Source organism: Lithobates pipiens, unplaced genomic scaffold (assembly GCF_037356315.1).
Source record: "Lithobates pipiens isolate NorthernLeopardFrog02 unplaced genomic scaffold, aLitPip1_a1.2 Scaffold_56, whole genome shotgun sequence".
NCBI classification, from domain to species: domain Eukaryota; kingdom Metazoa; phylum Chordata; class Amphibia; order Anura; family Ranidae; genus Lithobates; species Lithobates pipiens.
This window is the reverse complement of record NW_027507878.1, coordinates 1103321-1161301: the sequence shown is the minus strand read 5'-3', so window position 1 is coordinate 1161301 and position 57981 is coordinate 1103321. Positions and strand designations below refer to the sequence as shown.

Genomic DNA, 57981 nt, shown 5'->3' with positions numbered 1-57981 from the left:
AATTGGTTATATATTGTGTTTTTATGATTTTAAATTAATTAAAGTGTATTTTTCCCCCAAAAAATTGTGTTTGATGAATCGTGGGTCTAATAAATGGATATTAGTAATCTTTGCTATATTTTACCTAAAAAAAAAAAAAAAAAAAAAAAAATGTGGTTATATATTGTGTATTTTTTCCAACAAAAAAATGTGTTTGGTGAATCGTGGGTCTAATAAATGGATATTTGAAATCTTTGCTATATTTTACCCAAAAAATTGTTTATATATTGTGTTTTTATGCTTTAAGTATATATTTTTTTGCATTCAAATTCATTAAAAAGTGTTTGTTTTTTTTCCAAAAAAGATTATGTTTGAAAAATTGCTGCGCAAATATCATATGACATAAAAAACAATAGAGCCACTGCCATTTTATTCTTTAGGGTCTCTTCTTTAAAAAAAAAAAATACATTTTATATATATATATATATATATATATATATATATATATACACATTTTTTTTTATATATTATTCAATAGAACCACTGCCATTTTATTCTATATATATATATATATATATATATTTATTTATTTATATATATATTTATATTTATATTATGTTTGGGGGTTCTGAGTAATTTTCTAGCAAAAAAAAAAGATTTTTTTTAATTTGTAGAAGAGAAATGTCAGAGTGAGAAGTAAGGATAGACCTGGATTGTAATAAAAACCCAACAAGACTTCTAACCCTTCCCCGATCCATCCATAAAAAAAAGTTTTTGGCTTGAAATAAACTTTAAAAACACATTTAGTAATAATATTATCTACAGTACATCAGATCTCAGAACACAAATCTTCAGATACAGCTTTTACATCTGAGAAAATATAAAACAGCAAATGCAAAATTCCTATTTCTTAATCGAGAGGTTGCACAACAAAACATGCGGAGGTAGAAGAGACAATACTTTCATTTATAGAGCAAATTTATACATTGTATCTATACAGACAAAGTGAAAACTATTCAACTTCTATCAAGAAGCAGGAACACCATCTTCTATGACCTACACGGCACGCAATGCACAGATTACATCTTTATAAAAAGTTCTAGAAGTGTGCAGTGAAGACTTTATCGTGGTCTACACCAACTGAGGTCACCAAACGTGGAGGGGCAGAGCCCTAGGGGCCGAAGAAAAGCTTTTGCACCTGGTTACTGAAGCAGTCGATTTGCTAAGATTTTAGAAAAAAAAAAAAAAAAAAAACTAGAATCTCGTTATCAACAAGGAAATGAATGGCGTTAAAAAGTTTTTTTATTTTTGTTTGTTTCTAAAAGTTGAAAAAAAAAAATCTTCAGTTTCTCTAACGGTCTCTTAGATGATGCCAAACTGTGCCAGCTCATGTAGCTCTAAGTGGCTGAATGCCTCCCAAGGACAGATGACAGTAATGTCTGCAAAAGAGAAAACATTCTTTTTATAGAATTATATAACATTTTTGTGCTTTTTTCTTATGCATATCTTATTCGAATTCTTAAAATATATGTTAGTCATGCAACCATATTAATGTTACACCCTAAATATGTGTGGGGGCTTTAGTATGACTAAGGAGATTTTAAATAATGAGACTGAGTGGATCTATGATTTGGGGACGTTACAACCAAATGGTTTAAACACTGATATTTATTTAAATTGCTTTATCTCCAAATTCTGAATCTGCTCTGTGCCTCATTCTTGGGGTGGGAGTTTGTAAAGCTTGTTTTGGGTATTTGTAATCTTTACTCTAGTTTGTTATTATTATTATTATTATTATTCTCAATTCTCAACATTTAAAAAATAATAAATGAAAAAAGAAATATAAAATAAATGACAAGAAAGAAAATTGCTGGGATTTTTAAAGGTGCCAGTCAAAAATATTCCAACAGAATAAAATTCATAAATTTTATTCATTCATAATAAATTGTAAAACGTTCTTCAAGAAAAACATTATTCATTCACAATTCTTGATCAGAATATCCACACTTGAAATTACTATAGACGATTTAAGTGTGGAGATTCCGATCAAGAATTATCAATGAATAATGTTTGTATTGATTTCCTCTTGGAATTTTTTTATGAATAAATAAAAGTTCTGAATTTTATTCCGTTATAATATTTATGACCGACACCTTGAAAATCCACACTCTTTGAGTGAATGAAATAAAATAAAATAAATAAATAGGTATTTTTAATCTTTATGCTAGTGTTTTTTTTTTTTAGATTATTATATGTATTTATATTATTATTATTATTATTAATAATAATAATTATTATTTGTTGCATTTGATCATTTTTTTGTGTGTGTTTTCTTTTTGTGGCCACTTACAGTGTGTCAGAGAACAGAATGCCAATAATATTTATGTATTTATTATTTAAATATTCAATAGGAAGAATAGCAGTGAGTAAACAAAAGTAAATGAAAAAGAACAAGGTATAAAGGAAGTCCTAAAAACAAAGTAAACAAATTGTTCTTTTCCAGAAACATCCCATGGATCATTAGATAAAAAAACAATATCCATAAGACAATCATAATAATAAATAAATTATAATAAAGCTCTATAGCAAATTAATTAAGATGCAGAAGTGGGCAATAGGTTACCATTGCCAAATTACTGGATTGCAGTGGAGCTCCAGTGTTTTGAAAACTTGTTATTTATATGTGAGTGATGTGTATATAATTTTTTTAATAATATAATATATATTATATATTCCTGTCTTTTTTTTTTTTTTTTTTAAGGCACCTTAATTTTGATCATTTTTGAAGAGCTCCAAGGTCATTTGAATTCTGATTTACTGATGTACTTATCTGTGATGGAAACCCACCTCCTCCAAATTCATTCATTTTAAGGTTTTTGATCAAATGCACTTATTAGATTTAAAAAGAGATATGATCACCTGTTCCAAGTCCCTCCATTCCAGGTATGTCATCACCAAATCTAAAAAAAAAAAAAAAAAAAAATATACAGATGTAGAAATGTTTATTTTTGTATTACTCATTTAATAATGATGATGGTTATATTATTTGTTATTATTATTAAAGTTCATTTTGTTACGAATTATAATAGTAAAAAATGTAAATGCAACCAAAATAAAGAAATGTAATTCGGCTGAAATTCAAATCAAATTGGATAAAATTTGAAAAATAATAAAATAGAATAGAAAATAAAGGAATAAAAAAGAATAGAAAATAATGGAATAGAGTAAAATAGAACAGAATAGAATAGAAAATAAAAGAATAGAATATAATAGAAAATAAAGGAATATTAAAGAATATAATAGTTTAGAATATAAAATAATAGAATAAAATAGAGTAAAACAAACCAAAATATTATAGAATAGAAAAGAATGAAATAAAAAGACAGAAATTAAAGAAATATAAAAGAATAGAATAGAGTAAATCAGAACATAAATGAATAGAATAAAATATAATACAGTAGAAAATAGAGCAATATACTATTAAAGAATAGAACAGAAAATAAAAGAATAGAAGAGAAAAGAATAGAAAAAAAACAATATAACTGAATAGATTAGATTAAAATAGAAAAGAATAAAAAAATATATAGAATAAAAGAAAATAGAAAGAAAATAAGCATCTTCTGAAATCCGAATTTAGATTAGAATAAATTCAAATTAGAATTGAATAGATTAGAATAGAATAAAATATAATATCAAATAAAGGGATAGAATATAGAAGAATAGAATAAACAATAGAAAGAGAAGAATAAAATAAAATATAATAAAAAGAATAAAACTGTCTTCTGAAATTCAAAATTCAGAATAAAATAAAATAAAATTTGAATAGAGTAAAAAAACAGAAAATAAAAGAATAGAATACAATACAATAGAAAAGAATAGAAAATAAAAGGATAGAAAAAAAAACAATAGAACAGAATAGATTAGAAAAAAATAAAAAAAAATAGAATAAAAAGAATAGAATAAAATAGAAAGAAAATAACCGTCTTCCACAATCTGAATTTTGAATTGAATATTAAGAGTAGAATAGAAAATAAAAGAATAGAAGAGAAAAGAATAGAAAACAAACAATGGAACAGAATAGAAAAAAAATACAATAAAAAGAATAGAATAAAATAGAAAGAAAATAACCGTCTTCCACAATCTTAATTTCAAATAGAATAAATTCTAGAATTGAATAGATTAGAATAGAATAAAATATAATATCAAATAAAGGGATAGAATATAGAAGAATAGCATAAAAAATGGAAAATTAAAGAATAGAATGAAATAAAATGAAATATAATAAAACTGTCTTAATTAAATTTTGAATAAAATCTAATTTGAAAAGAATAGATTAGAATAGTAAATAGTAGAATAGAATAAAATTAAATATAATCTAACCATCTTCCTAAATTCAAATAACGAATAGAATAAATTTGAATGCGAATTCGAATTTGATTCGAATTTTCTGAGGTCAGTGGAATTAAATTAAATTCGGCTGAACTCGAAAAGTTTGAATAGAATTTGAAAGTTAATAAATGAAATACCAAAAACTAATCAAATTCAACTGAGAAATTATTTTTAAAAAGAATCGAAATGAAACAAAACAATTTATTATTTTTTATTCTAAGGAAAATCTTGAAGCTGTCCATTTACCCTCTGACGCCCTTCTTCGGCGGTTTGCTCTTGAACTGACGCGTCTGCCTCTGCTTGAATTTTGGAGGTCCCTTGCGAGGTGTGGTGGGTCCGCCTTGGACATTACCGGGAGCCAGGGCGCTGGCGGCGGGTGAGCTGGAGTTCATTGTCACCAATAGCGGGTTCCGCTCTCAGACGGCTGGATCTACAGAAGATACATTGTTGTGTTATCATTTGTACTAAAGATGTGATAAAGATAAATGTTGTAGAACGGGGCGGCATTGGATGAATAGAATAATAATCGCCATTAAATAATGAGTTTCCCGTCCCTCTCTGTTATCTGTTCGAAAATGTTTCTTTTATCCGTTTGCCAACTGTATACCTTAAATATACGGCGGCAAGGCGGCTCTGCTGCGCAGGATCACGTACCTAGTACAAGATCCTGCACTTCTGCGTCTGGGGTGCACATGTGCGCCACTGGGGACCCACTCTAGCTGTGGTCCTACACAGAGGAAGCCGATCTGCGGGTACAGCAAACTCGATGTCCAATGGCACCCGCTGATCGTTAGACTAGGGGCGGTCCATCCATTGTGGGCGCATCAGCACCGCACCCCCTATCCGTGCCACGCCACCCTCCCTGTCCCTGCGCCCAGCCCCTTTCAGGACGCCGGGCGTATTTTTTGAAGCACTGATTGGAGCCAGAGGCTCTAATAGGCTTCAAAATAGGATGGGCTTGAGGAGCAGAGCACTGCATCCGGAGCCCACCCAGGTGTGTTGCAACAGCAAATGAATATTTGCTGTTGCAACACTGATCCTCCTCCCGGCCAATCAGCCAATTGGCTGAAAGGACAGATGCTCCTATTGGATGCCTAGATGGAAAAGAAGAGACGAACGGCGGAAGCGAGGAGGAGAAGAGCCGCTGGCCGATGCCTGAATGCCCACCGATGCCTGGATGCCCGCCGATGCTCGATCCCTGCCGCTCCTCGGATACCCGATACCCGTCAGTCCTCGGATGCCCGATCCCCACAGCTGCTTGGGGACCTGATCCCTTGCCGCTCCTCGATTACCCACCGCTGCTTGGTGCCCCGATCCCTGTCGCTCCTCGGATGCTCGATCCCCACAGCTGCTTGGTGCCCCAATCCCCACCGCTCCTTGGATGCCCGATCCCTGCTGCTGCTTGGTGCTCCGATCCCCACCGCTCCTTGGATGCCTGTCATTGCCTGCTGTCTAGATAAGTTAAGTGCCTGTGGACTGACCAGCAGACCGCAGGGGGGAGATGGAGTGTTTCAGGTGCCGCGAGGGGATGGTTGTTTGCCACCCCCCCAAACAAAAAAAACACCAGCCACCACTGCATTAGACAGAGAGCCAGAACACCGATCTGCTTATGTAAACAAGGCAGATCCCCATTGTGTCAGTAGGGAAGGCATGGATCCTGGGTACCTGCAAAGCAGAGACACAGATCTATGCCTTCCCCTCGTAAAAGCACCTCCCCCACAGTACACAAACACTTCCTAGGCATGCAGTTAACCCTTTGATCAACCCTGATGATAACCCCTCCCCAGCCATTGTCATTAGTACAGTGACAGTGTGTAGTATTATCACTATGACAAGGAGAGGGGCGCCTCTGAGTATGTGTCAAAAATATTTAAATATAAAAACAATATCCACTCACATGGAAGATAGTAGAGTTGAGCGCATCTCTGGGCTGAGCAGATGGGACTACAAGCCACAGAGAGCCCGCTTCTTGCTGGCAAGGTGGAGCACATTAGGCCTCAGGAAGGATAAGGGCGGTGAGTGGTCTGAGCCTGGAAAAACCAGGGGTGGCCCGTAGCATCTTGATGCTTGACAAAGGAGCCACTCATAGCACGCACGCTCAGAAACGCGTTGTATACTAGTGATGTCATCATCCTGTGCCACGCTGTTTTGCTGCTCAAGGCTCGTTTTAGTTCCCTACACCGCATGGCCGTTCTCCATCCTCGCAGTCACCGGACAGGATAATCTAGCTACAGCGCTGTTTTCCGAGCCTCACCGCCTTTATCCTTCCTGGGACCTAATGTGCGGCACTTTGCCAGCAAGAAGCAGGCTCTCTGGGACTTGTAGTCCCATCTGCTCCGCCCAGAGATGCGCTCAACTCTACTATCTTCCATGTGAATAGATATTGTTTTTATATTACAATATTTTTGATACATACTCAGCGGCGCCCCTCTCCTTGTCTTTCTCCTAGCTCTACTGACAGACTCGCCTATTTCTGCCGACATCTGTTCTATGGACTCTATATAGTCATATATGAGGTATCTGAGCATTGCGCCTTTTTACTTGTTAAATGTAGTATTATCACTGATCACTGTATTGGTGTCGCTGGTTCTTAAAAAGTGTCAAAAGTCTCACTTAGTGTCTGATTTTTTTTCCACCGCAATGTCGCAGTCGCTGGTCGCCACCATTACTAGTAAAATATAAATAAATAAAAAATTCCATAAAAATATCCTATAGTTTGTAGACGCGATAGCTTTTGTGCAAACTAATCAATATACGCTTATTGGGATTATTATTTTTTTTAACCAAAACATGTAGCAGACTACAAATTGGCCGAAATTGATGAAGAAATTAGATTTTTTTTTTTTTTTTACATTTTTTTATTGGATATGTTTTATAGCAGAAAGTAAAAAAAATATGTTTTTTTTTGTTTGTTTTATTTCATTGTTTATAGCACAAAAAATAAAAACGACCGAAGTGATCAAATACCACCAAAAGAAAGATAAATTTTTGGGAGAAAAAGGACAAAAATTGTATTTTGGTACAGCACCGCAGGACCGCGCAATTGTCAGTTAAAGAAACGTAAGTGCTGTATCACAAAAAATGATGCACATTGGAGGTAGGATATGTTTGTTATTTAAAAAAAATAATTACCTTTACAATCACTTTAAATAAGAATTTTCTAGAACTCTCCAGAACATTTGGGATTTGCTCCCAGGTATCTGAGCATTGCGCCTTTTTACTTAAAATTTGGTATTATCACTGATCACTGTATTGGTGTCGCTGATTCTCAAAAAGTGTCAAAAGTCTCATTTAGCGTTTGATTTTGTCCACCGCAATGTCGCAGTCGCTGTACAAGTTGCTGATAAAAAATAAATAAGTAAAAATTCCATACAAATATCCCATAGTTTGTAGACGTGATAGCTTTTGCACAACCCAATCAATATACACTTATTGCGATTTTTTTTTTTTTTTAAACATGTAGCAGAATACAAATTGGCCGAAATTGATGAAGAAATTCGATTTTTTTTTACATTTTTTTATAGGATATGTTTTATAGCAGAAAGTAAAAAAATATATTTTTTTTGTTTTTGTTTTTTGTTTTTAATTGTCTGTCTTTTTTTGTTTATAGCGCAAAAAATAAAAAATAAAACGACAAAAGTGATCAATTACCACCAAGAGAAAGATCTATTTATGTGAAAAAAAATACATACACTTTATTTGGGTACAGCACCGCAGGACCGCACAATTGTCAGTTAAAGTAACGCAAGTTCTGTATCACAAAAAATGATGCGCAGTGGAGGTAAGTATGATATGTTTGTTATTTAAGAAAAAAAAATTTCCTTTACAATCACTTATTTGGGTACAGCACCGCAGGACCGCACAATTGTCAGTTAAAGTAACACAAGTTCTGTATCACAAAAAATGATGCGCAGTGGAGGTAAGTATGATATGTTTGTTATTTAAGAAAAAAAAAAATTACCTTTACAATCACTTTAAATAAGAATTTTCTATTTTCTAGAACTTTCCAGAACATTTGGGATTTGCTCTCAGGTAATCCCGCTCTCTCTATAATTAAAAACGTTTTACCTGATCTCATTTATTCCCTGAGATCTGATCTTCAAAGGTCACAAGGGCTTTGGAAGATAAATGTAACTACATAATCTGTCCCAGCTGACATACGCTCTCTAATTGGATATAGAAACAACAGAATGTTCCTTGAAAGCCGGGATTAAAGCGATGCGCTAAGGGCTCATTTATATCTCTGCTGTGCGGAAATGTGCGCGGTCCTGCAATGTGGCACACGGAAGGTTACTTGTGGCGCCGTACAAGTAGCTCCTCAACACACCAAGACAACACACATGGATCCCATGTATTGGCATGTTGTGATGCCACCCATGTTGAATAACATCCAAATTCACAGTAATGTTTGGCCACTCACCATAGTGCATTTGGTATTTTAATTAAAAAATGTCATCGCAAGTCCAAATTTTGGGAAAATTTCATGTGGGGCAGCCCATTATTTTCAACAGGCTGCCTTAATGTATGTCTTTGCCTCCAGAATACCGGACAACGTGACATCCCTAGACCTAGAGCTGCATTCACATATTCGGATGACGGTTCCAATTGTAGGTGTGCAGTGGGCCTATTGCATTAGGGTGCGCACCCCAAAGTACCAACACATATGCGTTTGCTGGGCCGTCTTTAATATAGATTGGACCCGGGGCAAAATTTTTCTTGGGGCCCCCTCATGCAATTTCCCTCTCCACCTTCTCTGAGACATACAATAAATAGCAGCTAGACTTAAAATCAGTTTTCTGTATCCGATCAGGCAGCAATTGCGATTGGTTTCCAGCAGTTACAGCATATCATTACTGCTTACCGGCTAGTTGCTAGAGGTTACAGCACACATTACGGCTCACTGATTAGTTGCTAGAGGTTACAGTACATCATCTCCTCACAGCAGGGGAGCATGATATACATAGGAATGCCGCCTTTATTTACATATCAATGCCGCCAGCTGCAGCTATTTACTTAGTATTGTCGCCCCTTTTTACATACTAATGCCGATTATTTACATGTAAACACAGGGTCTGCAGGTGAGTCATCTGTACACAACAACAGGGCAGAGCTGGGCAGCATTAGTAGCAGCACTTCACACTGAGATATTGGGTCACATCACAGGAATAAAACTTCAAGGGACAAGGGAATTTAAACCTGGATAGTTGACAAGTATGAGGCAGCTGTTTTGGGCCCCACAACAATGACAGGGCCCAGGGCAGCTGCCCCTTTTGCCCTGCCTTAACCACTTGCTTACTGGGCACTTAAACCCCCCTCAGTCCCAGACCAATTTTCAGCTTTCAGCGCTGATGCACTTTGAATGACAATTGCGCGGGCATACAACACTGTACCCAAATGAAATTTTTATCATTTTTTTCCCACAAATAGAGCTTTCTTTTGGTGGTATTTAGTTACAGCTCGGAGTTTTATTTTTTGCTAAACAAACAAAAAAAGATGCAAAAAAAAAAAATCATGTTTTAATAGTTTGTTATAAAATTTTGCAAACGGGTCATTTTTCTCCTTCATTGAAGTGCGCTGATTAGGCGGCACTGATAGGCTGCATTGGTGGGCACTGATGGGCTGCATTGGTGGGCACTGATGGGCTGCATTGGTGGGCACTGATAGGCTGCACTGGTGGGCACTGATAGGCATAGTTAAGGCGGCACTAATAGGCACAGATAAGGCGGCACCGATGGGCACAGATAAGGCGGCACTGATGGGCAAAGATGGGCACAGATAAGATGGCACGGATGGGTGGCACGGATAAGTGGCACGGATGGGCGGCACGGATGGGCACTGATAGGTACCACAGATAGATGGGACTGATGGGCACTGATAGGTGGCACTGATAGGTGGCTCTGATAGGTGGCACTGCTGGGCACTGATGGGCGGCACTGCTGGGCACTGATGGGCGGCACTGGGGTGCAGCACCTTTGAGGCAGATTTTGGGTGGCACTGTGGGTGGCACTGCTGGGTGGCACTGTGGGTGGCACTGTGGGCACTGCTGGGTGGCACTGTGGGCACTGCTGGGTGGCACTGTGGGCACTATGGGCACTGCTGGGTGGCACTGACAGGGGGGCACTTACTTTATTTCAGGATGGCACTGCGGGTGGCAGGTGGGCACTGGCAGGGGGCAGGTGTCCGCTTAAATTGCTGGCCGTGATCGGGACTGATGTCCCGAACACGGCCGCCGGCGATCGGCTTTTTTTTTTTCTCCTCGCGCTGTCAGCGCGAGGAGGAATACTAGCCGATTACCGGCTCCGTTTTATCACATGATCAGCTGTCATTGGTTGACAGCTGATCACGTGATAAGGGGTCGGGATCGACCCCTTACACGGATCGGTGATCAGGCGAGTCTCACGGACTCGCCGATCACAGAGCGCGCGCAGGCCGCTCGTATCCGGGATGACGTCAATAGACGTAGTCCCGGAAATGTGGGTCCGCGCTATTGCCGTCATTTTGCAATAGCGCGGTACCCAAGTGGTTAAAGACGGCCCTGTGCGTTTGACATATTTACCGGCCTCTTCCCCGCTCTCCATCCTGAAACTATGGGGGAAGGGGGAGCTGGGGAGCACACAGGGGGTTCTGGGAAGCAGAAAGAAGAGGAACAGGGACAGGAGGGGTGGCGGAGGGGCGGGTGACATATATTGGTACAGATCCCCTGTATTTTCCTCCTGTGGCATGAATGTTGACAAGAGCGAGAGGGGGAGAAGCCTACTTTCAGCTGCTGCAGGAGGAAAATACAGATTGGTTCCACTAAATTTCCCCCTCCCCCTCTGCATTTCCTGTCCAGGTTCTGAAGGCTGGCGAGGTAGGACTGCCCATAGCTCCCAACTGTCCCGGATTTGAAGGGACTGTCCCGGATTTGGAAGCACTATCCCGGATTTGGAAGGACTGTCCCGGATTTGGAGCAACGTCCTCCTGTCCCTCTTTCCCCTCATTTTGGTCTGATCTATATAGTTGTATATAAAATGCACTTTTTATCTTTCAAAAAGTGTTTCCCAGAGCTAAACCTTTCATCCAAATTCTACATTGCTGCATTTATAAATGTAGAGAGCCAAAATAAAAGAATAGGAGTGGCACAAAAAAAAGTCCTTGTGGATTTAATTAATCTTTTTTTGGGTTAATTCTCCTTTAAAGGGGGGTGTGTCAGGGGGCGTGTCCTATGCCTACATAGGTTTGCAAGTAGGTGTCCCTCATTCTCATCTCAAAATGTTGGGAGGTATGGATTGCAGTTCAATGGCAAGCAGGTGACAGGTTGCCAACTCCAGGATTAGGGTGTGCCCAAGCACACCTGGCACACCCCTTGCTCACGACTATGGTTCTAACAATCATCTATCCCATATCTGTCCCCTTGATCTATAGTACATGATCTTTTTTTTTTTTTTTTTTTGCAACTCTTGTAAAACAAATTAGCAAATATGACACTGCTATTACACTGCTAGCCACTGGGGGGGGGGGGGGGGGGCTCATGTTTAATACTGAATGGTGAGACACCAAGGAAGAGTTCTAATAAAATAATCTATAATATCATCTATAATCATTTACAATGTATCATTTATAATACAAATACCAGGCAAACCCAAAAAATTACACAATGGGGGGGGGGGGGGGGGGGAGGTTTACTAAGACTAGAGGACTCAGAATCTGGGGCAGCTGTACATGGCAGCCAATCCACTTCTAACTTTAGTTTGTTCAATTTAGCTTTGACAATCGGACCCGGAATCCGATTGGTTTCTATGCTGAACTGCACCAGATTTTTTTTGCACTCTCTGGTTTTAATGAATAACCCCAATTGGCTCACATGGAGGGCAGTTTCCAGGCATGAAAAAAAAGAAAGAAAGAAAGCTCAAAAAAGCTCAAAAGCCAACAGAAGCCGCTTCTTTGAGATGTAGGGTGCATCAGCCCCACTCTCCAGTTTTGGTAATGCATGTGATTTACTAAAAATATATAAAAAAAAATTTCCATTTTTTTGGGACATGGCTCATGTTGTTCGGTGATTTTTCAACCATTGTTTAAAGTTTAGTTTACGAATAAAGCAAATTAATTAAAGAAATCATTTTTTCTTTCAGTCAAGAGCAAGAGACCTGTAATGCAGATTACTGTGTGGTGCAGGGCTGGGACAGGAGGGGGGGGGGGGGGGGCGGGCGTCAGGAGGGGCGTCAGGAGGGACGGCCGCCCTGGGAACTTGTGAGGTTCAGGGGCACCACAAGGAGATTGGGGGGGGGCAGGGGTTTATATTAGGAGCCGAGATTTGGTGGGGGGGGGGGGGGGGGTCAGCAGGAGGTAAGAATTGTTTTAGGAGGGGAAATATAGGGAGGTGTGCTCGGAGTGGTGATTGGGGGGGGGGGGGATTTGTGTTGGGAGAGGGGATTGGGGAAGAGGATTTGTGCTAGGATGGGCGGATATGGGGGTTTGTGCTAGAAAAGGTAATATGATGGGGGGGAGGAGGGAATTTGTGCTAGGAGGGGACATTTTCTCAGAAGGGGGATTTGTGCTAGTAAGGATGATTGGCGGGGCATGTATGCTAAAATAGGGGATTGGAAGGGTAAAGGATTTGTGCTAGGAAGGGGGATTTTTTTTGGGGGGGGGGGGGGGTTGTGCTGGGAGCATATGTGAAATAAGAGGATTTGAGCTTAGCATGCAGATTAGCACTTTTTTTGGGGGGGGGGGGAGGGATATTTGCTGACACATAATGCTCATACAATTTGAGAGGGGGGGGGTGCAATTTGGCATGTTCGCCATGTGCTCTAGATGACCTTGTCCAGGCACTGGTGTGGTGGAAGGTAGAAAGCAGAAAAAAATATTACCAATAAGGGTCCTTTCACATTGGGCGGATCCATTTGACGGACTCCGTTCGCTCAGCTGGGATTGATCTGCTGATCGGAATGACCACTCACTGTGCTGAGACAGACCAATCAGAGTCCACCTCTTCTCTATGGGGATATCAGATGAAAATAGACCCGCCTGCCTGTTTTCATCTGAACTTCCAGACAGATGGAAAATAGGACCACCACCCGTCTGGATTTGGCGGACAGGATCGGATCGAAAGCAGCGGGTATCAGCGGGCGCCGACGTTTGCTGCCCCATAGGGGTAAATGGAGCGTCCAATAAGGTCCTCCTGAAAATATGACAGGTGGACCTGATCAGAAAGTCCGTGTGAAAGGGCCCTAAGTGTTTATAAACAGGAAAATATCAATTCAAGCGCATTGTTTTTAGCCTAACCTGATAAATATATTATTAAAAACAAATAAGAGTTGCTACAGTTAATCCTCCAGTACAAATTGTTACAAATTATATCAAATGTTTCTACTAGAAAAGTGAAAATATTCTTCTTATAAGTAAAACAAAAACGTCTGATCTCCTCAGAGAACAATCTCAGCCTATTGTGAATTATACATCTGTAAGGATATCAGTGGCGTCACTAGGGTTGGTGTCACCTGGTGCCGTAAAACACGGTGTCACCCCCCCCTCCACCAACTATAGTCACCCCTCAGTACAGACACCCCTCCTTCAGTAGACCCCCTTCCATTAAGTATAGACCCCCCCTCCATCAGTACAGACCCCCTTCACCAATTATAGTCCTCCCTCAGTACAGACCCCCGCCGCCACTAAGTATAGACACCCCCAGGGCAAAGCACCCCCCTCCATTAGTACAGACCCCCCCAGGACAAACCACCCTTCTCCATTAGTAAAAAAGACCTTCCAGGACAAAACACTTCCCTCCATTAGTACAGACCCCCCCCCCCAGGACAAAGCACCCCCCTCCATTAGTAAAGACCCCCAAGGACAATCCAACCCCCCTCCATTAGTAAAGACCCCCAGGAGAAACCACCCCCTCCATTAGTACAGACACCCCCAGGACAAAGCACCCCCTCCATTAGTACAGACCCCCCCAGGACAAAGCACCCCCTCCATTAGTACAGACCCCCCAGTACAAAGCACCCCCTCCATTAGTACAGACCCCCCCCAGGACAAAGCACCCCCCTCCATTAGTACAGACCCCCCAGGACAAAGCACTCGGCTCCATTAGTACAGATACCCCCAGGACAAAGCACCCCCGCTCCATTAGTACAGACACCCCCAGGACAAAGCACCCCCGCTCCATTAGTACAGACACCCCCAGGACAAAGCACCCCCCTCCATTAGTACAGATCCCCCAGTAAAAGCACTCGGCTCCATTAGTACAGACACCCCCAGGACAAAGCACCCCCTCCATTAGTACAGACCCCCCAGGACAAAGCACTCGGCTCCATTAGTACAGACACCCCCAGGACAAAGCACCCCCACTCCATTAGTACAGACACCCCCAGGACAAAGCACCCCCTCCATTAGTACAGACACCCCCAGGACAAAGCACCCCCCTCCATTAGTACAGACCCCCCAGTAAAAGCACTCAGCTCCATTAGTACAGACACCCCCAGGACAAAGCACTTGGCTCCATTAGTACAGACCCCCCCAGGACAAACCACCCCCTCCATTAGTACAGACACCCACAGGAAAAAGCATTCCCCTCCATTAGTACAGACACCCCCAGGAAAAGCACCCCCCTCCCTTAGTACAGACCCCCCAGTAAAAGCACTCGGCTCCATTAGTACAGACCCCCCCAGGACAAACCACCCCCTCCATTAGTACAGACCCCCCAGTAAAAGCACTCGGCTCCATTAGTACAGACCCCCAGGACAAAGCACACCCTTCCATTTGTACAGAATCCCCCAGGACAAACCACCCCCTCCATTAGTACAGACCCCCCCAGGACAAACCACCCCCTCCATTAGTACAGACCCCCAGTAAAAGCACTCGGCTCCATTAGTACAGACCCCCCCAGGACAAACCACCCCCTCCATTAGTACAGACACCCCCCAGGAAAAGCATTCCCCTCCATTAGTACAGACCCACCAGGACAAAGCACTCGGCTCCATTAGTACAGACCCCCCAGGACAAAGCACACCCTTCCATTTGTACAGAATCCCCCAGGACAAACCACCCCCTCCATTAGTACAGACCCCCCAGGACAAACCACCCTCTCCATTAGTACAGACCCCCCAGGACAAAGCACCCCCTCCATTAGTAAAGACCCACCCAGGACAATCCACCCACCTCCATTAGTGCAGACCCCCCAAGACAGTCCACCCCCCTCCATTAGTGCAGACCCCCCAGGACAATTGTCCCCCCTCCATTAGTAAGACCCCCAGAACAATCCATCCCCCTCCATTAGTGCAGACCCCCCCAGGACAATCGCCCCCCCCCCCTACATTAGTAAGGCCAGTGCTGGAACAAGGTCATCTAGAGCCCAGGGCGAACATGAAAAACTGCACCACCCCCCCCCCCCCAAGATGTATGAGCATTATATATATACATATTTACACAGTTACATATTAGGTGAGGTTAAAAAAAGACACAAGTCCATTAAGTACAACCCATGTGTGTGATTATGTCAGGAAAAATCCCCCCACAAAAACACTGAGCATTAATCTATATGCTTACCCCAAAGCATATATTCCCCCTCCTCTCAGCACAATATTTGCTCCCCCATTACCAAAATCTCCCCAGTTCAAATGCCCCCCCCCCCCCCAAAAGAAATACACCTCTCCTAATACACATCTTTTCCCCTCCACTTCAAACCCCCCACCCCCCAAACCCCACTTCATGCACAAATCTTCTTCCCTCCAACCCCCTCCCAACACATATCCCCCTAAATCACCACTCTTAGCACCCCCCAAAACTTCCCCTACTAGAACAATACTTACCCAATGCTCCCCCCCAAATCCCCCCTTCCAAAACAAATCCCCTGCCCCCAATCTATTTGTGGCACCCCACTTCACATGATACCACAGTGCAGCTGCCCCTCCTGCCTACCGCTTGTCCCTTGTCTCCCAATTTGTCACCCTTGGAATGGTCTCACCCCTGTGGTGGGTGGCACTGGGGTGCGGACTGCACCCCCCCAGCAACGCCACTGAAGGATATTGTATTTAACCTAAAAAAATAAAAATGATTGACATACACACACACATTCATATATAGTAGTGGGGTGCCAGGTTAAAATGACAAGTGATTGAGGGGATATGTGTTCCTCCACAGATCTAAGGTAATACCAGCAAAGACTTCCATGGTAAAGAAGGATAGTTCTTTGCCCTGTATTGGTAAAGTGCGTTCCGGGGCTGGTTTTATTGGCAGTCCGATAGAGCTCTGGGTGGGACAGACTCCCAAGTCCATGGACCGCAGTTTAATGTTTTCTTTTAATGTCTTGATTAAGTCAGCTGGTCCTAGGTCTCGGGAAGAGTTTGTGTGTCTCCATGTGAGGGGGTGACGATGAACTATCTCTGATTTTGGATACAAGAATTTGCATTTGTAAGGACACTTCCTTTAAACCAAGGACTGGTCAGACTGCGGACACAGTAAGGTTCGGTAGAGCAGATGTTTGTTTTTGTTTGATGGTAAAATGCCTTTTTCTTCTGTTTGGGAATCTCCTGTGAATTAAACATGACGGGTTTTCCTAAAGAAAACTGAGTTGTCCCTGCCTCAAGTCTGAACCCCTACAATATATATATATATATAGCATATACTAGACATGTATGAATTTCCCAAATACGAATTTTTATGCATACGAATTCCATACAAAATTAAATTTATGAATTTCGGATCCAAATTCATAACGAAAATTTGTAATTGTGACGAAAAGTTAACGAACCTAAAAGTTAAAACCCCAGGAAGTCAGCACAGGGATGGTGGGAACCCTATGGGGAATTTCTATGCTTACGAATTTTATACAAAATTTCGTTAACGAATTTTGGATCCAAATTAACAGAATTGTGACTGTTGTTTTGTTCACCAATCAGGAAGTCGGCACAGCACAGGGATGGTGGGAACCCCTCATAATGGGCACAGCGGGTGTACAGACCCGGGAACTCAGCACAGGGATGGTGGGAACCCCTCATAATGGGCACAGCGGGTGTACAGACCCGGGAACTCGGCACAGGGATGGTGGGAACCCCTCATAATGGGCACAGCGGGTGTACAGACCCGGGAACTCAGCACAGGGATGGTGGGAACACCTCATAATGGGCACAGCGGGTGTACAGACCTGGGAACTCGGCGCAGGGATGGTGGGAACACCTCATAATGGGCACAGCGGGTGTGCAGACCTGGGAACTCGGCGCAGGGATGGTGGGAACACCTCATAATGGGCACAGCGGGTGTACAGACCTGGGAACTCGGCGCAGGGATGGTGGGAACCCCTCATAATGGGCACAGCGGGTTTACAGACCCCGGAACTTGGCACGGGGATGGTGGGAGCCCCTCATAATGGGCACAGCGGCTGTACAGACCCGGGAACTCGGCACAGGGATGGTGGGAACCCCTCATAATGATAAATTCATCATAATGAACTTTTGTTATTTTAACGAAAAGTTTATGAATCTAATGAAAATTTGTATTTCGTCTGAATTGAATTTCATGTATGAAATTCCAAAATATTTTTTTTTCAAACGAAACTAATTTTTTGATGGCGCCCATGTCTACTATATACATATAAATAGTGATATATGTCACTATAGGCTAAGAAGGTTGGAGAATACAACTAAGAAGTAATGGAGGAATATGAGGGTTTAAGTGGAGTCATGTTGTACATTTTTCATCATCTAGGTGTTGCTAAAGCCCCCCCCACTACCCCAATCCCCTTTTTTACTCACCTTGTTTTAATGCCGGAGGGAATTCCAAAACCGTCCGATTGCAGGCTGTTTGTCTCTCACATGCAGATAACCTGACGACTGTCAGTACTAAAAACGCTCCCAACAGCCACTGGTCCAGTTCAGATCCTCCTTGATTGCTGATTTGCTAAACAGAGAGAGAGAGAAAAGCGGTTGAACACGGAGCGCACAAGGCAGGTCCACCTATTCCATATGTGAGGGACTCTCAAGAATCAAGCTGCTGAGGATTACAGAGAACCTCAGATTAAGGCGAATTAAGAGGGATTTTTGAGTTTAGCACAGCTGCCATATTTGCTGCAGTTTTGCCTTTTATTGCCAGTGGCTACTCTGTACCATGGGGATTCTACAACTTGCAAGTCTGAGATCCTTAGTGAGAGTATTTATTACATATTTATTACAGACAATTTTATAGAGTGCCAACAATTTACACAGTGCTTTACATATACAGTATATTGCACATTCACATCAGTCTAGGGTTGCCACCTCTTCCCTTTAAATCTGAACACACATTGTTCTGAATAAGGCACCAAGTTTAATTACCGCCTTATCTGTATTATATTAGCCTCAGACCTGTCTATGTCATGTGTGTTGGGGTTTAAAGGGATGAGGTGGCAACCCTACATCAGTCCATGCCCTCAAGGAGCTTACCAGCTAAGGTGTATGCCAATACAGGAAGATATTGAGGTGAGTATCCAACTTTTAGAGGCAGCTTTCTGTTAACTGTGGTGTCCCGGGACCCAGATGGCCCCTGCAGTAGTCTAAAGCAGGGGTTCCCAATCTGTGGGACTGCAGCCTCCCCTCTCTTGGTTCTTCAGCCATCTGTAGATCCCTTAACCTCCAACAGTGCCTCCTAGCTCCTGTAGTGCCTTCCAACCTTCCATAGTGACCCACAGTGCTCCCTAGCCTCTATAGTGCTGCCCAGACTCCCACAGTGCCTCATAGCTCCCCATAGTGCCTCCCAACCTTCCATAAAGGCCTACAGTGCCATCCAGACTCCCACAGTGCGTCTTAGCTCTCATACTGCCTCCCAAACTTCCATAGTGGCCCACAGTGCTCTCCAGCTGTCTATAATGCCACCCAGATTCCCACAGTGCTTCCTGGTTCATGTAGAGCCTCCCACCTTACCACAGTGACCCACAGGGCTCCCCAGCCTCCTACAGTGCGGCTGAGACTCTCACAGTGCCTCTTAGCTTCTGTAGTGCCCAGGGCTGGATTAACGTAGGGGCAATTGGAGCTGCAGCTCCAGGCCCCTACCTTAATATAGGCCCAGCCACCCAAAAAGGACATGGAAAGCAATGGGTCAACGGGAAGAGATCTCCCCTGAAGGGCCCTGCATTCCACATGCACCGCCTGGGCAGAGTGGTGGGATTGTTAATGGGCACTGCATGAGCAGTCCTAACAGAAGCCTGGGGCACGCCAATGCAAGGCCCTTACAGAAACTTGGCAAGTCAAATGCCAGGCTTCCCTAGTGTCATGCCTGTGCGGCTGTGCACTTTTGAGTTTGGGCGCATGCCAGCACAGGCTTTTGGAAAGCAGAAGGGTGCCCAATAAAAGGCCCACCAAAATCCTCAGCACCAAGCACATGATGCTCTTAATCCGGCCCTGGTAGTGCCTCCCAATTTTCCATAGTGGCCCACAGTGCTCCCCAATCTCCTACAGTGTTGACCAGACTTCCACAGTGCCTCCTAGCCTTCTATAATGGCCCACGGTGCTCCCCAGCCTCCTACAGAGCCCCCACTTGCTGTAGAGTCCCACCCAGACTCCCATAGTCGCACACAGTTCTTCTGAACCTCCTACAGTGCCATTGCCTAGCTCCTATAGTGGCCCACGGTGCTCCCCAATCTCCTACAGACCCCCAGCTTGCTGTAGAGCCCCCAGCGCTCCATAGTTCCTTCAGCTTACAACAGTGTACCACAATGCCCCCTTCCTCAGTGCTTCTGAGCCCTCTCCAGGCACCTCATGCCCTACTGGGCCACCAAGTCTGATGCATCCTCTAACTCACTCCGCACGCTCTCCTCCACAGTAATGTAAAGCCTTCAAAAATGTTACGTTTCGTATGCCCATACTTTTTATTGTGCAAGGATAAATTGTATCCTTTATAGTTGTGGCATGTAAGGTTTTGGAAGAAATTACTAGACCCTGGTCTTGGAAAGGATGAGAACCTTTGGTCTAGAGTACATTAAAAAGATGTGTCGCAAACCCAAATTAGTTCAGTAAGATTTTATTTTTCAACATGAGGTAAAAAAAAAAAAAACCAACGCACTTCAAGCTCAAACCTCTCCCTTTATCAGGGCTTGAATGCTTATAGTAAATGTTCACGGATATGGGACAATAGTTGGAAAGTCAGCAGATTGAGATGGACAACCTGGTGACCCCAAGCACTAGCCTATTTGTTGACTGTGGAAATATTTTCAATTGCCATTGTACTGTTAGCATTCAAGCCCTGACAAAGGGGGAGGTTTGAGCCCCTGAGGTGTGTTGGTTTTCTAACACTCATCATGAAAAACAAACTCACTTGTGTTTTTATGGCACTTTCATCCCATAGCCCATCTGAGGATGAATAACTGTGTGTGGGTGCAATGAACTGAACACAGCTGTACCTGGCTACAGAGCATGGAAGGTCACCTACCCTCCCCCTCCACAGGTAGAATGAACACAAACAATATCTTTAAATATCAATAGTACCCAGGTTCAAATTGAATTCATTTGCAAAAGCAATGGGGGAAAAAAGTATATTGCGATCATTTTATTGATGGAGCGATTAAAAACAGGAAGTGGCAGACTCTACCATGAAAGTAGACGCCAATCCAATCACTGAAATCTTATCTAAGCTTTAGAATGTTCATCGAACTTATTTGGCAGTTACAATGTTGCAAGATTACATTTTATAATTCATGTTTTAGAATGTTTAGGGGGTACTCAGACCCCGATCTAGTGCTGGGGCCCCCCCCCAGATTTTAGTTGTAACCCCCCCCCCCCATGTCAGGTTACATCTTCTAATCCGTAAAACTTTATGGGGATAGTTGATGTAAAGTGGACTCTAATGGGGGCAATTGATGTAAGGGAGCAGTCTGAGGGGGTGATTTCTGTAAGGGGGCACTCTGATCAATACACCAATTGCCAATCGCAACCACACAAACCTGAATGAATCGGGTTCATTCAGTAAAATGCTTACTTGTAGTCCAGCTCCATGAAGACATGGTTTGACCAGTTTAGTGTGGAGGAACTCAAGTATCCTGCACAGGGGTGGAATGCTGTTGGTGAGCCAAGCCACCTGACACCACAAATTCCCACAGACACCCTTGTAAATCTTGTGGAAAGCCTTCCCAGAAGAGAGGAGGATGGTTTAGCTGCAAAGGAAGCAGCCCCAAAATAATGGCCATGGGGAAACTCCAATAATGGGCATGGTTTTGTAGAATGAGATGTCCAGCTCCACAAAGATATGGCTAGACCGTTTTCTGTCCCAAAATGACTGACTGTGCACCCCACCCCCCCCACCCCATGTGTACAAAGCCAGCTCCATAAACATGGTTTGACCAGTTTGGTGTGGAGGAACTTAAGTGCCCGCACAGAGTCCTGACCTCATCCCTACTGAACACCTTTTGGGATAATCTGTAAAATCAATAGTCAAGTCTTTTTGGTGTCCAAGGTAAAGCTCAACATCTGAGCCAGGTCTTCTCATATAATATCAGTACCTGACGACAGTGGCGCGGCACATGCATTGTGGGCGCACGGGCGCCGCCCTCCCTGTTCATGTGCCCGGCTCCTTTCTGGATGCCGGACACATAAAATACTATGGTGGGGGGGGGGGGTGTATTTTGAAGCACCAGATTAGAGACAGAGGCTCTAATGGGCTTCAAAATAGGGTGGGTTTGAGGCACAGAGCACTGTGTCCCGATCCCACCCTGTTGTGTGACATAACGCCTGAATTTTCACTAGTTTCACATTAACGTTCCTCCCTGCCAATCAGGAGGCAGGATAGTGAGACCTGCCTCCCAATTGGCCTAAGCATTAGGCGATCCTCATCACTTCCTGCCACTAAAGAAGAGGAGGAGCAGAGCCCCGCCACATGAGCGGTAAGTGACGCTGGACTGACTGTGGGTGGGTGGGGGGGTTGGTTAAAGTGACAGCCGGGGGACGTGCCTGGCTGCATATGATGGGCACAGTGAGGCTGCAATTGACTTTTATTTTTTAAATAATTTTTCAGTTTGTTTGTGTGCCCCCCCTCCCCCCAAACCATTCAATATACACTTAGGCCCCTTTCACACATGCGGACCGTATGTCCGTATTTCATCCGTCCGTTTGCGGATGAAATACATGCATCCCTATGGGATAGCGGGTGTCTGCGGATGAACATCCGCTTACCCCCGATATCATCCGTCTCCGCTATGGTCCAATTCTGCAGACGGAGGAAAATCCTATTTTTCTATCCATCCGTAGAGCGGATCGGATGAACACGGACAGACTGTCCATGTTCATCTGATTTCCCCCCCCATAGAGGAGAGCGGAGATCTGACAGGGCGGTCCTGGGTGCAGGGACCGCCCTGTCATCCGCTGGCTCAGCGGGGATCAACGGAGCAATCCCTGCTGAGCAAGCGGATGTTCACGGGGCGGATCATCATGGATCCGTCCTGTGTGAAATGGGCCTTTATTGAGTTTTTTATTTTTTGTTCTGTAGCTGAAAGTTAAACATTTTCTTTTTTGGTTTACTGTAAATCACAAAAAAAGGAGAAACCCATAGGTGATCAAATATCACCAAAAGAAAGCTCCATTTGTGTGAAAATGAAATTTGGGTACAGTGTTGCATGACTGCGCAGTCACTAAAGTACCTCAGTGTTGAAAAGCAAAAAAAGGCCTGGTCGTGTAGGGGGTAAAAAATTCCGGAGCTCAAGTGTGTGTGTGTGTGTGTGTGTGTGTGTGTGTGTGTCTACCCTGTTACCCCAAAAATATGACCTAGCGTGATTGTCGGTGATGGATGCAATATATGCCCTAGTTAAAGTCCTTGTAGGTCTTATTTTCAGGGTAGGGCTTATTTTGGGGGGGAGGTAGGGCTTGTATAGCAGCCATCACTGACAATCACACTGGGTCTTATTTTCGGGGGAAACCGGGTATGTAGACAGCCATTTTATAAAGGAGAGCAGGCGCATCTGGGGGGGTGGCGGCCGTTTGGGGCAGGCGCATCTGGGGGGGTGGCGGCCGTTTGGGGCAGGCGCATCTGCGGGGGTGGCGGCGGCCGTTTGGGGCAGGCGCATCTGCGGGGGTGGCGGCGGCCGTTTGGGGCAGGCGCATCTGCGGGGGTGGCGGCGGCCGTTTGGGGCAGGCGCATCTGCGGGGGTGGCGGCGGCCGTTTGGGGCAGGCGCATCTGCGGGGGTGGCGGCGGCCGTTTGGGGCAGGCGCATCTGCGGGGGTGGCGGCGGCCGTTTGGGGCAGGCGCATCTGCGGGGTGGCGGCGGCCGTTTGGGGCAGGCGCATTTGTGGGTTTGGCAGCGGCCGTTTGGGGCAGGCGCATCTGTGGGGTGGCGGTCGTTTGGGGCAGGCGCATCTGGGGGGTGGCGGTCATTTGGGGCAGGCGCATCTGGGGGGTGGCGGTCGTTTGGGGCAGGCGCACCTAGGGGGGGGCAGCAATACAACAGAAGCCCAACTTTACGTTTGCAAGGCAGATTCAACAATGGCAGCCGCTCTGATCTTTTTTGAAACTTGCAAAAGGGGGAAGGAACACACGGGAAAGGCAAATTGCACAATAATATGAAAGGTCACTGCCACTTTCAAACCGGGAAGCAAAAAAAAAAGTAACTGTCTTTTTAGCTCCTCGGGTTACAATGCTGACGAGTGCAAGTGTGCCACCGGTGTGCATTGGTCTGTATATTGCTCTGTCCATGAGCGCCTCTCCATTTTATCTGCTGGTTTGCTGTGGAATAAGGGGAATAAACAAAGTTATTCCCTTACCTGTGATAATGGGTGAATGTGTATAATAGATATAAATAGTAGGGGCTACTCCATTGTAAAGTTAAAAAAAACATAAATGTGAACAATGTAACAAACTGCGCACCCTATTCCTTTTTTTTTCTATATATATATATATATATTCTCTATCTCTCTCTAACGTGTAGTGATAACACACGACCACTAGGTGTCCCTAGCAGAATAACAAAGTGAATGTGCAAATTAGCAATCATGTGTTACGTTTTAAAAAAAAAAATAAGAGAATTCATGGCAGGGCTCTGCCTCCCTTGACTGCATGTCCCTGTGCTGGAGTATGCACTGGAGCACAGCCTTCCTGTTGTGAGCAGCCTAACCTGAGCCAGCGGGCTCTTTAAGTATTTCTTGCCCTCTCAGTACCTTGTTTACTCTCATATCATATCAAAGTCCCAGTGCCTCTTGGATGCTCTTTATTAGTGGATTGCACCAATATATTGCTGCTGTGTTTTGAGTTAAAAGAAAGATGGACATTTAAACCAAATCCAAGAGGCCAGAGAGCCAGGCATGAGGCAATTCCTTGGTAGCAATCGTTTACTAGGAGTACCGCTGGGTTGCTACACATGGAAGAAATGGCTCCCTATGTAGTAGCATGGTAGTATCACTTGGTTGCATTTATTTGGAGCAATTAGGGGGAGATTTACTAAAACTGGTGCACACTGGATCTGGTGCAGCTGTGCAGAGTAACCGATCGGCTTCCAGGTTTTATTGTCAAAGTTTTAATTGAGTGAGCTGAAGTTAGAAGCTGATTGCCATTCACAGCGGCACCAAATTCCAAGTGCGCCAGTTTTAGAAAATCTGCCCCCTAGGTGTGGATATTGGGACTTAATCGCTCCTACATGCTACTTGTGTACCTCACTCTGTAGGGAGCCACTTGCTCCATGTATCAATTATTTGATCACTACATCTTGCAAAGAATCTCTAGCAATTTTAGTAGTGAACAGACAAAAAACAAGAGGCACTGGTGGTATAGAATGCTTACTTGTAATGACCAATCATGTGCCAAGGGAATTAATAAATTAGATTTGTGCTTGTACAGGATTGAAGTGAATGCAGCCCCAACTTATTAACTAAGCTCAGTGAATGTCATTTTGCAAAGTTAATGTGTCTACCTTCAAAATAAATCAACCTCAACACCAACTGCCACCATAGACTGTCAGTGCCATAGTGGTAAAGCAATGGTCTCTAAATGGCGGCCCTTTCCTTGACTTTATCCATCTCTTGGGCCACTATTCCCCCCCCCCCCCCCCCAACCCCCACTGACGGCAACCGTGTAGCATAGTTCCTCCCACTGACGCCAATGATGGGGCACGATTCCTCCCACTGACGCCAATGATGGGGCACGATTCCTCCCACTGACGCCAATGATGGGGCACGATTCCTCCCACTGACGCCAATGATGGGGCACGATTCCTCCCACTGACGCCAATGATGGGGCACGATTCCTCCCACTGACGCCAATGATGGGGCACGATTCCTCCCACTGACGCCAATGATGGGGCACGATTCCTCCCACTGACGCCAATGATGGGGGCACGATTCCTCCCACTGACGCCAATGATAAGGCATTGTTTACTGTTTGTTTATAAAGTTTGGAGACCCCTGGTATAGCGGACTGAGAGGTTATGGACCATGTGATGGACCCCTTCCTCTTCCATGAAGGCTGGAATCTGTGCCTCTGCTATCCAGACTTTGGATCCAGGTGGTGGTTTGGATGTGTTCACAGAAAGAAAGCACCATCTCACCGCTACCAACCAATTGTGATGGACCCCCGTACTCCAAGATGAGTTTTCCCGTCATAAATTCTCCCTCTGTCTGGGACCACACGATCCCTCAGAGCACCCAGTCATTAGCTGTAACTAAATGTAGGGGGCAAAAACTGACTCTTCAAACACATGTAACAGATATACAACTCGGGGACAACCCCCCCCCCCCCTCCCCTCCCCTTCCCCTTTGCCCTGTTTACCCCATCCTGAATCAATCAGAGACACACAGACATTGAAGCATTTGAACAATTGAGCAGCTTATCAGCAGAGAGGGCTGTTGGAGAGATTCTGCCCCCCCCTCCCCCCCCGGTTTACATGCCAGGAACACAAATAAGAAAATCCATCCCATAATACACTCCTTCTAAGGCAGACAGACACAACAGAACAATGGGACACACCCCAAACGATCCCAGAAAAGTGTGCATGAACAGCACATGACAACACACAATATATACAACATTCCAGTGTGGCTGTACAGCGAGTCCGATTAGCGCAGATCAGACTGGGGTACTCGGCCACTCTGTGCCCCTAATGGACACAGGGTGAGTTACACATAGGAGGGGTCGGGGGAGCTGGACATGGAGTTTCCAGAGCTCTCCAAGCTGAGTTCTACAAGCCCCCCCCCCCCACCCAAAGTGACTCTCGTCACAGGTCATGAAGGACAAAAGACCCCTAATACATTGGGGTAGAATATAGAAGTAGATCATATTCAGTTTCTTTTACTTTGTAAAGTACATTTCGCTCATTAAAATATAAAATATTGAAAGAGGTGAGCTTAAGTGAAAATTCACTTTGCAAAGAATTCCCAACCGTGTCAAGGCAATATAAATAGATTTATTTACTGCTTGATTAAAATATTGAAGTGAGCAAAATGTTATCTCATTCACTAAGCTAAGTCAAGATCCACTTTTAAAAAGAGCACAGGCCCCACTGAGTCTTATTTTATCTGCCGTGGTCTTCATAACCTCTATGTCCTCTACATTAAGGCATTGGCACAGTCTACGGTGGCAGCTGGTGTGTCTCCTCTGCATTCATACAATGCACCCATGGAGCTGTGTAGGTCTATATCAAACCTCATCATCCCCCCCCCCCCAATAACAATTGGGGGCCCCTATATCAAATTAAAAAAACAAAAAAAAGCAAAATTCACATCAGCAACTATTGTCTTGTTTCCACTGAGTGGAACGGTTTGGTACGGTACGCTGTTTTGAGCGTTTCCATTATGAAAACGGCCCATAGAACCATACTGCACCATTCCTGGTCCTGCTTCAGATGCGGGGCCATAGAAAATGGTACGGTTAGGGCGGAGCTTCTGGTATCACACAATACATTCCACTGATTGGCAGACAGAAAAAACATTAATGCTCACGTCAAAGGCATTTTTTCTAAACCCCATATGGGTCCCCTGGTGGTCCGACTTTCAGTGGAAACGCTCACCTGAATAGGCTGGACCATTCTAACCCTTCCAAACTGTACCGACCCGGTCCGCTCAGTGGAAACTAGGCATTCGTCTTAGCCCCTGTACACACGGTCAGACATTTTGACAACCAAATCCGTCGGATCTTGTCCGAAACTGTTGCGTACACACGGTCGGACAAAGTTGTCGAAAAATCCGATCTTTCAGAACGTGATGACGTAATTTCGTTACGATGGGACTACGTTCAGGCTAGTAGCCAATAGCTTTGGTGTAGGAATTTGATCTGAGCATGCGTGGCACTTTGTCCGATCAAAATTCTCTACACATGATCGAAGTATGTCCTATCGGACCAGTTTGTCGGAAAATATTTCCAGCAAGTTTGAAAATTTGGTCCGCCGGATATTTTCCAACAGAAACAGTCCAATGCATACCACACACAGTCGGATTATCCGACAACACGGTCCGATAGGACACATTCCGACGGATTCTCCGCCCGTGTGTACAAGGGCTCAGTGTAAACCAGGAGCCACACACAGCTACCGGAAAAATATTCACCACAAGCTGGCGGCCACTGCATAATAATTTCTTTACAAGACAGAGCAACACGTAGATCAATCTGCTCCATAGACATGTTAGGAATTCCAAGGAAGGAAGAGAACCGGTGTATTGGTGGAACGCCGAGTCTAAATCTGGAAGGGTAAGACTTTGGGGATCCAAACTATAGCGGAAGCTCTCTGGCCACCATGGTATCAATGGGGGGGGGGGGGGGGTCCCCTGGAGTAGTATAAGAAGTGTGGAGAGAATGGGAAAGATGGATATAAAATGCCTCCAGTACATCTTTTTCACAGAACAAGAGGTCAAAAGAAAAAGTCCAATGCGGTTTGGGGGTGGGTTGGGGTAAACACTTTACTGTAGGAAGTATTGAGGCCCTGAATTGCGCTGGATTTTTCTTTGACCTCTTTTCATGTGAAATATAAATATGCATGACTAATTTTTATTTTCTGTGGAACTTTCATTCCACCCTCACTTCTAAAAGAAGGAAGGAACTAGAAATTTCAGCAGAGGGACGGAAGGAGGGAGACGCTTCAGCGGAGGGACGGAAGGAAGGAGGGAGACGCTTCAGCGGAGGGACGGAAGGAAGGAGGGAGACGCTTCAGCGGAGGGACGGAAGGAAGGAGGGAGACGCTTCAGCGGAGGGACGGAAGGAAGGAGGGAGACGCTTCAGCGGAGGGACGGAAGGAAGGAGGGAGACGCTTCAGCGGAGGGACGGAAGGAAGGAGGGAGACGCTTCAGCGGAGGGACGGAAGGAAGGAGGGAGACGCTTCAGCGGAGGGACGGAAGGAAGGAGGGAGACGCTTCAGCGGAGGGACGGAAGGAAGGAGGGAGACGCTTCAGCGGAGGGACGGAAGGAAGGAGGGAGACGCTTCAGCGGAGGGACGGAAGGAAGGAGGGAGACGCTTCAGCGGAGGGACGGAAGGAAGGAGGGAGACGCTTCAGCGGAGGGACGGAAGGAAGGAGGGAGACGCTTCAGCGGAGGGACGGAAGGAAGGAGGGAGACGCTTCAGCGGCGGGACGGAAGGAAGGAGGGAGACGCTTCAGCGGCGGGACGGAAGGAAGGAGGGAGACGCTTCAGCGGCGGGACGGAAGGAAGGAGGGAGACGCTTCAGCGGCGGGACGGAAGGAAGGAGGGAGACGCTTCAGCGGCGGGACGGAAGGAATGAGACGCTTCAGCGGCGGGACGAAAGGAAGGAGACGCTTCAGCGGAGGGACGGAAGGAAGGAGACGCTTCAGCGGTGGGACGGAAGGAGGGAGACGCTTCAGCGGAGGGACGGAAGGAGGGAGACGCTTCAGCGGAGGGACGGAAGGAGGGAGACGCTTCAGCGGAGGGACGGAAGGAGGGAGACGCTTCAGCGGAGGGACGGAAGGAAGGAGACGCTTCAGCGGAGGGACGGAAGGAAGGAGACGCTTCAGCGGAGGGACGGAAGGAAGGAGACGCTTCAGCGGAGGGACGGAAGGAAGGAGACGCTTCAGCGGAGGGACGGAAGGAAGGAGACGCTTCAGCGGAGGGACGGAAGGAAGGAAGGAGACGCTTCAGCGGAGGGACGGAAGGAAGGAGGGAGACGCTTCAGCGGAGGGACGGAAGGAAGGAGGGAGACGCTTCAGCGGAGGGACGGAAGGAAGGAGGGAGACGCTTCAGCGGAGGGACGGAAGGAAGGAGGGAGACGCTTCAGCGGAGGGACGGAAGGAAGGAGGGAGACGCTTCAGCGGAGGGACGGAAGGAAGGAGGGAGACGCTTCAGCGGAGGGACGGAAGGAAGGAGGGAGACGCTTCAGCGGAGGGACGGAAGGAAGGAGGGAGACGCTTCAGCGGAGGGACGGAAGGAAGGAGGGAGACGCTTCAGCGGAGGGACGGAAGGAAGGAGGGAGACGCTTCAGCGGAGGGACGGAAGGAAGGAGGGAGACGCTTCAGCGGAGGGACGGAAGGAAGGAGGGAGACGCTTCAGCGGAGGGACGGAAGGAAGGAGGGAGACGCTTCAGCGGAGGGACGGAAGGAAGGAGGGAGACGCTTCAGCGGAGGGACGGAAGGAAGGAGGGAGACGCTTCAGCGGAGGGACGGAAGGAAGGAGGGAGACGCTTCAGCGGAGGGACGGAAGGAAGGAGGGAGACGCTTCAGCGGAGGGACGGAAGGAAGGAGGGAGACGCTTCAGCGGAGGGACGGAAGGAAGGAGGGAGACGCTTCAGCGGAGGGACGGAAGGAAGGAGGGAGACGCTTCAGCGGAGGGACGGAAGGAAGGAGGGAGACGCTTCAGCGGAGGGACGGAAGGAAGGAGGGAGACGCTTCAGCGGAGGGACGGAAGGAAGGAGGCAGACGCTTCAGCGGAGGGACGGAAGGAAGGAGGCAGACGCTTCAGCGGAGGGACGGAGGGAGACGCTTCAGCGGAGGGACGGAAGGAAGGAGGGAGACGCTTCAGCGGAGGGACGGAAGGAAGGAGGGAGACGCTTCAGCGGAGGGACGGAAGGAAGGAGGGAGACGCTTCAGCGGAGGGACGGAAGGAAGGAGGGAGACGCTTCAGCGGAGGGACGGAAGGAAGGAGGGAGACGCTTCAGCGGAGGGACGGAAGGAAGGAGGGAGACGCTTCAGCGGAGGGACGGAAGGAAGGAGGGAGACGCTTCAGCGGAGGGACGGAAGGAAGGAGGGAGACGCTTCAGCGGAGGGACGGAAGGAAGGAGGGAGACGCTTCAGCGGAGGGACGGAAGGAAGGAGGGAGACGCTTCAGCGGAGGGACGGAAGGAAGGAGGGAGACGCTTCAGCGGAGGGACGGAAGGAAGGAGGGAGACGCTTCAGCGGAGGGACGGAAGGAAGGAGGGAGACGCTTCAGCGGAGGGACGGAAGGAAGGAGGGAGACGCTTCAGCGGAGGGACGGAAGGAAGGAGGGAGACGCTTCAGCGGAGGGACGGAAGGAAGGAGGGAGACGCTTCAGCGGAGGGACGGAAGGAAGGAGGGAGACGCTTCAGCGGAGGGACGGAAGGAAGGAAGGAGGGAGACGCTTCAGCGGAGGGACGGAAGGAAGGAGGGAGACGCTTCAGCGGCGGGACGGAAGGAAGGAGAAGCTTCAGCGGCGGGACGGAAGGAAGGAGACGCTTCAGCGGCGGGACAGAAGGAAGGAGAAGCTTCAGCGGCGGGACAGAAGGAAGGAGACGCTTCAGCGGCCGGAAGGAAGGAGGGAGACGCTTCAGCGGAGGGACAAAAGGAAGGAGGGAGACGCTTCAGCGGAGGGACAAAAGGAAGGAGGGAGACGCTTCAGCGGAGGGACAAAAGGAAGGAGGGAGACGCTTCAGCGGAGGGACAAAAGGAAGGAGGGAGACGCTTCAGCGGAGGGACGGAAGGAAGGAGGGAGACGCTTCAGCGGAGGGACGGAAGGAAGGAGGGAGACGCTTCAGCGGAGGGACGGAAGGAAGGAGGGAGACGCTTCAGCGGAGGGACGGAAGGAAGGAGGGAGACGCTTCAGCGGAGGGACGGAAGGAAGGAGGGAGACGCTTCAGCGGAGGGACGGAAGGAAGGAGGGAGACGCTTCAGCGGAGGGACGGAAGGAAGGAAGGAACTAGAAGATTCATTGGTGGAAGGTAAGGAAAGGGGGAAGGAGACACTTCAGGGAAGGAAATCGCTGCAAGGAAGGAGCTAGAAATTCTGTAGGAAGGACAGCAAATATTTCCATTTATATTACATTACCAGGATGACTTCTTGAAAACGCTTCACTTGAGTCAATCAATCAACTGAAAACCCCAATTGACAGCGGTCCGTATGATTGGAGCCCTAACTGAGTTCCTGTACATGGACAGATCCCAGGCTTGTCACATCCCATAGGTGATGTATAAAAACTTCCCATAAAAAAACCTTCTATAGAAAGGAAAGTCCAGGAAGGTTCTTGAGCGTTGCTGCACCTGACACTAAAGATGATTCCACATTGGACCTCCTCAGAGCTTCTTTTGAGCCCAATTCCTTCACTTTTAATATCATTTATTTGACAAACACCCCGGGGTGATACTCACAGTTCTGCACTTGGCCGCTCCCAGGGTTCGATCTCCGCTCCCACTCATCCTCTAGAAGTACTCTGAGAAGATTAAGCAGATTAAGTGAAGATTATCTCTGCTAAACTATTAAGAATCCCCAGACTTTGCTGACCTCTGACAGATGGAGCCGCGGGCAGGTGACCACACAAAGGCCAGAACGCCAGCCACCACGATGGAGCTCGCCCCTTCCCAACTCTGTCTACGTGTGTCACCAAATTCCAGGGTAATATATCCCAATCATGATCTATAAGTGGTACTAAACTGCAACAGAGATAAAGCAGGTTCCTTGTTTGTTTTTCTCAGGACCAGATAGACGGAAATGCAGATCCTTTGACAGGCATAATTATATACATAAATTAGTGTTCTGTTTGCCTGGGGTTAAGTGTAGCGAATGACATTTTGGACAAAGTGTCATTCATAGTTGGGTTCTGAGGGTTAATTATGTAGGTTGAACTTTGACATCAGTTTGGCCGGGCTGTGTTAGAAGTTCTGCTTGGTCATGTGAGCAGTGAGGTGCACATGACAGGCCAGAACCAGGCCTGGTTGGACGTTTTGGGTATCAGCCTTCTCAGAACCAATCAGTGGGTGTGCCGGGCCCCGCTGAGGGGTACTTAAGATGTTGAAGTCACGTGTTCAGTAGGAGTTTGTGCGTCCCGAGCGATCTGTTCTTGTTTCCTGGACCGGGGTAGCCCCGCGAGGGGTCCTGGTCATGGGGTGTTCGACATCCCGCAATGTGCTTCTGGTGGTTACCCCCCCCCCTCCCCCCACTAGACCTGCCTGGTCTGGGGTAGGGATCCATCTGTTCCCGAGTCTCGGAACCGGCTGGTCCGAGGCGCAGTAACTGAGGGAGGATTCAAGGTGTCCGGGTGTGCTCTCTGCTTGGAAGGGCACCACATCTCGTGGAAGTGACCGGGGGAGGACTCTTCGGAGGAGGGCCAACAAGCCGACATCCTGAGAAGTGCCTGGTCACTGAGTTGGGAAGGACATTGAGGAATCCACGCTTTTTCCAGTACTATCAAGGAGACGGAGAACGTTCCAGGTACTGAGGAAAAGGTTCCTGTTCACCTTCAGTTACAACTTGTTCAAGATCAGATATTTTACAAGTTCTGAATCAAAGTGCCGATTGCCATGATCTCTGGCTAGAGATCTGTTCAGCCTTGAAGCACTCAGCTGCGAGTGGCTACTCTCTGGGTGGTATTAGAGACTTTGTCTGCAGTTCAAGGTGCCCGAGTTCTTCACCCTTGCCCTCTGTTCCCAGGCGAGACTGTGTTGTTGGATGTTACCCCTGCAAAATAAAAAAATTCAAAAGGACTTTAGTGGTGTCAGCGTTCAAGTTGTTGGGTATCAACCCTGGGAACCCCTAGAAGTGGAAGAACAAGCCAAGCGGAGGTAACCGGTAAGCCTAATAAGTTAAGGCCGCCCTACAAAGGGTTATGGCCGCTACATAAGTTTTAAGTGCTGATCTTAACTGTTGGAGGTTATTTCATTTGAATATTTTAACATGCTTCTCCTGTATTGAGGATACAATGTATCTTTATGTCCAGAGGCTATACGCTCGGTGCTCAGAGTTCCTTCTACTGGCCAGTAGAAGGAGCTGTGAGCGCGTAGCCTCTCATTCACACACAGTCCTGACCCTTTTCTCCCGCCTCGAGCCGGTGACGTCATTTCTACTTCCGCGGTTCAAGCAGGTCAGCGTGGAGCCGACCACTTTCTGGTTCTCCTGAAAGCACAGCCATTCAGCATATCATACCGGACCTCTTCCCAGCTGTCCGGATCATGTGAGGAGCCTGTGGGCCGCAGTAGAACTGCCAGGACTGCATATCTATGATGAGCATGACACCCACTTATAGTGTGTGTGGGGGGGGGGGGGGGGGTTTTATCTTGTGCAATAAATGTTTCCATTTTTAATACTACACATAGAGTAACCCCCCCCCCCCCTCTTCTTTTTTTTTTTTTTTTTTTTTTTTCCCCTGGGTTCAACTTTGTTTTACCTTTATGACTAACTATATGTATATTATCCCTATCTAAGGGCATTGCCTTCTGGAGCGCCAGATACCAAATCTACCTTTACTTGTCCCCTAATTGAGAGTATTCCTGTCTCCTGGGTGGAGCCCACACCTTTCCTCTGATGGCAATACACCTTTCTCCTGGATGGAGCCCACAATTTCCCTCTTATGGGAATAAACCCGTCTCCTGGGTGGAGGCCACACCCGTCTCCTGGGTGGAGGCCACACCCGTCTCCTGGGTGGAGGCCACACCCGTCTCCTGGGTGGAGGCCACACCCGTCTCCTGGGTGGAGGCCACACCCGTCTCCTGGGTGGAGGCCACACCCGTCTCCTGTAGGGAGCCCTGAATGGTGCCCAAGTCTTTCATTATAGAGGCTGTGCACACCTGCATTTAGCTTGCAAAACCTTGACAATGGGTTGGAGATTTCTTCCCGATCAAAGCTCTTCAAATTCAAGAACCCAATCCAGGGAGCCCCGCACTCTTCATTCACATGAAGCCTGTGGAACCTACTTTGTACATGGTGGCAGGGCCTCACACTGTCACAATATATGACTTGTTTATACAAGACTATTATGCACACTTGGAACTTTGATTTAAAACAAGGAAAAGGAAAAATCACATTTCAACGTAAAATTGTTTTGCACACAATACAAGCTGGGATCCTATAAAAAAAAAAAAAATTAGATTTCCAAGTCTGCAGAGCCCGGAGTTGTTCCCTTTTTTTTAATGGAAGTCAAATGAGCAGCATCTGAAAGATCAATATTTGGCACTGAGGGGGGATTGGAGGAAATTTCAGTTGCTATGTGGTTGAGGGAAGGTGTGTGGGTTGTGTGTTTTTTTTTTTTTTTTTTTTTTTTTTTTCTCTGGGGCCCTCAAATCACTGGGACCCAGGGACAGCAACACCCCCCCCCCCCCCCCAACTACACCCTGTTGTAGCGTTGTTGGGATACACTGCAAAGCTCCTGGGGCCCTCAGACCTCCTCAGACAGTCTGATTTACCCCATTTCTATGCGCAGAGGCGGACTGACCATTCGGGCACTGCCCGAGGGCCCCGGGCGGCCCCATCAGAGTTGCCAGCTTCAGTAAAACCAGGGACAATATGTAAACTTTTTTTTTTTTTTTTTTTTTTTTTACGTCCGACTCTGAAATGTCCTTTACTGACATCCTTTTGGTCTAAAAAAAAAAAAAAAAAAAATCCAGAGATTATAGCTGCCCCACCTCTCAGTACTTTCTCAGCCAATAGAAACATGTCTGTGTATACTGTGCGATTTGTATACTGTGTAGCCCCATAATCTTTGATTGCCTGGGGGCCCTATAATCTCCTATTGCCCAGGGGGCCCCATGAGTTGTCAGTCCGCCCCTGGCTATGCCGTATGATGTGGCGTTGTTGGGCTTCACTGCGGCTGTTCCACATTCTGGTATATTTCGGTAACTTCCTCCACTATAGGTTGCTACACAGCAAATATCTCTCCATCACCACAAGCTTCCTGCATGGGGCTCGGCGTGTTACAACAGCGACATGCAGAGATGGTGAGATCGGTGTGAGCGCTCTGGGCACAGTGATGTACAATGAACCTTCTACAAGTCGCCTTTATACCAAATTGTCCGATTAATGCCCCTCCTATGCAGTAGACATTGCTTCTTTGGAATTCCATGGTGGCATATTGTGTGTTCCATGGTTCCTGGCAGGGGCGTAACTATAGGGGGTGCAGCAGTCGCGACTGCAACTGGGCCCTGTGATGCAGGGGGCCCATGCAGCCCCCTCTACATATGGTTGGCAGCAGCATAGGCAGCTAGGGGTACCAGTGCACCATGCACACGGGTGGCTGGAGGTGGAGGGTGACTAGCAGAGCTCCATGCTCGACTATCGCACTGGCTGCTCTTTAGTTGTGCATTCCCCGCATGACCTGTGTCCTCGGCCGGCTCCTCAGAGTACCCCTCTCCTGCTCCATGCATTGCTGCTCAGTCTGATGTCTGTTCTCCCCAGCCAGAGGGGAAAAAAAAACTACTGATGCCAGTGGTTGAACTACAGGGCTCACAAAGGTCATACCTGTGACCACGCCCTGGAGTTCCACCGCCGGACTCGGAGGGAAGGGAACGGGCTGGGGTTCAGGGGGGCCCTTCATGGTTTCTTGCATCGGGGCCCTGAAGGTTCTAGTTACGCCACTGGTTCCTGGTAAAGGTTAAGCCAACCTAAGCGCTTGTTGTAAAGCTACGCAGATTGTCTGTCGGGTTAAAAAAAGACCATCTACAACCAATAAAAAATAAAATAGGACACTTCCATATATAATGCCTTGAAAAAGTATTCATACCCATTTTGAAATTTTCCACATGTCATATTACAACTAAAAACTTAAATGTATTTTATGTGATGGACCACATAATTGGGAAGAGGGAAAATGATAAATGTTTTTCAAATATATGTCAAAAGTGTGTGTGTGTGTGTGTGTGTGTGTGTGTGTGTGGGGGGGGGGGGGGCATTTGTATGGCGCCCCCTGGAGTCAATACTTTGTAGAACCCCCCCCCTTTCTCTACAAGTCTTTTTGGGGGTGTCTCTACCAGCTTTGCACATCTAGAGAGGACATTTCTGCCCATTCTTCTTCTTTGTAAAATATCTCAAGCTCTGTCAAATTGGATGGAGAGCGTCTGTGATCAGCAATTTTCAAGTCTTGCCACAGATTCTCAATGGGATTTAGGTCTGGACTGTGACTGGGCCATTCTAACACATGAATATGCTTTGATGTAAACCATTCCATTGTAGCTCTGGCTGGATGTTTTGGGTCGTTGTCCTGCTGGAAGGGGAACCTCCGCCCCGGTCTCAAGTCTTCTGCCGACTCTAACAGGTTTTCTTCTAAGATTGTCCTGTATTTGTCTCCATCCATCTTCCCATCAACTCTGACCAGCTTCCCTGTCCCTGCTGAAGAAAACCATCCCCACCACATGATGCTGCCACCACCATGTCTCACGGTGGGGATGGTGTGTTCAGGATGATGGGCAGTGTTAGTTTCCCCCACACATAGCGTTTTTGTTTTTAGGCCAAAAGGTTCAATTTTGGTCTCATCTGACCAGATCACCTTCTCCCACATGTTTGCTGCCCCCTCCCCCACATGGCTTCTCACAAACTACAAACAGGACTTCTTATGACTTTCTTTCTCCAATGTCTTTCTTCTTGTCACTCTTCCATAAAGGGCAGATTTGTGGAGAGCACGACTAGACAGGGGTACCGCAGACTGCGGTCGCCCACTCGCCTCATGCCATTTGGTCATGCCTGTGTGTCCTCCCCCGGCACTCCTGCCCCGCCAACGATGTCCTCCTATCAGCAGAGGGTGGGAGGACCTGGAGATCTGCACAGAGAGTGGGGGTGTTTTTCCTATTGACTGCCTGCCGATCATATCACTTGGACATACGGCGCGGTGGCAAGGCGGCTCTACTGCGCTGGATCACGTACCTAGTATGCAGGGCCCGGACTTACCATTTGGCTTGACTGGGCTCAAGCCAATGGGCCCCGCCGAGATACATAGCTGAGTGTTCTCGGCTCGACTCGGCTCCGCTCAGGACTGTGAGAGGACCCGGGAGCCGCTGTAACAACCTATTCGGTGATCCATTGCAGTTTGCTACAGAAGTGACGTTCCGTCGCCGCCATCTTGCTACACCCCACGCTCGTCCACAGCAAGAATACACTAAGAAGAGGGAAAGCAGACATCTTGTTATACCCACCGGAGTTTTGCATTTTAGATGTATTTATAACATTAAAGTTAGTATAGTATAATTAGTAGAAATACAGGACTTGCAACTCCGTATGACTACTTGGATGTTGAATTTTAAAAGCAGTAAACCTGTGAGATGAGCAGAGTTGCCGCTGCTTTTAAAATTCAAGATCTAAGTCAGCCGGAGTTGTAAGTCCTGTATTTCACTATATAAACTCACTTTACTGTTTTATAAATATGTGTAAAATGCAAAACTCCGGTGGGTGTAACAAGATGTCCGCTTTCCCCCTTCTTAGTGTATCCTTTACTGTGGGGTGTAGCAAGATGGCAGCGACGGAACGTCACTTCCGTAGCAAACTGCGATGGGTCGCCGAATATGTCGTTACACCGCCGAGAGGACCTGAGAGCCACCGAGATGCACAGGACTCTGTATCTCAGCGGTGCCATTTTTAAACTTCAAGGCTGCAAATGACAAGGCTGCAAATGACACTGACAAGGCTGCATTGATGGGTATTTAAATGTAAGTTGTGTGTTTGTTTTTGTTTTTTGTTTTTTTTCCCTTTAAACTTCCCTCCTAAACTTTGTGTGTGTGTGTTTATACACCGATTTAAATACGGTAATGTACAGAAGGTAGGGCCTGAAAGTGACTCAAGCCCAGGGGCCCCAATCACCATCCTGCCCTGCTAGTATGAGATCCAGCCCTTTCGGGATGGGGCACTTCCGGTGCCCCGCTGTTGCTGTGATTATACACAGCCAGAGCTGATCGCCGGGTACCAGTCTCTCTCTCTCTCGATCTCTCTCGATCTCTCTCGATCGATCTCTCTCGATCGATCTCTCTCGATCGATCTCTCTCGATCGATCTCTCTCGATCGATCTCTCTCGAGCAAATGGAGGAGAGGGAAGGTCAGTGTATGCTATGAAGAGGGTGTAGGAGATGATCACCAGCACCGTGATGGAGAGCACTGTCTTTGGGGGTGCAGATCGAGAGGATGAGGAGGGTGCAGAAGAGTAAGGCTGAGTGAGCCACTCAACCAAATCTGGTGCGTCCTTTGACGTAATCGCACGCACCTTCTGCAATTTGCCACTATGGCTCAAGTCTGTTGCTCCTGCCCTACCCCTACCACCCCTGCCTTTGTCACTCTTTGTAGTTTCGCTGCAGAAGCGCTCAGCAGTCACAATGCTGCACAGTGGAAATGCACTATACTATGTTTTCTATATGTGCAAGTATTTTATACATGTATTAAATACCTATATACTGCACACCAAATAGTACACCTATACCAGTCCTTACAAGGACCTTTGTGGACCTAGTAGCTAGTGATTTGCAGACTGTCCCTCAGTCCCTACACTGATAAAGGACTGATAGGGCAGCAGCCAAGTATAATATTCTTTCTATATTTGGAAGAAAGTATATTATACGTGTACAACCCTATATACTGTACACCTATACCAGTCCTTAAAGGGACCTTTGTGGACCTAATAGTAATAGCTAGTGATTAAACTGACTGTCCCTGCTGCACACAGTGTCCTGTCCCTCCCTGCACTGACAAAAGACAGGCTGCTGCAATCACCAGCACAGCAGTGCACTGAACCCGATATACTGTACTACACCTATACCAGTCCATAAAAGGACTTTTGTGGATCTAATAGCTAGCGATTTGTGTCACTACAGTCTCTCCCTGCTCCACACAGCAACCTCTACCTATAGTGACATAAGAAAGAATGTAAAATGGCCGCCAGATCAGGTCTATTTATAAGGTAGGGGGAATGTCCAATTGTCCATGTGCTGTCATATCTCAATTGGCTGTCCTGTACCCCATGATGGATGTGTCATCATGGGTCAAAGTTCTTTCACACTGTAAACACATATGTCTGCCGGGCAAACAGCGGCAATAGTCCGCCGATCAGGCGAATCGCGAACACGCAAAATTTGCCGCGAAACGACCGCCGGGCGAACAGTTCGGCCATCCCTAGCAGGGACATGGATCAGTGCCTTCCCTTTAGTAAAAGCACCTCCCCCGCAGTACGCAAGCACTCCCTAGGCACACATTTAACCCTTTGATTGCCCCCCCGATGTTAACCCCTTCCTAGCCATTGTCGTTTTGGTGGGGTGTTTGTTTTTGTTTTTATTTATTTATTTTTTAGCACTGATCACTGTATTGGGGTCACTGGTTCCCAAAAATGTCAAGAGTGTCTGACTGTCCGCCACAATATCGCAGTCCCGCTATAAGTCACTGATCGCCGCCATTGGGCTCCTTGCACACTGGACTTAAACGTTTCACTTCTTTTATTTTTTATTTTTTATTTTGTGCCTCTATTAGCACTTCTGTGTGTTCTATTTGTCTTTGCACATTATTGACTACTACAGGTGTTTTCTGTCGGACGTTCAGAGGCAGGAAGAAAAAATAAATCTTCTCTCTCGTTTTCTGGAGAAGTTTAGGAGCTGTAAAAATTTCGGTCTCTCCTAAATGCCTCTTATCTCTTCTGAACGTCAAGTTTCAATGTGGTGTTTTGGGTTGGGTTTGTTTTGGGGGTCACTATACATAATTTCCTGGCTTTTCCAGCGATGTGTAGTGCAAAAAAAAAAAAAAAAAAATGCCTCCAAACGAAATGCTCTTAAACTCTCATAGACTCACCTAAACTTTGTACAATGTGCTTTTCAATTTGCGTCTTTTTATGCCTCGTTTTTTAAAGCTAAAAACTTTGATGTTTTTTTTTTCTGCTCCTAATGTGCATGGAGCCTGACTAGTAAAAAAAAAAAGTTAAATGAATGGCGCTGCATCTCGGCAACGCATTTCACGTGCGTTGCGGCAAAGCGTGTTACTGGAAAGCATTGGTGTGAATGGCGCCTTGGGGTTGCATGCACTTTTTTTTTTTAATTGCCTGCAGCAGTCTCTGCTCCACAGGAGCTTGCAATCTAATGTCTGAGCCGCAGTCGGACACGCGCTTGGGTGGGTTCCATTAATAGAATTTTATATTTACTTCTACTTTTATTTATATTCTTTATTGTCAGAGCCCTAGCCGGTTCCTCTGACCCCCCCCATCTCCTCTATGTAGTCCTTTGAAGGACGTCTGCACCAGTGAAGCGGGGAGTGCAGCAGCAAACTTCCTGTCAATGTGGTTTATGAGAAGTGGGGGGGGGGGGTGGGGGTGGGGGGGGTTGCTTAACCAACTTCCTTCCCTTTTCTTAACTGGCAGTCAGAGCAAACAGATTAAATAAATTTCTATTCCAAAAGACACACCGACAGCAACACGGTAAGAACCTTCACAAATAATACCTTTTTTATTGGGGGGGGTGAGGAGCACCTTGGCTCCAGCTTATACCTAGCAGCTACTACAAGACCCAGCATGCCCTGCCAGTCCTGACCAGCTCTGTAGACCCTCCACCTTAGATTGAGACTGCTTTAGGGGGGTGCCCAGCTTGGGGAACTCCGCCATGTTGGGGGGGGGGAGGGGGGGGAAGCTTGTGGAGGTCCTCTGTGGGGTCAGAAATGGATTGGAGAAGTTGGGAAGGAAAGGTCTCTCCATCCATCGCACAGACACCTGCCCTTTTATGTAAATAGAATTATTATTTTTTTTGTTTTAAACATTCCATAAACTGTTTAAATGTGTTTCTGATTGCAACTCCCCCCCCCCCCCCCTTTTTTTTTTTTTTGTCTGTGTGTTTTATGGGTTTTTAGGTAGTGCTTTTTGCATTTTGTAGATTTGCACTGCAGTCCATTTAACTTGGTTTCCTATGGAACACGTTCTGTAGTGCAAAAATTGCAAAAAAACACTAAAACTGTGATAGGTGTGAATCCTGCATGTCTGAGCATTTGAACAGGTCTTTGACTTGGTTGGACCAGAAGATGTATGGGGGGGAGGGGGGTCAGTCCGCTCAAAACTGTTTTAGGCCTGGTTCACACCTGTGCATTTTTAGTTTTGCAGAAACACCCTACAGTCCATGTAACACGGCTTCCTATGGACGTAGTTCACATCTGTGCATTTTATGGAAAGGGGCCAGGGATTTTATTTTTATTTTTCTGGTTTTGATTCCATAGACTTCAATGGATCAAAAAACATGTATTGAAAAAAACACAAAATCCACTTGGAATATGCAAACTGCCAGTTTCTGGTGTGTGTGCACGTGTGTTGGAGTCTAAAAGTGAGAACTTTCATCCTCCATCTATTCGCAGCAGTCATGGTAAGGGGCCTCAGAAGTACTGAGAACTATAAAAACACCCCCCCCAAAAAAAAAAATATATATATATATATATATATATATATATATATATATATATATATATATATATATATATAGTAATTATTTAAAATGTCTATTACTTAAAATTATTATTATTATTAAAATATCTATTATTAATATATATTTTTAAATAATATATATTTTAAATAATATTTAAAATGTATTATTATTTAAAATATCTATTATTAATATATATTTTAAATAATATATATTTTAAATAATATTTAAAATGTATTATTATTTAAAATATATTATTTAAAAAAAAATATAAATATATATATATATATATATATATATATATATATATATATATATATATATATATATATATATATATATATATATATATATATATAATGCTTTTAAAATATATTTTTTAAATAGGAAAAAAAAACAGTAGTCACTTTTAGCTTCTCATGTTGTAAGTGTGTTGTCATGTTGAGAGAAAAAAAATATAATTATTTTTATTATCATACTTCTCCTTTTGTTAGAAGAGAGAAAAAAAGTTGTTACAAAAAAATGCATAAGGCACTGAGACCTATACACTATTAGTATTATATCAGCAAAAGTACATTGTGAATACTGATATAGAAAACTCAGAAACACGTGGAAGCACTTCACAGGGTGAGTAACAATCAAGCCCATCTAGGGCTCTGGCTGTGTAGGGAAGTAGTGAGAGTACATCATACAAATACCAAGGTCATGAAAGGCAGCAAACTATATACTGTGTATGAGAAAAGGGTCATTGGCCTATAAGGCCACTAGGTACCTCTCTTGTGAGGTATACCTTTTTTTTTTTTTTTTTTTTTTTTTTTTAAATTACTGTAGAAAAAAATGTAATTTAAATTCAATATATTTCGATTTCAGGATTTATTTTTTAATTTGTTTTATTAAACAAAAAATAAAATAAACTAATATATTTATATATTTCAATGCTCACAGCAGATGAGTGTAGACGGACAATGAACTGTGTAGTAAGGGGCATCAATCTAGCACTAGCAGACCTGGCACCTTCCATGGTTCCCCCGAGTTGCCGGTGGTTACACACTGATTTATGCAGTTGGCAATAACTTTTTCTTTTGGGGGAATAAAATGAAAAAAAAAAAAAAAGTGTGAAAAGTTTGGAAGATTCTGCACAATGGCCATGAGAGTGATTCGTATTCATCGCAGGAGAACAGCTTTTGAGATGAGGTTTAGAGAAGCCTTAGATCAAACATCAAGAGCCTCATCAAAAGTCAGGAGTCAATGGCAAATATTCATTCCCTATTGTCACCAAAGTGGGTGGGCTCGGGGCACAGTGCTGTGCCCCAAGCCCACCCCTTTTTTTTTTTTTTAAGCCTATTGGAGCCCCAGGCTCTAATCACATGCTGCATGTAGATTAGGGGGCCGGACCCATGGATAGGAGGGTGGTGCCTCTGTGCCCTTCATTACAAGCCACAACTGGCAGGATCTGTAGGAGGAGTTCTGTCCTCCTCTCTTCTGGCAACTGCTGAGACAAGATGATATAAGGGGGGGGGGGGGGGGGGGGGGGGGGTCTGAAGCTACAGGAGAGGTGTGAGGGCCACATGAAATGTTTGACACGTGATCTATTCCTTTCCTCCCCAGCTTAACTGTCCCTGGCCCCGCCCCTTTTATTTATTGGCTTAGGACAAACAGGTGACTGGGGGAGGATTCTGTGTGTTGGCTCAAACTGCATGTTGTGCAATGGCTGCTTTGCTGCTTAGATTCCAGCAGCAGCCGAATCACCTGGACTGAAGGTCAGAGCCACTAAAAAATTGGGCAAGATGCTATAGTATGGATGGGGGGAGGGCCCACTGCTGGAGGGGTATGCATTGTGTGCGATGGCTAGGTGGGGTCCAGAATTCACAGGAGGAGGATGTCAGATGTCGGGTTTCAGTTCCTGCTGAGGTGTGAAGCTGTGATGAGCGTTTCTTTCACGCTGGGTGACAGATCTGAGTGTCTTGGCTCAGTTTGGCGGCTGATTTGCGGTCTCTGATTGGAGATCTGATGATGCAGATAGCGGGAACGTCTTGTGATGGTGTCAGTTGTGTGAATGGAGGGAGGATGTTCAGGCCACGCTGGGTGACCCTCGGTGTAATCCCCTCCTCCTCATCAGCCTCTAATAGGATCTGCCTTGGCCCAAGAGCTAATTAAAGGGCTCAGCGAATTCCCCGCTCACGAGGCAGCGCCAGTGCGCCCACCACCGCCGTCGCCCGCCATATTTACCAACTGTCACCACTCGGAACTCCCAATCTGCACACGGACTCCGGGTCACGTATGACAGTCGGGCAAATCGAGTTTCCAGAACCGTCCACAATGGTGGTCTATGAATGTTTGCCAGGACAGGTTCTCTCCCCCCCCCCCCCCCCAATAGACAACGGAAATTCTTACAATTAGGACTCATTGGGGTAAAACGAGAGTTAAAAGGAAGTTAAATATATACTATTTTTTTTCACTTCCCAGGTCACTTTTATGCTCATTCCTTTGATACGCAGATAAATGAAACGGATACAAGAGTAACAATGTATCCATCTCCCGTCTGATCAATTGTTTATAAACAATGTTACTTTGTTCTCTATCTTCTGTCTGATGTTTATAGACAATGTTACTTTGTATCTCTCCATCTCCCATCTAATCAGTGTTTATAAATGTTGTGCTTCCGGGTCTTCAGGGAGTTCCATCGGAGATCCGGTGACGTCATGCTTAGCTCCTCCCCCATATGTGGTACCGTAAATCAGAACTTCGACGCCACCGGACTCCGTGCCTCCTTCTGCTAATGAAGGGAAGGGGGGGGGAGGAGTCCGGTGACGTTGAAGTTCTGATTTACGTAACACGTATAGGGGAGGAGCTACGCATGACGTCACCCGCTGCTGCCCTACGTACTAACACGATTGTTGGCTTTTCATGCTGTTTATATCATCTCTATGAGTAGTTTTGTGTTTTGAACACAAAAATGAAATCTTATACTTAAGCGGTGAGCACTTCGATCTTTTCTTTCTACCCATGACCCGGCGTCCTTGCTGAGATCTAAGGGGACGTGAGAGAAGTTTATGGTCCGTGTTAACCCTTTTGATACCCGCTTGCATGACCACCTGTCTGCACAGGGGTCCATGCCATAAGGTGGGAGTGATTAGTTAGACCCGGAGGGGGAGGGATTGTCACCCTACTGTGGAAAGTGTGTCAGAGCTACAGTCTGAATGGAAAACATATTTGTGTGAACTGTTAAGTCAAGTCATGGATTGTGGAAACCAACTAGTGTCGGGTGATTGTATATAGTGTATACCACATTTACCACTGGCTAATGTAGAGTTGCACTGCAAGGGGAATAGCTAAAAGTAGTTGGATCTGTATGTGCATTATAATTGAAATTAGTCGATTAATCTATTTAAAAAAAAAAAAAAATCGATTAATCGAACACACAAATTTTGATCCTGTAACAGCCCTACTATGTATCTCTATCCGCTTGCTGATCTCATAACTTGGTTATATGGTGGCAGAGTGGCTCTCCTATACTAGGCATGTTATTCGGCACGTCTGGGTAGGGGGATGGGCACGTAGCTATGTCGTCATTAGACTATCAGCGGGTGCCAGCCAATGGGTGTTTGTAGGCACTCGCTGTTTGGCGAGGAGAGACACAAAACTGAGCTCTATGTAAACAATGCAGAGCTCTGTCCTGTCGGCGGGGAAGTTGTGCATTTTGTTTCCCTGCAAAGCACATCCCTTGGAGCCCTTTCACACTGAGCCGCAGCGGGCATTAGCGGTAAAGCGTCGCTAGTTTTAGCAGCGTTTTTTGGCCGATAGCGGGGAGCTTTTAACCCCAAGCGGCCAAAGGAAGGGTTAAATGCACCGCTGCTGAAGCGCCTTTCTGGTGCTTCGGCAGCGCTGCCCATTCATTTCAATGGGTGTATATACCGCTCCTCCCCCGCCCCAAAGATACTGCTTGCAGGACTTTTTCTAACATCCTGGAAGCGCACCTCCCTGGTGCGAAAAGCACTCGCTGGAGCTGCAGGGTAGGCATTTCTCAAGCACTTTACAGGTGAGATATATAGAGATATAGATATAGATATAGATATAGATATAGATATATTCCAAAAGGGAAAAAATTTCTCCAGTGTGAAAGCAGTACACATTAGCACTGGCTAGGCACATAGTTAACCCTTTGATCATCCTAGATGTTTAACCCCCTTCCCAGCCAGGGTCCTTCCAGTACAGTGACAGTGCATCATTTTTAGCACTGATCACAATTTGTAGCACTGGTTCCAGAAACTAAGTGTCACTTAGTGTCAAATTGTCCACCGCAATATCGCAGTAGAAGTCGCCGATCACTGTCATTGCTTGTATAACAAAAAACAAAATAAAAATATTATTACTATTATATATCCCATAGTTGGCAGACACTCTAACTTTTGCCAAAACCAATCAATATACCCTTATTGGGAGCCTTTTACATGGTTTTTGGTTAAAAAAAATGTTTTTATTTATAGCACAAAAAATAAGAGGTGATCAAATACCACCAAAAGAAAGCTCTATTTGTGGGGGAAAAGGGACATCAATTTTATTTGATTACAGTGCTGCATGACTGCCACTTGTCCAATTAAAGTAACGCAATGCATTATCGCAAAAAAAAATGGCCTGGTCAGAAAGGGGAGTAAATCTTCCGGAGGTCAAGTAAGTGGTTATCTGCTGTCTGATTGATGTTTTATAAACAATGTTACTTTGTATCTCCCTATCTCCTGTCTGATCAATGTTACTTCTTCATTGAAGATGTACAGTATATAGTTTTTGTGTATGACATCACACATGAGCAGATGAAATCTTCCACCTCGTCTGCTGAGGAGTGACAGGAAGACGCAGAGCTGACTTTTTATACGACTTTCATGTGTCGGTCTGATCCGTGGTCCCCGTATTTCCTTTTAAGGTGTTTTTGCGATCTGTGTCAGTCAGACAGTGGTGAAGGTGTACACGTTACATGGAGGAGGGCGAAGTCTTCCATCAAGTCTGACCTCCTCCTCTATTTATATATATATATATATATATATATATAATATATATATATATATATATATATATATATATATATATATATATATACTACCAAAAGAAGGCTCTATTTTTTTTTTATTTTCTGCTATAAAACATCCAAGGAAAAAAACAAAGAAACGAATTAATATATATATATATATACAATTCGTTTCTTTGTTTTTTTTTTTTTTTTTTGGATGTTTTATAGCAGAAAATAAAAAAAATAGAGCCTTCTTTTGGTAGTATTTATATATATATATATATATATTTATTTTTTATAGATAGATTCTCTGCTGGACGTCTGTTCCAAGCATCAGCATTTTTCTTTCCCTCCTCCCTAGTTGGAGGCAGTGCTGGCTTTATAAGTGGGCAAAAGGTGCAACTGCCCTGGGCCCCCTGGCAGAAGAGCCCCCCCCCCCCCCCCCAACTATAAAAAAAAAAAAAAAAAAAAACATAAAATTGTGTAAGATAATAAATAAAATGATACAAAATGTAAAACACCAAAAATTACTTTTTTATTAAATGTATCTTGGGAAGTAAATAAAAGAAACGTTGGCATCTCGAGTGCACATATTGGGCACAAGGGTACACGGTGCTTGCACTCCTAGTGCCAGTTCACACAGGGGGCAACCTTTCGGGTCACCATACAAGTCGCACTCCATGCACTGCAATGGAACCGTTCTAATAGGAGCGACTCAAGTTGCACAGACTTAAAAAAAAATAAAAAAATAAAGTTCTTGCACTACTTTTGGGCGACTTCAGAGCGGCTTGCATTGACTTCTATACAGAAGTCATTTTGCAAGCCACATTGAAGTCGCGCTGTAGAGGCTGGCTTCAGAGTCGGAGAACTTGGAAGCCACCCCTGTGTGAACCGGTGTGAATATATGATGTATAAATATTTTTTTTATTTATACAACTTATAATAGGACTGTGCAGTGGGAACTAACTGCCGCTGACCTCACCAGTGACACTAATTCAGTGATCAGTGCTAATAATATAAACTTTCACTGTACCAATGACACTGGTTGGGAAGGGGTTAATATCTAGGGGCGATCGAGGGGTAAATGTGTGCCTAACTATGTGTAATGTGTTCTTGGCGATCTTTGTTTATTATCCCTGCTTTTGCAGGGCTAGGAAACGGAGAGCTCATTCCCTCTGTACAGAGCTGTGTTGATTGTTAACACAGAGCTCTGGGCTGTGATTGGACGCAGCTGATCAGCAGGCCCCCCGGCCATAAAAATTAAATCAGCCGGGACTTGCTGACAGACTCCCTCTGAGTACAATCACAGCGGGTCCCAGTGGCTGATTGGCCTCTGGATTGCTTTTTAGAAGCAGCAGAAAGTGTAGTTCCCCAAAGGGGTTGTAAAGCTTCGTGTTTTTTATTTTCAACTCCATTTCATCCTCTGCATTAAGGTGAAAAAACATCTTGCATTCTCCGACCCCCACCCCCCAAGCCCCCGTTTTTACTAACCTGAGCCCTGAATCTTCATGGGCGTGATCCCGCGTTGCTGTCCCCCCTCCTGTGGGCTCTTCATTGGATGAGTGATAGTAGCACAGCCATTGGCTCCCGCAGCTGTCAATCAAATCGATGGCTGCCAACTGTATCACACGGGAGCACGCCCGCAAGCTAACCCCCTTGGGAGAGTGCTTCCCAGAGGGGGGTTAGCTCTTGCGGGGAGGAGCCGAGACAACCGCCGAGGGACCCCCGTAAGACGAGGATCGGGGGCCACTCTGTGCAAAACAAACCGCACAGTGGAGGTAATTATGACATGTATGTTTAAAAAAAAAAAAAAAAAAAAACTGAACCTATACAACCCCTTTAAGTTCCTGCACTTTCTCCTGAGATGTTTTATCTCTCCAGACCTGTCACCATTTGTGTTCCCCATCTGTAGACGTGTTCTATCTTATCAATATCTCTTTGTAAGTGAGATTTCCAAGTAAATGCATATTTTTGGTTGCGCTCCCTTGTGCTTTGATTGTAGAATAGAGGTAAATGCCATACCAACCCCATAATATTTCATTACTGTTCTAGAACAGCCCAGGCCTCTGAGGCGGCTCTCCGGGAGTTTGCAGGGCTTGCAGCAGATAATCGGTCCGTTACCACAAGGCCGGTGGAGCTTCATAATGTAAACACACCCCACTGGGGGCACATTCACAACAGAGCATTGTCCCGCACGTGGCACTCATTGTCCGATGTCCAGGGCTCACCTGTAATAGGATTGCACACAGATTATCCCCAGATAATTGTCACGAGCAGTTAATTACCCCGGACTGAGCCGCTGTGCCTGGCATGACGTTCATGATTACCCAGACAAAGTGCTCCGTACTAGTGATGGCCGAACGGTTCGCCCGGCGGTCGTTTCGCGGCGAATTTCCGACTTTCGCCGTCCGCGGGTTCGAACGCCTTTTTCCGTCGTTCGCCCCGGCGGACTTACGTGTTTAATGTATACAAGAACTTTAACCTTTCGTGACACGTTTATCATGTGTTACAGGACAACCAATTGAGACATGACAGCTCATGGACACTTGGACATTCCCCCTAACCTATAAATACACCCGATCCGGTGGCCATTTTACATTCTTTCTTCTGTCACTGTAGGGAAAGGATCCTGTGTGGAGTAGGGACAGAGAAAACGCTAGCTATTTGGTACACAAAAGTTCTTTTCAGGACTGGTATAGGTGTTAGGTCAGCAGCCTGAGTTTCTTTTGTCAGTTTAGATAAAGGGACAGAGCGCTGTATGCTGCTATTTTAGGGACAGCTCAGCCAGATTAGTCTTTCTTCATCATCATCATCATCATCATCATTAGCTGTTACTATCAGGTCCACAAAAGAGCTGTTCCAGCTAATCGTTCCAGCCTACTCTTTTTTGCCAATTTGTATAGGGACAGGCAGGAAGCAGTGTGTCAGGCAGTGAGGATAATTTTAAAGACTTGCTGTTACTATTAGTTCCACAAAGGTTCTTTTCAGGACTGGTATCAGTGGTACGGTAATAGGCTTGTACACGTATAATATTCTTTCTTCCAAATATAGAAAGAATATTATACTTGACTGCTGCCCTTCTGCTGCAGTCTGCTAATCATTCACAACTCACTTGTTCCACAAAGCTCTTTATCAGGACTGGTAACTTGGTCTGTCTAGGGTGCTACGGTACATAGGCTTGGGTGCGGTACAGTCTGCTGTTCTGTAAGGACCGCTATCGGTCCACAATAGATAGGGTTGCCGTGCACTACTGCTGACCGCTGCCCTATACTGCAGCAGTCCTTCAGCGGTATAGGGACTGACGCACAGTCTGCTAAACACTAATACACAACCTGCTTGGTCCACAAAAGTTCTTATAAGGACTGGTAACTTGGTATAGGGTGCTACGGTACATAGGCCTGAGTGCGTTACAGTCTGCTGTTCTGTAAGGACCGCTATCGGTCCACAATACATAGGGTTGACGTGCACTACTGCTGACCGCTGCCCTATACTGCAGCAGTCCTTCATTGGTATAGGGACTGACGCACAGTCTGCTAAACACTAATACACAACCTGCTTGGTCCACAAAAGTTCTTATAAGGACTGGTAACTTGGTATAGGGTGCTACGGTACATAGGCCTGAGTGCGTTACAGTCTGCTGTTCTGTAAGGACCGCTATCGGTCCACAATACATAGGGTTGACGTGCACTACTGCTGACCGCTGCCCTATACTGCAGCAGTCCTTCAGCGGTATAGGGACTGACGCACAGTCTGCTAAACACTAACACACAACCTGCTTGGTCCACAAAAGTTCTTATAAGGACTGGTAACTTGGTATAGGGTGCTACGGTACATAGGCCTGAGTGCAGTACAGTCTGCTGTTCTGTAAGGACTGCTATCGGTCCACAATACATAGGGTTGCCGTGCACTACTGCTGACCGCTGCCCTATACTGCAGCAGTCCTTCAGCGGTATAGGGACTGACGCACAGTCTGCTAAACACTAATACACAACCTGCTTGGTCCACAAAAGTTCTTATAAGGACTGGTAACTTGGTATAGGGTGCTACGGTACATAGGCCTGAGTGCAGTACAGTCTGCTGTTCTGTAAGGACCGCTATCGGTCCACAATACATAGGGTTGCCGTGCACTACTGCTGACCGCTGCCCTATACTGCAGCAGTCCTTCATTGGTATAGGGACTGACGTACAGTCTGCTAATCACTAACACACAACCTGCTTGGTCCACAAAAGTTCTTATAAGGACTGGTAACTTGGTATAGGGTGCTACGGTACATAGGCCTGAGTGCAGTACAGTCTGCTGTTCTGTAAGGACCGCTATCGGTCCACAATACATAGGGTTGCCGTGCACTACTGCTGACCGCTGCCCTATACTGCAGCAGTCCTTCATTGGTATAGGGACTGACGTACAGTCTGCTAATCACTAACACACAACCTGCTTGGTCCACAAAAGTTCTTATAAGGACTGGTAACTTGGTATAGGGTGCTACGGTACATAGGCCTGAGTGCAGTACAGTCTGCTGTTCTGTAAGGACCGCTATCGGTCCACAATACATAGGGTTGCCGTGCACTACTGCTGACCGCTGCCCTATACTGCAGCAGTCCTTCAGCGGTATAGGGACTGACGCACAGTCTGCTAAACACTAACACACAACCTGCTTGGTCCACAAAAGTTCTTATAAGGACTGGTAACTTGGTATAGGGTGCTACGGTACATAGGCCTGAGTGCAGTACAGTCTGCTGTTCTGTAAGGACCGCTATCGGTCCACAATACATAGGGTTGCCGTGCACTACTGCTGACCGCTGCCCTATACTGCAGCAGTCCTTCATTGGTATAGGGACTGACGTACAGTCTGCTAATCACTAACACACAACCTGCTTGGTCCACAAAAGTTCTTATAAGGACTGGTAACTTGGTATAGGGTGCTACGGTACATAGGCCTGAGTGCAGTACAGTCTGCTGTTCTGTAAGGACCGCTATCGGTCCACAATACATAGGGTTGCCGTGCACTACTGCTGACCGCTGCCCTATACTGCAGCAGTCCTTCAGCGGTATAGGGACTGACGCACAGTCTGCTAAACACTAACACACAACCTGCTTGGTCCACAAAAGTTCTTATAAGGACTGGTAACTTGGTATAGGGTGCTACGGTACATAGGCCTGAGTGCAGTACAGTCTGCTGTTCTGTAAGGACTGCTATCGGTCCACAATACATAGGGTTGCCGTGCACTACTGCTGACCGCTGCCCTATACTGCAGCAGTCCTTCATTGGTATAGGGACTGACGTACAGTCTGCTAATCACTAACACACAACCTGCTTGGTCCACAAAAGTTCTTATAAGGACTGGTAACTTGGTATAGGGTGCTACGGTACATAGGCCTGAGTGCAGTACAGTCTGCTGTTCTGTAAGGACCGCTATCGGTCCACAATACATAGGGTTGCCGTGCACTACTGCTGACCGCTGCCCTATACTGCAGCAGTCCTTCATTGGTATAGGGACTGACGTACAGTCTGCTAATCACTAACACACAACCTGCTTGGTCCACAAAAGTTCTTATAAGGACTGGTAACTTGGTATAGGGTGCTACGGTACATAGGCCTGAGTGCAGTACAGTCTGCTGTTCTGTAAGGACCGCTATCGGTCCACAATACATAGGGTTGACGTGCACTACTGCTGACCGCTGCCCTATACTGCAGCAGTCCTTCATTGGTATAGGGACTGACGTACAGTCTGCTAATCACTAACACACAACCTGCTTGGTCCACAAAAGTTCTTATAAGGACTGGTAACTTGGTATAGGGTGCTACGGTACATAGGCCTGAGTGCAGTACAGTCTGCTGTTCTGTAAGGACCGCTATCGGTCCACAATACATAGGGTTGCCGTGCACTACTGCTGACCGCTGCCCTATACTGCAGCAGTCCTTCATTGGTATAGGGACTGACGTACAGTCTGCTAATCACTAACACACAACCTGCTTGGTCCACAAAAGTTTTTATAAGGACTGGTAACTTGGTATAGGGTGCTACGGTACATAGGCCTGAGTGCAGTACAGTCTGCTGTTCTGTAAGGACCGCTATCGGTCCACAATACATAGGGTTGACGTGCACTACTGCTGACCGCTGCCCTATACTGCAGCAGTCCTTCAGCGGTATAGGGACTAAGAGTTTTGTCACAGGGTGATTTAAAAAATGACAGGCAGAGGAAGAGGCAGGCCCTTCCGCAGGGGTGGTAGGGGTAGGGCAGGAGCAACAGCCTTGAGCCAAAGTGGGAAGTTGCAGAAGGTGCGTTCAATTACTTTAAAGGACGCACCAGACTTGGTTGAGTGGCTCACTCAGCCTTATTCTTCTGCACCCTCCTCATCCTCTCGATCTGCACCCTCTTCTTCACTCTCTGCTATGTGCACCCCCAAAGACACTACCACCAACAACACCACCACCACCACATACCTTCCGCTTGAGTGCAAATGGGGGCCTTCATGCTCCAGTGTTTTAATAGGGACCCCCGTATAAAAAGCATGAGGGTCAAGGACCAGTACTGGGTGGCAACGTACTTAGATCCCCGGTACAAACACAAAATGGCGGAAATGTTACCGCCGTCGCAGAGGGCTGTCAGAATGCAGCACTTCCAGGCCTTGCTTCGAGAAATGCTGCATTCTGCTTTTGCGTGCGCTGGCAGAGGAGCAATTCCCACTCCCAGAGAAGGATTTGCGGGTACCAATCCAACAGCGCCTGCAAGAAGAGGCCGGTTTGAAGATGTGTTGGTGACTTCGGATATGAGGTCATTCTTTCAGCCGACCCATCGACAGGTGTCATCCGGATCCAGCATCAGGGAACGCCTAGACCGTCAGGTGTCCGACTACATTGGGTTAACGGCCGATGTGGACGCTCTGAGGAGTGATGAACCCCTAGACTACTGGGTGGGCAGGCTTGACCTCTGGCCAGAGCTTGCCCAATTTGCAATCGAACTGTTGGCTTGCCCCTCATCCAGTGTCCTGTCCGAAAGGACGTTCAGCGCAGCAGGGGGGATTGTGACCGATAAGCGTACTCGCCTAGCTCACGACAGTGTTAACTACCTCACATTTCTAAAAATGAATGAGGCATGGATCTCGGAGGAATTCAACACATGTGATCAGTAGACCATGTATATGTCTATAAACAATTTTTGGAATCAAGCACACAGACCTTCTTAATTCATTTGGCTCACTTCCCTGACCCAAAAAAGCACACCGTACTATATGCCCCTACCCTCCTCTTTGAAGAGATTGAGCGGTGTCATATTTCTACTGGGGCTGCTTATTATGAGGGGTTCCCACCATCCCTGTGCTGTGCTGACTTCCTCCTGGGTGTTCTTATTATGAGGGGCTCCCACCATCCCTGTGCTGTGCTGACTTCCTCCTGGGGGTTCTTATTATGAGGGGCTCCCACCATCCCTGTGCTGTGCTGACTTCCTCCTGGGGGTTCTTATTATGAGGGGATCACACCATCCCTGTGCTGTGCTGACTTCCTCCTGGGGCTGCTTACGGTGCTGCTGTCAGCGCTGTATGTCACGGAGCTGCTGTCAGCGCTGTATGTCACGGAGCTGCTGTCAGCGCTGTATGTCACGGAGCTGCTGTCAGCGCTGTATGTCACGGAGCTGCTGTCAGCGCTGTATGTCACGGAGCTGCTGTCAGCGCTGTATGTCACGGAGCTGCTGTCAGCGCTGTATGTCACGGAGCTGCTGTCAGCGCTGTATGTCACGGTGCTGCTGTCAGCGCTGTATGTCACGGAGCTGCTGTCAGCGCTGTATGTCACGGAGCTGCTGTCAGTGCTGTATGTCACGGAGCTGCTGTCAGCGCTGTATGTCACGGAGCTGCTGTCAGCGCTGTATGTCACGGAGCTGCTGTCAGTGCTGTATGTCACGGAGCTGCTGTCAGCGCTGTATGTCACGGAGCTGCTGTCAGCGCTGTATGTCACGGAGCTGCTGTCAGCGCTGTATGTCACGGTGCTGCTGTCAGCGCTGTATGTCACGGAGCTGCTGTCAGCGCTGTATGTCACGGAGCTGCTGTCAGTGCTGTATGTCACGGAGCTGCTGTCAGCGCTGTATGTCACGGAGCTGCTGTCAGCGCTGTATGTCACGGTGCTGCTGTCAGCGCTGTATGTCACGGTGCTGCTGTCAGCGCTGTATGTCACGGAGCTGCTGTCAGCGCTGTATGTCACGGAGCTGCTGTCAGCGCTGTATGTCACGGAGCTGCTGTCAGCGCTGTATGTCACGGAGCTGCTGTCAGCGCTGTATGTCACGGAGCTGCTGTCAGCGCTGTATGTCACGGTGCTGATGTCAGTGCTCTGTATTACGGTGCTGCTGTCAGTGCTCTGTATCTCCTGCACCCTCTTGTTTGCCTACCCTGGTCCCTGACCTTCCCTCTCCTCCATTGCCTTCATTAGCTCCATAGTCCTGAATTGTCAGAACAATTTCCCAAATAAAAAAAAAATGCTTGTAGTTATCGATCCCAAATTCACCTCATACATGTATTATGCTATTGTCCAGGTGGTGGGACTACGTGCTACCCCCTAATAATTACCCCGTGGCCGCAAATTCGACCTAAAGGTTTGCGAAATTCGCCTCCCATTGAAGTCAATGGAGCCCGCGGCGAACGGTCGTTTTCGCGAACGTTTGTGTCCGTTCGCGTTTCGCGTTCGCGAAACGTCCCGTCGGAAGTTCGTCCATCACTACTCCGTACATTGCATGCCTCAACTTGTGTTTGGTAAACCTTTGTCTACTCTAGACAGATGGATAAAGAGAACCTGTCTTAGATGTGTGACATCCATGAAATGTCCAGAGCTCCTCAGTCCACCCAATAGTCTTCATGGATGTCACCCGTCTAAGACAGGTTCTCTTGATCAGCCCTGTCCTCAGGGCCCAAAAACAGGCCAGGTTTTATGTATTACCTTTGGGGGGAGATGCAGACTAGAATACGGTAATCACTGAGCAGCAAATTATATCACCTGTGATCAGGGCTGAACTGGGACAAAAATGTGGCCCTGGACTTGATCTAGACCAGCCCAGGGCACAACACATCAGGGTGCAGAGCCCAGCACATCAGGGCAGGGTGCAGAGCCCAGCACAACGCAGAAGGCACATAGCACATTAGGGATCAGAGCACATAGCGCATCAGGGCACGGGTACATGGCACAACGGGGCACATTATGGGGCACATCACCAGGGCACATGGCACATTATGGGATTGTTTACTAGCCTGGCCAGCATGCAGGAAGCTTCTGTCTGTAGTAAGTTCTCTCTCATGCCACGCAGTGCTGCTCGCTCCCTGGCAGCCCCTCCTCTCTTCTCGTCTATCCCCATTGGCTTGTGACCAGAGGCGTAACTAGAAACCTCAGGGCCCCGGTGCAAGAAATCAGGAAGGGCCCCCCCCCCCCCCGAAAAGCATGATTTTGATACTATATTTTTTTTCCACTGTACAACAAAGTAAAACATTTCTGTGCAGCCTGTGTCCTGAGTGAAACCTGTGTCACCAGTGTAGTGGTGGTACTGGAGGGGGGTGGCGGTGGTACTGGAGGGGGGATGGTGGTACTGGAGGTGGGTGGTGGCGGTGGTACTAGAGAGGGGTGGCGGTGGTACTGGGGTTGGGTGGTGGTGGCGGTGGTACTGGAGGTGGGTGGTGGTGGCGGTGGTACTGGAGGTGGGTGGTGGTGGTACTGGAGGAGGGTGGCGATGGTACTGGAGAGGGGTGGCGGTGGTACTGGGGGGGGGGGGTGGTGGTCCTGGAGGTGGGTGGCGGTGGTACTGAAGGTGGGTGGCACGGTGGTGGTACTGGAGGAGGGGTGGCGGTGGTACTGGACATCAGGATCCCCAGATACCCCCCCCCCCCTTACTTTAGGGTCCCTAGACAGTCGCCCCCCCCCCCCCTTAAAGAGGTTTCTCTGTACCTTGCTGGACTCCGCTGTGCACCTTGGGCCCCCAGCAGATCTCTGTACCCCCCCCCGCACCTGGGGGGAGGCAGCGATCAGCAGCTCTATGATGTTGATGGGCGGCGGGATCTTCCTGAGTCTATACACAGGGGTCAGCACGGCTGTGAGTGGAGAGCGTGTCTCATGTAACAGCAGCACAGAGACACCGGGAGTGAAGTTTAATTTTCCCTCGTCCTCTCTCGCACGGGACACAAAACACACAGCTGATCTGCTCCCACTTCGGCCCCCCCTCCCCTCCTCTCCTCTCCTGTGTTCTCTGCGGGAAATGTGAGCTTCTTAGCTTCACACCTGAATGCCGTGGAGAACACAGGAGAGGAGGGGAGGGGAGGGGGGCCGAAGGGGGAGCAGATCAGCTGTGTGTTTTGTGTCCCGTGCGAGAGAGGACGAGGGAAAATTAAACTTCACTCCCGGTGTCTCTGTGCTGCTGTTACATGAGACACGCTCTCCACTCACAGCCCTGTGGATAGCAACCACGCCGGGTCCCCCCCACAGTGATGGAATTCCAGGGCCCAGTCGCAACTGCGACTGTTGCAACCCTGATAATTCCGCCAGTGCTTGTGACATCACCTGGGATAGAAGAGAGGAGGGGCCACCGGGGAGCGAGCAGCGCTGCGTGACATGAGAGAGAACTTGGCCAGTCCATCCCCGCCTGTGATGTATTTCAGTTATCTTGCAAACCTGGCATGTTAGTAGGCCCTGAGGAAAGGGTTGATGACCACTGGTCTACTAGAGAAGAGAACCTGTCTTGGATGTGCGACAGCCATGAGGACTATTGGGTGGACTGGGCAGCTCTGGACATTTCATGGATGTCACACATCTAAGACGGGTTCTCTTTATCTACTAAAGAGAAGCTGTCTTGGATGTGTGACATCCATGAAATGTCCAGCGCTCCCCAGTCCACCCAATAGTCCTCATGGTCAGGGCAGGTGCAAGGATTTTTGACACCCTAAGCGAAACCAAAGTCCGACGGATTCAAACGTGATGACGTACGACCGGACTAGAATAAGGAAGTTTATAGCGCGTAGCCAATAGCCGCCCTAGCGTCGGTTTTTGTCCATCGGACTAGCATACACACGAACGTTTTTTTCGGTCCGGTGGAAAAATTTTAAAACATGTTCTATTTCTAAAGTCCACTGGATTTTTGGCAAGCAAAGGTCCGATGGAGCCCCACACACGATCGAATTGTCCAACGGACTCGTTCCATCGGACCTT

General features: G+C 46.5%; 2 protein-coding genes across 3 annotated transcripts in view; one reads left to right on the top strand and one right to left on the bottom strand.

The window, feature by feature from the left end:
• Window positions 1-764: 764 nt before the first annotated feature.
• Window positions 765-31979, bottom strand: PDE6H (phosphodiesterase 6H). Of its 2 annotated transcripts, none has more exons than XM_077467456.1 (5): window positions 31827-31979; window positions 18099-18243; window positions 4615-4798; window positions 2899-2939; window positions 765-1418 (listed from the first exon to the last, which is right to left on the bottom strand). In XM_077467456.1, the coding sequence occupies exons 3-5, from the start codon at window positions 4758-4760 to the stop codon at window positions 1342-1344; spliced, it is 264 nt and encodes an 87-aa protein (XP_077323582.1). In that variant the 5' UTR covers window positions 4761-4798; window positions 18099-18243; window positions 31827-31979; the 3' UTR covers window positions 765-1341. The 2 variants fall into 2 exon arrangements, with proteins under 2 accessions (XP_077323582.1, XP_077323583.1); XM_077467457.1 differs by lacking the exon at window positions 31827-31979 and adding an exon at window positions 31507-31746.
• Window positions 31980-40707: 8728 nt separating this feature from the next.
• ARHGDIB (Rho GDP dissociation inhibitor beta) overlaps window positions 40708-57981 on the top strand; it is a 39792-nt gene continuing 22518 nt past the window's right edge. The window contains exon 1 of the mRNA XM_077467455.1: window positions 40708-40816. The gene's annotated coding sequence lies outside the window, so the exon portion shown is untranslated. The remainder of the gene's footprint in view (window positions 40817-57981) is intronic.

Coding starts and splice junctions, on each gene's coding strand:
- PDE6H (XM_077467456.1), bottom strand. CDS start 4,760: ATGAACTCCAGCTCACCCGCCGCCAGCGCCCTGGCTCCCGGTAATGTC. Junction 2,940..4,614: donor CCGAAGAAGGGCGTCAGAGG/GTAAATGGACAG, acceptor TTTTTTTTTTAG/ATTTGGTGATGACATACCTG. Junction 1,419..2,898: donor AATGGAGGGACTTGGAACAG/GTGATCATATCT, acceptor TCTCTTTTGCAG/ACATTACTGTCATCTGTCCT.